Source organism: Vigna unguiculata, chromosome 11 (assembly GCF_004118075.2).
Source record: "Vigna unguiculata cultivar IT97K-499-35 chromosome 11, ASM411807v1, whole genome shotgun sequence".
Lineage (NCBI taxonomy): Eukaryota > Viridiplantae > Streptophyta > Magnoliopsida > Fabales > Fabaceae > Vigna > Vigna unguiculata.
This window is the reverse complement of record NC_040289.1, coordinates 3,576,728-3,648,816: the sequence shown is the minus strand read 5'-3', so window position 1 is coordinate 3,648,816 and position 72,089 is coordinate 3,576,728. Positions and strand designations below refer to the sequence as shown.

Sequence of the window (72,089 nt, the reverse complement as noted above, 5' to 3'; positions counted from 1 at the left end):
ATATGGATGACTTACACTAGGTTCGTTTTAAGGAGAGAAAGTTTGCGAGGAAAGAAATCAGACTTCATGGACTGTTCGTTTAAGAGTATGTGTGCAGAAGGAAGAGCGAGCATTTGAGGAATCCATCACATTTGTTAATCGCGGGTTATATGCGAAGATATAGGGAGATTGGGTTGGGGTATTACATATTTACCCCTGGCAACCATGAGAAGCTGCAACCATGGCACGGGAAAAGCAGATCCTGTGTGAAGGATTCGATCCCATTGTGTTGCTGGATCGGATACGGTGATAGCTGGATCAGATACACTCGATAGTGGATCGAATCCGTGCTCAGCTGGATTGGATACGTGGTGAAGGGATCAAATATGCATGGTGAGGGTGGATCGAATACGCACTGGCTGGTGAGGGTGGATCATTTGTTGTGTTTAAAAAAAATTAAGAAATTCATTTACAACACTAATTTAACTAAGGGCTAAATGGTAATTTGATTATTATTTCTACTAAAACATATTTTTTAATCTATCCCATCAATCAAATATTTCCCAAGCTTTCACAAAAATTACTTCTAAATTTACTCACCATCACTTCTAAATCCCTTAAAAAAAAACACAAATTTCACTCTTAAATCAACTCAAACCCTTTCGCTCACTCTCTCTCAATCACTCTCCTTCAAGTTAACAGAGCATTAGTGTCTCACAACCATTAATATTGGTGTGTTTCTACTTCATTAGTTTCTTTAAATTTTATCGTTACTGAACAACCACACCTATATTTTAATTAATTAATAGCATAACAATTAGGGTTAGGGATAACAATGGAACGCAACGGGATGAGTTTGCTATTCCATACTCATTCCCATAGAAAAAAATTATCAACATACCCATACTTAAAACTCAATAGGTATCAAACTTTTATTCCATCATCATCCCCACCAAGTAATAGGTATATTGTAGTATTCATACCCATACTCGTTTTTTTACTATTTCAATATTAATTATTTTATTTTATAAAATAATAAAAATTACGGTAAATGAAATATAATATTGTTAAATAGTCAATAGTAAGAGGAGGGTTGTTTCTTCGATATCCAATATTTAGAAATAAATTATAATTGCATAAATTTCAAATTAGAATAGCAAATAAAATTTTATAAAACTAAAATATTTATTAAATTTGTAAACATTAATGAAACCTAATTGATAAATTTTAAAAAATATAAAAGGAAAACCAATATTCAAATTAAAATATATTTTAAATGTCTGTTTACTTTAATTTTTTAAATTCTAATGAATATTTTTTATATACTAATAAAAGTTATAATACATCACTTCGTCACTTGATCAAAATCACACCAAGAACAAATATTAAACTAATAAAATTTTAACATAGATCTTATATATTTTTTAACTTTTAACTTCAATATAAGTTGGATGGTGATAAAAAAAATCATGGCAATTACATTAAATGTTTATATTATAGTATATAAATTTATTTTCACAATTATAGTGACAAAATTACAATATGATTGATAATGGATTAGAAAATAAAAAATAATTATATAAAATATATCAAAATTTTATTCTATATGATAAAAATAAACAATAAATAAAAATATTAAAAAATTATCAAATGTGTACCTTATTAGAAACAATTTGAGAGACTATTGAATGAAATCGCATAAAGGAAAACAAATGTATAATTAAGGGTATGATAAGATGAAAAATACATTAGAGATCTAAGAAAACTATTAAAATATCAACATAGTCAATGGTTGAGAAATATAGAAAATTGTTTAAGTGAAACAAAAAGTTCTTCAAATGAAATAACAATTAATAACAATAAAGTAAAAAAAACAGATAAACATTAATAATTAAAACGGGACGGATTCGGACAATATCCACGAGACAGAATTATTTGTCATCTCTAGTAAAAATAAACATTAATTTCAAAATAATGTGAATAAATATTTTATTCATAAAAATTTGATAGAGATTTAACATTATTATCATATTTGTACATATATGTTAACATGCAAACTGACGAATATATATGTAGTGACAGATCTTAACTAATATTTTAGGGAAAGCCAAAATAATACAATCAAAATTTATATATTTAATTATTGTCACTAAGGCAAAAGTAATGAATATATAACTTAGTATAACCATAAAAATATAAAAAAATCATAATTATTGTCATTTGTTCCTTCGTATTCTTGAACTCATCAATAATTGTATCAGAACTAAAATCTTCAACTATTTATTTTTCAATGTAAATAAACATATTGTGAGCAAAAAATTTACCCTCCATCTTTTATTCAACAATCTTGTTTTGATAATCTTCATTACAAAAAATAATTTTTCTATTATAGTAATGACTCCCATGTAATTCTTTGAATTTTAAGAAAGAACTTCTATAATTGAACAATTGGGTCATTAGTATCATGGTTCAGAATATATGTGAAAATGTTGAATTTGCCATGTTTTCATCTTCATGGATAGTTTCCCTTTTTATCACCTTTAAAATATGAATTTGTTCTTTTATTCTTCATCAATATAACTTTTTTTAAGTTTAAGACTCAAAAATAATTTGTCATAATTTAATAAAAAATTGAGACATAAATATTAAAATAAAAATTTATGATAATCAAACTACAATCAAAAATCCGTTATGAAAAAAACACATAGTACAATGTTTTTTTCTTCTATATTCATAAAAATGAATATACAAAAAGCTCGTGAGATAAAAAATAATGTTAACTATTAAATTAATATTTCACTATCAAGTGAGACAAAACAAATATTTCTTTTTCAAGAATAAAAGAGAACATATAAGAGACGAGAGTAGAAACAACGGTTTTTTTTCTCCTTAGAAATAAAAAAAAGTTAAAAATGAAAGATGAGAACAATATATAAGAAATTCAGAAAATAAATAAAAAATACCTTAATAATGTTTTCATTCTTTATTATATTTGATTTTAGATTTTATTATTAATTAATATTAAATATTATGATTTATAAATCAAATAAAAATAAATTTAATTTAATTTTCTTTGATTTTTCATATACTATACATAATTTAAAAAATTTAAAATACTATACATAATTTCAAAAATTTCAAAAATAAATAAATAAAAAATTTTAGGGAACCATAGCCCCTCTGTATTATGCTCCATCCTGTATATATTGTTTGTCTTGGTATTGAAAACAATATAATATTTTATCTTTTTTATCATGTTTTGAAAAATAAATTTTAAACACATATTATATATATATATATATATATATATATATATATATATATATATATATATATATATATATATATATATATATATAAATATAAAGCACATCAAAGTATCAACACCCTTTTAAAAGTTATTCTTAACATTTTTCCTAAATAAATAAATAAATTGGAAACCTTTCTTTTTTCTTTTTCATATGAAATAGAGATGAGATGATACAAGAATAAGAATAAGGACATGAAATGTATGACAAAAAATAAAAATGAAAATGAAATGCACCAAATAGAAATTTCATATGAGGAAATGACAAGAGTATGTTACCCGATATAAGGGAAATTTGAGGTTGAAAATCTTTCTTGTTAGGAAAAATGTGAAAACCTAGAAAATGGTCTAAGAATAGTGGATGTTTTTAAAAGATAACACTAGGATATTTTAATAATAAAAGATTGAGACTATAAATAAGTGTTGTGTTAATGATAGTTCATTTTATAAAAAGTCACAATCTCTTTAGACTTTTTTTCTACACTTCTCCTTTACCTTCTTTCTAGGGTTTTAACCCTAATCTAAGGTATATTTTGAACTAAACAATGATTTTTCCACTAAACAGAAGCTAAAATGACCCAGATTAGAAGATTGAGTGTCCTAATGCAGTTATGATGTAACATAAATCGCGACAGGATGACAAACCAAAAAGAAAGTTGGTTTGAAAATAGATATTTGAAGCCATCATTATAGTTTATTCTGAAAAGCTATGGAAAACTATAAAGATAAAACAAAGTTTGTGAAAACCAAACTTCCTAATTAGAAAACTCTTAAATAATGACAAATTTTAGTAACCAAAAATATGTTAGAGACCAATTTCCTAATTAGAAACCAATTTAAAGACCAATTATTTTGGTAGTCAAAACCTAGCTAATGTTAGTGACCAATTTAGAAACTAATTATTTTGGTAGTCAAAACCTTGGTAGCTAATGTTAGTGACCAATTTAGAAACTAATTCATAATATAAACTATATTAATTATCAATTAGAGACCAATTATAATTTTTTGCAACTATTTAGTTGTCAATAATTTTTAGTTTTTAAATTGGTACCTAAATTTGTCACTATATAGTGACTATTTATTTTTTTCTCACTAAAATTGGTCATTATTCAAAGATTTTCTTGTAGTGTATTACAAATTTATAAATTAGATACTTCATTGATAAGTGTCGATAAAGTATCCTCAAGTATCGGACACGGATATGTGTTGGACACGGATACGTGACCCAGGTTGAAATATTGATGCATCATAGGCTAGAGAGAAGAAAGACAAAAAGAAGAGAGAGGAAGAAAAAATGTGTACCATTATTATTGAACTAAAAATAAAGGAGATTTCTATAATTTTAATTATTTTATTAATTTATTTCACAAATTCTATTTATTTATTTATTTATATTTTTGTAAGTGTTATTTCACAAGATTTACATGAAAAAAATCGTCATAACAGTATATCATCATATCCTTATACAATCATATTGTCATATATTGTATCCATATTGTTATATCGTCTTATCGTTATATCGTGTTATTGTTATATATCATATATGACCATATTGTCATATCGTTATATCATATATCGTCTTACCGGTATATCATATATCATATTATCGTTATATCGTCATATTATTATATTATCATATCGTAATATCTTTATATCACTATATTGTTTTATCGCCATATCGTTATATCATCATATTGTTATATCGTCATATCACCATATGTCGTTATATCGTCATATCATCATATGTCGTTATATCGTCATATTGTTATATCATCATATCATCATGTTGTTATATCATCATATTGTTATATCATTATATCATCATGTTGTTATATCGTCATATCGTCACGTAATCATATTATCATATTGTTATATCGTTTTATCATTATATTGTTATATATCATATATATTATCGTATCGTCATATTTATAAAATTATAAAATAATAAAATTACATGTTGTGACAATTGATTAAAGTGACATGACAAATAATAAACATGTCAACCACTTAATAATTACATCACTAAGTTTATCAAAGGTAACAGTAGGGATTCAATTAAAAAAAATTAAATTTCTTGAGTACTCAATATACTATAAAACTTTAGTCATGATTCAATTGAAAGTTCCCAAATTTATAAGGACTTAAAACATTAAACCACTTATAAATTATAAATTTTTTAAATAAAACATAACACTTTAATTACTTAGTAAAGATATTATACATATTTACTTTTATATATAAATATTTTATAGTAATGCAGTATAAAAAGGATGAAGAAAATAAGAAAGTTAATTAATTAAAAATGGTATTATTATTAAAAGAACAAAGATAAGATTAATTTATAAAATAATTCTTACAATAATAATTAATAACAATTAAAATAAATAAATATTCAAAATTAAAATTTAGTATAAACAATAGTTGAGATTACCTAGACGAAAGAGAAGAAAGATAAGAGCTAGAGAGAAGAAAGACAAAACTTGTACCATTATTATTGAACTAAAAAATAAAGGAGATTTCTATCATTTTAATTATTTTATTATTTTATTTCACAAGTTGTATTTATTTATTTATATTTGTAAGTGTTAGTTGACAAGATTTTTACATGATAAAATGGTGATATTTAAGTATTTGACCTTAGGTTTGTGAAGATGTATAATGGAAAGCATAAAGAAAGTTGTTTAAACTAAAAGAAAAGAAGAAAGAAATATGATGAAAAGAGTGATTTGATTTTATTTGGATCCATCATTTGTGGATTACATGAAATAATATTCATATAAGAAAACAATGGTGGATGATAGATAAGACGAAAGAGGTAATTAACATGGATATTGGCACGTGCAATCTTCGATGGGACTGCAATGTCCACTCGCTAAGTTTCCACGCTTTTTGGTACAATCACTTTGACACTGACTCTCGTGACAACTCCCAGTATACAACGTCTCATCACACCTTCTTGCTTCTACCATTTTCATTCCTCCTTCATTTTCTACATCACAAACACAATTCAAAATGCTCAACTTCATAATAATTTAACTCTTTCACAACAAATAATTCATTTCAAACCAAAACATAACATACCAATATCAATGGAAACAACAAGCAGTAGGAGCAAAACTGAAGTGATGAACTTCATGTTAAATTATCTTTCAGTAATGTTAAGCTGCTTACTCTTTAGTTCAACTCTCCAAAATAATTCTTTGTGATGAGTTGGTATGATGTATGTTGTGATATATATACACTATATTATCACACACATTTAATAAAAATAATCAATACCTTTTCTCTTGTAAATCCTACATTTATTAATATATTTATTAAGAATTTATTAATATATTTATTAAAAGTAAGACCAATTTAAAATATATAAGTGAGAGTAAATCATCTTATAAGTTAATTTTTGCAAGATTGAGTTAGACTTAAATTCAATTTTTTATGTGCATTATAAATTTTATTGGATTTATTATTCATTATCAGGCCATATACAAATAGGAATAATCATCATGTTGAAAGTTCCACATCGACTAGAGATAAGGCTAATTCATAATATATAAGTGGGTGCAAACCTCACCTTATAAGTTAATTTTGTGGGGGGTGGAGTTAAGCTTAAAATTCATTTCTTAATACATAATCTTAAAAACTAATTTTGAAAAAAGGAATTAGCCTCACTCATTTCTTTTGTATTTGGGTTGGGTTGGGCTGTTTTTTTAGCCAACATATTGGATTGACAAATGCAAACCTAATATTTTTGTGATTTTAGTTTGTATTTTGGGTTGAACATTATTTTGGATTGTATTGGAGTTTATTTAGATTTTAATCACAACTATAATTTAGTTTTCTTTAGTTTTCATGGGATTGAAGAAGAAAAAAATGTATTTTTTTAATTAAGTAAGTTCGTGAGCCAACCCGTTTAACTCACCAACCCGTGATGAGCTGAACCGAATGCAATTTTTTTTTGGCTCATTAATAAGTGAGCCGAGTTGTGTTGGCTCACTAAGTGGTCAACCCATGGTGGGCTAAGCTGGGCCGAGCCGGATAATCCATTTTGACAACTCTATAAATATATGATTTTTATTATGTAAATCCAAATTAAAATCATTTACAATAAAATTATTAACGTAAAATATTATATATTATTATCATCATAAAAGTACTAATGTTTTATAAATTAAATATTTCATTAATAAGTATCGATAAAATATATTATATGTCACACACATGCATGATCAAAATTGAACGTATCATTGAAACAACCAAAATAAAAAACCATAAACTATTTTTCTTATAGAGTAAATCTGAAACACATTTTAGTCCCCACAATTAAAAAAGATTATAAGTTAAAAAAATATTTAATGAAAGTAAAAATAGTAATAAATATTTTCAAAACAAATTTAGGAAAGAGTTCATTTATTATTTTATTGGTTGTTTCCTTTTAATGGAATTACAGAAACAAAAAAGAAAAACCATAAGCTAATTCCTACTGAAGTTAAATCTGAAACACATTTTAGTCCCCACAATTAAAAAAAATTAAAATTGTATAAAAATATTAAATGAACGTAAAAATGAATATTTTCAAAACAAATTTAGGAAAGAGTTCATTTATTATTTTATTGGTTGTTTTCTTTTAATGGAATTACAAAAATTAAAAAACCATAAACTAAAGAATTAAATCTGAAACACATTTTAATCCCACAATTAAAAAATATTAAAAGTGTAAAAAAAATATTAAATGAAAGTAAAAATTGTAATGAATATTTTGAAAACAAATATAGAAAAGAGTTCATTTATTATTCTTTTCGTTGAAGTTAGCGATAATGTTAACTTTTTTTTGTTTGTTTTTATTTTAAAAGTTTAATTAGTCGGATGGTATTCGCTTTTAAAAAAGTATTAATTGCATTCCAACTTTTGAAAAAGTGTCCCAATTAAGTTCCTTTTAGAAAAAGGAAAATATTAACGCGTTAACGGCGTGTGCTACGTGTCAATCTCTGATTTTTTTAATTTTTTTTTAAGATGTGACACATGGCACTGTCAATGTCACGCATGTTAGTGTCACTATCAAGTGTTATTGTCTTGATTTTAATTTAGTCTCCACATATGTCCTTTTCATTCATTTAGTCCTAATTTTCTTTTTAAAATAGAGAAATATTGTCTTCCAAAATTTATTATTTATATAAATGTTATATTGATATTTGTTATTTAAAATGACTTCAAATTAAGTATTGATATTTATATTAAAATTTAGTAGTTCAAGTCATGAATATCAAAACATGGGTTAACAATTAAGAAAAATATAATATGTTATAACATCATTTTTAATGAAAAATGTGAGTATTATTGAAAATGTTATACTCATCCAAACAAAAGTGGGTACCATTCGACTAATTAAACCTATTTTAAATTTATTCAAAGAGAACATTGTAAACTAGAGATGTTAAAATGAGTTTAAATTATTGAACTAATGGTTTATCACATATTTGAGTTAGGTTAGATTGAAAAAAAAGTATTTTTTTTTAAGTGTGGGTTAAACCAAATCATATTCACTTAACCTCTAAGTTAAACGAGTTTGAATTAGCTAGGCAATCGATTGACCCGTAATCCATCAATAACAATTCTTTTTTAGTTTTTATACTATTTTTATAAGTTTTTTTTATTATAATTATTTATCACTCTTAATTACGTAGATTGACAATTTTTAAGTTTAATTTTTTTTTGTCAAATTATGTAGGTTGATGTGTTAATCTTTAAATACTATCTTCATAGTATAAGTTCGATAAAATAAATAAACATTTTGATTGTACTATTTAAAAATAAATAAATTTGATTTATTATGATTATATTACAATATATATATATATAATAAATTAGAAAAACAAACATTCTAATATCCATTTAACTACCAACTCGTGATTGGTTAAAGTAATTACAAAATTTTCAATTTAGCAAAAAAATTGAATAGGGTTGACCGATTTATTTTTGTTACATGTGTCATCAATTGTCCTGTAGCGGAGAGTTCGGTCACAATCGAATCATGGTACTTGGACGGTTACATTCTTAAGTAAAAATAATTGCATCTCGACTAGTGATTATAGTTTTTGGTCAAGTGACAAGTGTTCGATATAACAATTACTAAAATTAAAGATGTAAATAGTTTTTTAATTCATCAATTATTTCAAAACTCAAACAACCACTCCTAGATTTAAATAACTGATATAGTTTATTATTAATTAATATTTTAAATATTTTCTTACATATAATAATAAATTATTATTATTTTATATCCGATGTACCATTTAATATGTTTTTATCATATCACAACCAGTTAAACATTTACAAGAAGATATTCTTAAATATTTTAAGTATTATCATAATAAACATTAACTTCCGAATAATTTTGATGCAGATTTTAGTTCTTAAAAGTGATAGAGGTTTCATATGGTCATCAGTTTGGTACGTACAAAGAAATTATCGTAATTTCTTGTAAAACAATACATTTGTAAATGGATAAGTTCAAACTTTTGTATATAATATGGTTGTCATGATCGTATGGAGAAGTTCAAATTTTTGTATATATTATTTTATTTTTCTTAAAACTCATTTATAACATTAGTAATATATCATATCTTTTTAGGATAAAATTTCATTAAAAAATCATGTAACTACTAGAAATTCTCAATATTATATGAGATTGCAAAAATAAAAATTTTGTTATTTTTTTCTAAAATTTTTAATTAGCATGTAATTCTTTCGTGGATAATTATTTCCTATAAAATTTGTTGTGAAAAGTGTTTTATACAAAATATTTTACAAAAAAATTGGTAGCGATTTCTTGTAAAAAAAATTTCACAACAAAATTTGTATGTATTTTCTTTTCAAAACAAAATTTGCAGAAAATATGAATTTTTTTAGTAGTGTGTACCATGTCCCGAATTAGAAAGAATCATGATGAACTAAAACATTATCATTTTGTGTATGCAAATATGGAATATTAGGTTTGTATTGGCCTGAGAATTTCTCGCTATCACTTTGTGTATGTAAATGAAATAAAGCACTTTGTTACTATCGTAGTTTACACAATGAAATGAAAGGACATTAACACGATTAATCTACGAGTTATACTACATAAAAGTATTAAGAATTTAATTTAAAATTAATATTCAAATATAAATATATTTACTTATTGAAATATTTAAATAAAATATCAACATAAGAAATACACTTTTCCTTATTTTGTACATGATCGTTTAAAATCTAAATAACTGCGTGCGTATAAAATAGGTAAAAAAATATGAATGTTGTCTTTGAAGCTGCTCACTGCGATAAAAGTTTTACGACTCTCCTTTCTCAACACTATTTTTATTCGTGAGAACGACATGTCTTTAGAGTTACATTTCCCGTAGACAAAGTTTATTTTTAGATAGCTTGACATATAACTGCATTTCCTTCGAAATCCAAAAAATGTAATTCCTCATGGTAACACATTATGTCTAAACCATTACTTCTCTAACAACTCCTCCACCTTCTTCTTCAAATCCACTCTCTTGGGAAGAGTCATCCAATAAGGAAATATTGACATTGGTTCTACTCCAAACGCCAAGTCTATAGTGAACTCCGCCTATCCCTCTTGGTGGTAGTGTTGGCACTTGCTTCAGAACACATATAAAAACTCTTCCACAACATGGATCTCTCACGTCTACCCTTCACTGGCCTCCGCCAAACCACTCAAATACATAACACTCTACCCCACTTCTCAACTTGTCATTCGTCTAATGTAAAACCATTGATCCAAACCCCTTTGAAACAAGGAACACCTCTTCTTTGATTCCATAATTTATAAGAATGTGATTGGAAAACAACCAATCCACCTCCTAGATCATACACAAACCTCTTATAGGAACACAAATCAAACCGACTTTGAATTTGTGACCCATGACTACCATAAGACATGCTAAACATCAAGGTAGTCTTCTCTTGACCCAAAGTTGCGGTGAAAACCACCAGTTCAAGTTCCAAATTTGTCATAAGCAACCCTGACTCATCCACACAAGTATTTCACACACCAAAAGGTGTGTTTCTTCAAACCAACCAAAAACCCTTAGCACAACAAACATTTATGTAACACACTTTTTTGAATGAGACTACTTGTGCTAACAACTTCAACATCTTTCATTATGAACACCCTTCCCACTACTTGAGGGTTTCCATCTCCTTCCTTCCTTGATTGCACTTTGGAAGCACTAGCTTACCCTTCTTCATAAGAACATATCTTAGTAATGTGCCTCTCCTTCTAGCACCTGAAACATTTCACCTCGGCCTGAGGACAATGCTTCCTTTAGTGTGAACCTCCATAGTTGAAATATAACCAACTTGCTCTTGACATTGTTGTTGTTGTTATTAAGAGGATCCAACCACCTTCTTCTAATGTTAGGCTTTGCATAAGGCTCCTGTGATACCTTACCCTTACTAGTAGACGATTATCTCCCTTGAGAAAACACTACCCTACCTGACTAATCCTAAAAGCTCTACTTCATCTCAGCCTTATATACCAAAAGATCAATCTCCTTTATATGCACTTTGGGGTCACTGCCTTTTTCAACTCTATCATCCAACCTTCCACAAGCCTTTTGCACCTTCAATCTTCAAACACAACTTGAAGATAGACCTCATCATGTACTTAAACCTTGTTGCTTACGCATGTTCTAACATCTCCTTTACACGAACCTTATGATTTACACTTTCCAACCGTGCTAATTTGGAAAAATACTTCTCCAAGAACCTCTTATTGAAGCTTACTCGATCCAAGGCCTCACCTCTGGATCCAACATCTTCCCCATCCCATGAGATTAGAACTCAACTTTACCCACCAATTGATAATTAACAACCAACAACAACAATTTTTCGAGGCAGGATATTGCCTCAAACACCTTTTCCAACCCATGTGAAGAAATCAGGTTGACCTTTCTACATCCCTCTGCCGCCACTGAACACTCCATGCAAACCATGAAGGTGAAAAACTTGTATATAACTAATATTAAAATTAGAAATAGAAAATAAACTCAATTGAAACTCTATCTTGAACAACATTAGTTTTGATACACATACATTCTAACAATTGTCCTTTGTTTTCTATTCTCTCTTTTACCGAAACTTTTTGAAATAAGAAGGGAAGTCATCTTTGATTTAGTCATGAGTGTGCACCCTAGTCACTCCATCAAGACTCTTCCTTTTTTCAATACATTTAGTTTCATACCCATTTGTATAATTTAAACTTAAACACTAGTACACACAAGGCACAACAAACCCACAACCTTCTGGTCATCCAATGGATGAACTACTCTAATACAATAAATGTAGCAACCTTAAAAGGAAAGTTACTTTATTAATAAAGTTCCTACAATTTTGGAGTATTAGGCAAACCTGAGAAAAAAGATGTAAGACCTATTTAAACAAATTCATAAAATGTAATTGCAGTCCATAGTATCAAAGTTTTGCAAAAGAAGATAATTTGTACATAACTTGGACCAAAACATAAAGACAACACTACAATATGCAAAATGTCCAAATATCTTAGACATCATATTAAAGACTCCCACTAGAATTATCCATCCTAGGATCTATGATCGCTCTAACCTGTAGGCTTCTCTGCTCACACCAACATGGTGATCACTACAAAAAGAGAAACACAAGCAAACAATGAAACAAACAAAGAAGATTGAGCTAATTATAACTTTTTAGCACATTCTAAATTTACAAAATAAAGTTATCCTTATTACTTACAACACAAAACCATGCTTCTCGAGAACAAACAAATCACATACATGATATATTATTCTAGATACAATATTTAAATTTATGCATGGACTTCGACACAAGAGGCCTTGCACATGTCACAAAAGTGGATTATAGCAAAGGCCCTAGCTCCACTTGCGCTAACCAAACCAATCAAATTCCTATGAATACATTAATATACTTATGGCATCACCAGATGAGGAGTCCCATCCCTAATCCCTCCATAAAAACTTCCTTCAACTCTCACCACCTAGACTACGAAACTGTGTGAGTTTGTAAATCTAGTAAAGTATAGGATGACTTCTGCCTAGCAAGTACCTATAGTCAATGCATAAAACTAAACTAACAACTATTTGTTTTTCTCCTTAGGAGCACAAACCTCATAGAAACACACAATTCAAAATTTACATCTTTCCATTCTATTTCTCCACTTTCTTACTCATAACAACATCACAGTTCTAGAGAACACATCTCTTAGCACCAATTATTCCAACCCATACATTCCTTTACATAATCATCGAAACTACATTCATCTTAATTCTCAATAATCATTACCAAAAGGGTAAACACCTTCACAAGAAAAATAGCCAAAGAATAACATATCACAAATACCTTTTTCATCACATTCTCATATAATCTTAAATCATCACACCATATCATACATGTATATTAAGAAAAAAAAAGATATTTATTTTACCTAAAACCAAACTTATCTCATAACATAAATCACCTATTATTTATTTCAAATTGAAAGTTAATATTTCACCATTTATCTTCTAATGTATTAACATAAAATTCAAGTATAACATTTCCACTAAATATAATAAAACGATGAAAAATATTTATCTAACCACAAGCCTCTAATTGAATATCCCAACACTTGATATGAAGAATCATGTGTCTAGGACCAACTGTCCAAATTTCAGCTCGATTCAATGGTTAACAAAGCGAGAATCCCAATCTTCCCCAGATGACTTGGACAAAAAAATAACAGGGTGGCGTTTGAAGCAAGAAAATTGGCTCCGACACTAAAATCCCTAGAACACTTTGACTTGAGAGTGCTCGACGGTTCAAGAAGTGGCACCCAACGCCCTCAACCTTTATAGATATTTGACTTATGTTTTTCAAATGTCACTAGTGGTCATGTGGTACCGCCTGATGTTGTATCAATGAACAACAAAGATTTAACTTATCAACACCTAATTTTGTCTGGATGAATAAAAATTGTTTTCCAAAAAAGTCAAATGATAAGTGTTAAATAAAAAAGGATAAAACTAAATTAGCTTTAAAAATAATAAAAAATGACTAAAAAATATTTTCTTTAATTTATGTTTAAAAAAATTAAAGAAAAGGGATTTTCATTTTTAGATAAAAAATAAAAAGTAAAATTAAAAATAAATAATAAAAATAATAGTACTAATAATAATAATAATAAAAATGACAATTAAAATAAAGTTAAAAAGCAAAATAGAAAAATAATAAAAAGGTATAATTGTTTTAAAAATAATAATAAATAATTTAGTTTTGAATGTTTCTACTTTTATTTTCTTTCTCATGTTTCCTTTTTATAGTAATTTGGTAGTCCAATTAAAGGGGGCTTCTCCCTGTACTCCCAAAACATTCTCTAGTACTTCCAAAACTCTTTTAAATTTTGTCTTTGCCAACCAGTAAAATTAAAAGAAGAAACAGTAAAATAATCCACCCACCTCCTGCACCCTAAATTTGAGTTGTGGATGTTGACATCCGCTTTACAAATTTGAATTGGCAGATGTTGACATCCGTTTCATTTTTTTTTTGCCATTGCGGATGTCAACATCCACAAGTCAACATCCGCTTCGCAAATTTGAATTGCGGATGTCAACATCCGCTTCGCAAATTTGAATTGTGGATATCAACATTTGTTTCGTTATTTTTTTTTTGTTTTTTTTCCATAGCGAATGTCGACATCCGTTTCAGAGACTCAAATTGCGGATGCCGACATCCGTTTCCTTTTTTTTTCAAGAATGTTTGCTTGCGAATAGTTTGACCATGTAAATCAATCCTTGTCGAGCACAAGAGAAGTTTCTTTATAGTGGAGACATAGTAGTCTCTGGTGGTGGTTTGTGTGAGACAATTTTGTGGGAGATAAAAATGTAATTATCAGGGTACAGGAGAAAGGTTGGGGGTGCTGGGAGAAACCCCCCAATTAATTTGTGTTTTTACCCTTTGTTTTTAGTGTGTGCACCTCTTGTTAACCAATTGGGCTGAATGGCCCATTGTTTTCGTTTCTCCACCACTATTTTGTTTTATACCATCCAAAATAAAATTGTGGTAAAAACGAAGCGGGAACAGTTGATTGAGTCTTTGATAACCGCAATATTGAAGGGGGGAACTGCCATTCGGAATGGTCATTCTTCTTCAAGCACAAAAACAAAGAGGATGGTTTTGATCACACACAGATTCATCTTTACACGATCTTCAACTCTGCTATCATATTTTATTCTTACTGTTGTTGGATGTTAATGTTAATGGTATGAAAATCATGTGAAAGGAATCACTCTTTGCACGTTTAAGAGGAAAAATGGGAAACTCCAGGCTGAACTTGGAAGAAGGAGGCGAGGTGGTTGCCAGCGCCGCCGTAGATGCTGGTTAACGTCGCTGTTGGTAATGGCGCGAAGATGGTGACCGAAGTCGTCGCCGGCGATCTGGCAATGGGCAGAATAGCGTTGGCGTCTGTTCTGGTGGCTGCGCACAAGGAGGCATCGTGAGGTTGAAGATGAAGTTGGGGAAGAAGACTTTGAGGTGTTGTGTGTTTCGGCCATTTGTTTTCCATGCCTATGCAGATTTGCTACATAATACATAATTGGGCCATTGGTTTTGCTTTTTTTTCTTCATGCACTTCCCAGCAATAACCTCACACTACCTCACATCTAGTTTTAATTTACTTCCTGTACCTACGATTTCACTAAGCACACACCCCACACTCATCTAATTATTTTTTATTTTGGGTTAGGTTGTGTTTTACTTTCTGCACCGCGTTTTAAATATGCATCCATCGAGTCATGTGTTAATTTTGTTTTTTTCTTTTATTACATATACATACTCACTTATTCACTTATGCACTCTCATGTTTTCATTTCCAATTTTGCCATTTTTTCTAAGTTGACATTTCACACATTTTATTTTTGATTTCATTTTTATTCCATCAATTTTATATATCTCACTTTTTAAATAAAAATATTTAAATAGAAATAAAAATTAAAATAGTTTTCAAAAATGATAAAAATTAAAAATTATTTTCTTTATTTTCTCTTTTAGTGACTGTTTGCGTCACATGACACTTATTTTGAAAATATTAAAAAATATAATAAATAAAAATGTATAAAGACTTTTAGTCTCTATCTGATCGCTCGCATTGCATGACACCCATTTTCAAAAGATAAAATCTATGATGCATCGATACTTCAACTTGGGTCACGTATTTGTGTCCGATACTTCAAGATATTTTATCGATACTTATCAATGAAGTACATAATCTATAAATTTGTAGTATACTACAAGAAAATCTTTGAATAATGACCAATTTTAGTGAAAAAAGAAATAGTCAAAGTATAGTGACAAATTTTGGTACCACTTTAAAAACTAAAAATTATTGACAACTAAATAGTTGCAAAAAATTCTAATTGGTCTCTAATTGATAATTAAAATAGTTTATATTATGAATTAGTTTCTAAATTGTTCACTAATATTAGCTACTAAAGTTTTGACTACCAAAATAATTAATTTCTAAATTTGTTACTAACATTAGCAACCGATGTTTTGGCTACCAAAATAATTGGTTTTTAAATTGGTTTCTAATTAGGAAATTAGTCTCTAAATTGGTCTCTAACATATTTTTTGTTACTAAAATTTGTCATTATTTAAGAGTTTTCTTGCAGAGTTGTACTTGTATGATGACAATAATTTATATTTTTTTATATTGACAACTTTAGTACATATAATTTTAATTTGGATTCACACAATAAAAATCATATATTTATTATGTTTTTAAGAATTATTGCACACTTTTCAATATTCATATATTATGTATATATCACGTATCGTGTCCTATTATTTTTAAAATAAATGTATCGACATATCAAACATGTATCGTATGTGATACATATATCATATTTGTACATCATAGTGTAAGGCCCGTTTATTCTGCCCCTTTTGTTTTAAGGATTGCCCCAATCTTGTGGGCCTAGAGGCTGGCCCAAAGGGGAAGGATTAGACCTAATCTGCCCTAACCCTAACCTTGTGCTCTTTTTCGTAAAACAGAAACCCTTGTGCCTCCTTGAGCTGCTGTTGTCACCTCTGCCAGGGTTTGGAATCACCATAGCCAAGCGAGCTCAATCTCGTTCTTCCACTCCGCGTAAGTCCCTTCCAACTCGAGCTTTGTCCATTTCATCTCTTCTATGTGAGTTCCACTAGAGCTTGTCCTAGGAGATTCGTTCTAACCTTGTCCCATTAGTTTTAAGCTCTCAAAGTTACTCCTTGAACTACTGCTTTCCACCGTTCGAGTATCGGAGCTCTAGCTAAACATTTCCCAGGTACGGGAAGCAAGATTACTCATTTGTGTATGATAAAGTGTGTGGTTTATTTCATCTGTTGCGTGCATAAAATAATATTGAATGTATATTGAATCGTGTTTGAATGATTGGTGTGGGAGTGCACTGTTTCTGGATTGCAGATGTTGAACAGTGGGAGGAACCTGTTATTTTCGCCCAAGCGAGCTCATCTCGCCTAAGCGAGAATAACAGGTCCTCGCCCAGGAGTTTTTTCACGAATACTCGCTCGGGCGAGTGAATTGTGTTTTGAGCGAAAGACCATCTCGCTCAAGCGAGATGGCCTCGCCTAAGCGAGCCTTCGCGAAATTCCCAGGCCCCTTGACGCAGTCTCGCCTAAGCGAGAGCCTGCAGCTTGAGCGAGGGCATTCCCCTCGCTTGAGCAAAGGCCTCTGGCTTGAGCAAAGCGAGACCCGCTGCAGGTTGCGTCGTTTTTCTCTGTTTGGTAACTATGAACTGTTTGAGGTATGGATCTACCCTAATTAAAGTATGAGGCTTGTGAAACACATGGAAATTTGTGGTTATTAAACTGTATGCATGATTTTGGTATGAGATGGACATGAGACTTAAACGAGATGGTTGGTACAAAAGGGACATGGTTATGGTGTGATGATACAAATTAGTATTCGTGCTCTAGAAAGGGTGAGATGGTATTGATTCCACCGTTGTATATGAATGAGTATGATTTATAAAGGTTGACCTGAGTCGACTCGTGTCTTAGTGTCTTAGTGTATTGTCTGGGAAGTCATAACATGCTTGGTTGATATGAGTATATGAGATTGTGAAAATATATCTGATTGCATGGATGAAATCTTTTGTGCTCTAGCTTACCCTACTTTTATTGTTGTGTGTTCTGCTGTGTGGTACTCTCTTTAGCGATGATCATCAACTTGTTGATGTGAGCAGATGCGAGGAACACCCGTGGGCAACAGGGAGGTGATGGTTCCACTGCATAGTCTCCATGGGCTGGACTTTAATTTCTTAATGGGTTTTCTTTAGGGCTATGGCCCATGTATTGTTTTATGCTTTAATACTCTACCTTCCTCTGTTAGACTTTCCATCTGGTTCTGTTGGCATCTTGGTGTGCCTACTTTTGTAGGGATTGTGTTAAGGACCCTAGGACTGCGTTGTTGTACTATGTGTGTGTGGCGTTTCTTTTAATTACGATTATTAATTAAATGGGACGTTACACATAGTCTCTGGCCCTTATCTTTCTTATCTTTCGTTTAGGTAATCTCTTCTTTTAATAATAATACCATTTTTAATTAATAAACTTTCTTTATTTTCTTCATCCTTTTTAATATTTTATTTTAATTTTAACTTTCTTATTTCTTTTTCTATCTTTATTTTAGGAAAATGACAAATCCATAATTAATATAATTATAATACATTATAACTAAAAAATATTGCATTATAAAATTTTAGATGTTAAAGTATGTATTATTGTAAAATTATGGTTAAAATTTCTATAAAATACTTACAAATAAAAATAAAGATGGATAATATCTTTACTAAGAAATTAAAGTGTTATGTTTTATTTTAAAAGTTTATAATTTATAAGTGGTTTAATTAAGTTTGAAGTACTTGATAAATTTGAGGATTTTTAATTGAGTTCGACTAAATTTTTATATTGTATTGAGTACTTAATAATTTTTTTTTTCAATTGAATCCCAATGGTTAACTTTGCTAACTTAGTTAAGTGATTGTAATGTTGCATCGACTAGAGATAATGCAAATCTCACCTTACAAGCTGATTTTGTATGGTTGAGTTAGACTTCAAACTCACTTCTATCATGGTATCAAAGCCAAGTTAGAGTCTATCCTAGCGAACTTTCTTAAACACTTTGTTCTACCCGTTATCAGACCTATCCTATATGACGATATGGTGATATAACAATAAGATAATAACACGATATATAGATATATAGACATATAGATAAGATTATAAAATCATAAATTATAAAATTATAATTTATAAAATTTTAACAATATAATAACTATGTCAACCACTTAATAGTAACATCGTGAAGTTAACAAAAAAAAAAAGTAAAATTAGGAAAGAAGAGGATTCAATTAAAAAATTTAAATTTATTGACTGGTCAATATACCATAAATAATTATTAGTATTTATAATTTTAACCATTAGAGTACTATAAAATCAAAAAATATGCATTTATATTAATTTAATAATAATTATTAAAATTTATTAACTAATATAATTAGGAATTTAATAAAAGTTAATACAATTCATTAATTACAATTCATTAATTATAATTCATTAATTACAATGTAATTAACACGTGACATTGAAAGGTAAATATAAGGACAAATCAAAACCAAAACTCAAGTTGCAAGACATGTATTTAAGACTAAATTCAAATCAATTATCTTTCACATGCTGCACAAATATAACCACCATTGGACTAACTTTTCTATGTAGGTTCACCATTTTTCAACATTTTAGTAATATAATAATTCTGGTTTTGAACGAAGATAAAAAATCATATATTTAAAAAAAAATTCATATTATATGAGATTTTTCTTACAAATTTGTTAAAAAAATTTAAATGAACTTTTTTTTGCTATTGTTTCTAAAAATCTTAATTGACAAGTAATTTCTTCATGGATAATTATTTCCTACAAAATTATAAAATTCATAAGTATTTCCTACCTATTACTTTTATAGATATAACGAATCGATTCGTTAGATTCGTTTTTTATATATTATGTTATAATAATAACAAATATATAATTATTTTTTATTTTTTATTTTTTGTAATTATATTATTATGTAAATAATAATAATAATAATTTTGTTATTTTATTATATTATACTATTTTATTAGATATTTATTTTATATTTCTTGATATTATGTGAATTAAATTTTTTCCCCTGCGAACAAAGGAGAAATATAGTAATCATAAATTTTCATTAATATTTTATTATAGTTCAGCAAGTTTCTTTGCAAATCTTTGCTATTTTGTGAAGAAAGTTAGCAAAGAAAATTTTGCCTCGATTTTTTGGTTTTAATTACCATTTTGTTTATCATTTTTCGTGTTTTCTCTTCATTTTTGGCTTTGCATCCGTCTTCACAAATTTGTCCCTTAACTAAACACAACATTAGTGAGCCAATCCAACATGGCTCACTATTTAACGAACCAAATGGGTTGGCTACTTGGTGAGCCAACCCAACCCGACTTACTTATTAACGAACCAAAAAAATTTGAACCCGGTCCGGCTCACCACGGATTGATGGATTAAATGAATACATTTTTTTCTCCTTCAGTCCCAAAAAAACTAAATTATAGTTGTGATTAAAATCTAAATAAACTTCAAAACAATCCAAAATAATGTTCAACCCCAAATACAAACCAAAATCACAAAAATATTAGGTTTGCATTTGTCAAAATCCAATACGTTGGCTAAAAAAAGCCAAACTCAACCCAAATACAGAAGAAATGAGTGAGACTAATTCTTTTTTATAAAATTAGTTTGTAAGATTATATGTTAAGAAATGAATTTTAAGCCTAACGCTACCCCCACAAAATCGACTTATAAGGTGAGGTTTGCACCCACTTATATATATTATGAATTGGTCTTATCTCTAGTCGATGTAGAACTTTCAACATGATGATTATTCCTATTTGTATATGGCCTGATAATGAATAATAAATCCAACAAAACTTATAATGCACATAAAAAATTGAATTTAAGTCTAACTCAATCTTGCAAAAATTAACTTATAAGATGATTTACTCTCACTTATATATTTTAAATTGGTCTTACTCTTAATAAATATATTAATAAATGTAGGATTTACAAGAGAAAAGGTATTGATTATTTTTATTAAACGTGTGTGATAATATTAGTGTATATATATCACAACATACATCATACCAAATCATCACAAAGAATTATTTTCGAGAGTTGAACTAAAGAGTAACCAACTTAACATTACTGAAAGATCATTTAACATGAAGTTCATCACTTCAGTTTTACTTCTACTGCTTGTTGTTTCCATTGAGATTGGTATGTTATGTTTTGGTTTGAAATGAATTATTTGTTGTGAAAGAGTTAAATTATTATGAAGTTGAGCATTTTGAATTGTGTTTGTGATGTAGAAAATGAAGGAGGAATGAAAATGGTAGAAGCAAGAAGGTGTGATGAGACATTGTATACTGGGAGTTGTCACGAGAGTCAGTGTCAAAGTGATTGTACCAAAAAGCGTGGAAAATTAGCGAGTGGACACTGCAGTCCCATCGAAGATTGCACGTGCCAATATCCTTGTTAATTAGCTCTTTCGTCTTATCTTTATCATCCACCATTGTTTTCTTATATGAATATTATTTCATGTAATCCACAAATGATGGATCCAAATAAAATCAAATCACTCTTTTCATATTTCTTTCTTCTTTTCTTTTTGTTTAAACAACTTTCTTTATGCTTTCCATTATACATCTTCAAAAACCTAAGGTCAAATACTTAAATATCACCATTTTTTTCATCTAAAATCTTGTGAAATAACACTTACAAAAATATAAATAAATAAATAGAATTTGTCAAATAAATTAATAAAATAATTAAAATGATACAAATCTCCTTTATTTTTAGTTCAACAATAATGGTACAAATTTTTTCTTCATCTCTCTATTCTTTGTCTTTTCTTCTCTTTCGTCTAGGTAATCTCAACTATTATTTATACTAAGTTTTAATTTTGAATATTTATTTACTTTAATTATTATTAATTGTTGTTGTAAGAATTATTTTATAAATTAATCTTATTTCTCTTCTTTTAATAATAATACCATTTTTAATTAATTAACTTTCTTATTTTCTTCATCCTTTTTAATATTTTATTTTAAGTTTAGCTTTTTTACTATTTTTGGAAAATAACAAATTCCTAACTAATATAATTATAATACATTATAACTAAATATTCTGCATAACTATAAAATATTTATATATAAAAGTAAATATGTGTAGTATCTTTACTAAGTAATTAAAGTGTTATGTTTTATTTTAAAAATTTATAATTTATAAGTGATTTAATGTTTTAAGTACTTATAAATTTGGGAACTTCCAATTGAATCTCGACTAAAGTTTTATAGTATATTGAGTATTCAAGAAATTTATTATTTTTAATTGGATCCCTACGGTTGACTTTGATAAACTTAGTGATGTAATTATTAGATGGTTAACGTGTTTATTTTTTGTCATGTCACCTTAATCGATTATTACCACATGTAACTTTATTATTTTATAATTTTATACATATGACGATATGACAAAATATATATATATATATATATATATATATATATATATATATATAATATATAACAATATAACTATAAAACGATATAACAATATAAAGATATGATTATATGACGATATGACAATATAACAATATGATTATATGATTATATAATGATATGGTGATATAAAAATATGACGGTATAACGACATATGATGATATGACGATATAACGACATATAGTGATATGACAATATAACAATATGATGATATAACGATATGACGATAAAACAATATAGCGATATAAAGATATGACGATATACCGATATGACGTTGTGATAATATAATAATATAATGATAAGATGATATATGATATATCGGTAAGACGATATATGATATAACGATATGACAATATGATCATATACGATATAACAATATATGACAATATGATTATATAACGATATGATAATATAATGTTATAACGATATGATAATATGACGATATGATAATATAACAATATAATGATATTATGATATAACAATACGATGATTTAACGATAAAATTTAAAAATTATAAAATTATAATTTATAAAATTATAATTTATAAAATTTTAAAAATAATAAAATAATAAAATTATACGTGGCAACAACTAAAAGGATAACTTCTCAATATAATAACCATGCATGTCAGCCACTTAATAGTAGTGACATTAGGAAGTTAACAGGAAAAAAAAAGGTGAAGTTAAGAGAGAAAGGATTCAATTGAAAAATTTAAATTTATTATATACTCGATATATCATAAAAATTTATTAAAGAGTTGAAAGTTCCGAGATTTATCCAAAATTTAAGACATATTTATAAGTTAAACCACTGAATTATTATAAAATTAAAAACATGCAGTTATAGTAATTTAATAATAATTAATAAAAATCATTAATTATAAAACAATATAATTAAGAATTTAATAATAGTTAATACAATTCATTAATTACAAGACAGTGTAATTAATACGTGACATTGAATATAAGGAGAAATCAAAACCAAAACTTAAGTTACAAAACATGTATTTAAGACTAAATTAAAATCAAAGTTAAATTATACTTTTGATCCTCATTTTCGTAGCAAAATATCAATTTGATCTGTCGATTTTTTTTTATCTCAATTTGATTCTATTTTGGGAAATTTGATGCAATCAAATCCTCCATTAGTGATGTAGTAACGGCGTCAAATGGGGTGTCACGTGTCAGTTCCTAGATTTTTTTTTTAAATTCTTTTTATTATTTATTAATTTTTTAAAATTTTTAAAAAAATTAAAAATTTGTCACGTGTTGATATCATGCCACATGGCAATAATAGTGTCATGTGTCACTATTTGTCATGTGTCATTTTTCTATTCTCAATTTGGTCACAATATTTTAATTTTTGTCTAAATTTAGTCCAAATTTTTGAAAAATTGTGCAATTTTGTCTCTCTCTAAATTGAAACCAAATTTAATTTCTATATAAATGTGCACAAATATTTCAATCAAAATTGATATTTCAAGTAAATATTTTTAACAAGATTAAGTTTATTTTAATTTATATTTTACATTAAACTTTATTTAAATTTTTTTAAAGTTGTTAATAGAAAATATTGCTAATAACAAAAAAAAAATCATAAATTATATTGATATTTTATTACATCATATTTTAATATTGTTTTTTATTTGAATTTATATTTTAAATTATTACATATTTTTAAAATGTGTAAAATTCAATAATTTCTATACAAATTTTTAGTTGGTGTAAAAATAAAAATTATATAAATTTAAGAAAAATTAACTAGCTTATGTAACAATAAAAACAAATAAATTTAAAATTTAAAAACTATTTTAAGTAAAATTGAATGTGAAACAAATTTAAATAAACTTAGTTTTGTTGAAAATATATAATAAAAATATCAATTTGAATAAAAAAATCAAATTTAATAAAAACATTTGTATAACATTTATAGAAAAGTTAATTTTTGTTTCAATTTGGAGGGGATGAAATTGCACAATTTTTACAAAATTTGGGATTAAATTAAGACAAAAATTAAAATACAGGAACCAAATTGAGAATGAGAAAATGACACCTGACATAATAGTAACACGTGACACGATGTTAACTTGACACGTGGCAAATTTTTAATTTTTTTATTTAAAATAAATAAATAATTCAGAAAAAAATAAAAAAATTTAGAAACTGACCCATAAAATTCCATTTAACACCATTACTACACTACTAACGGGAATGACTTGATTGCATCAAATCTCTCAAAATAAAAACTTAATTGAAATAGAAAAAAATAGAGAAACCAAATTAATATTTTGCTAGAAAATGGTGACCAAAAGTATAATTTAACCTAAAATGAATTATCTTTCGCATGGTACATAGATATAACCACCATTGTACTAACTTTTCTTTGTAGGTTCACCATTTCAACATCTTAGTGTTTATAATAATATAATAATTCTGGTTTTGAATGAAGATGATCATGTGTTATCGTTAAACACATTGTGATCACCTGGAGAATTTTTCTTCTCCTGCAAATTTCATCGTATGTGACCTAATTAAATTGGAGAATACAAATATGAGTCTAAACACGTGTAAAAATTTTGACGCATGAAAGATTGTAGTTTAAGCTCAGATGTTTCAGTCACACTTAATAATACATTTTTCTATCAGATTAAATATATTTTTTGCTTTTAAAGTATTTTAAAAAATTGTAGTTCCTTTTTATTAAACTAAATTCAATAGTGGATTTTCAGATAATATATTTGGAATGTTAACATTATTCTAGGTGTACAAAAATAATGACGGTCTCAAATATACAAAATATATCAAAAATTAAAATAAATATTTTCATTTATATACTGATTATTTCAAAATTAAAATTATTTTTTATTTATCAAAATTAATTTTATTTATATCAAAATTAAAATTAATTAATGACTAATTTAATAATTTATTATAATTCTTTATTCATAATAATCGTTTTAATAATTAATAATTTTTTATTTTATAAATCGATTATTATATTAACTAACATTTTTTACTCATTAAAGTTAATTATTATTTAAAAAATTTATTACATTGTATTGTTATAATAATGATCGTTTCAATAATTAATAATTTTTTATTTTATAAATCGATTATTATATTAACTAACATTTTTTACTCATTAAAGTTAATTATTATTTAAAAGTTTTATTACATTGTATTGTTATATTAGCATCGAGTTTCAATGATGTTTTTTAAGCTGAGAACAATAAATTTGATCCCATGGATATTACAGTTCTTTTTGTTTTATCTCTCTTTTCAATAATATTATCCTTTTTACGAACATATAAATAGTGAATATTTGAGTGCCAACTTAATTCAAAAAGGAAATAATCTTCTATATAAAAAAAAAAAGGTTTTTTAAAGTCTTTAAAATTTTACTTTTTATTTTCCCAATTTTTTACCGCTTCAAAGTTTAAAAAATACTTTTAATTTTTAAGCACTGAATTTGAAGGGATGAAATTATATATATTTTTTAAAACAGTTCGAGGTTATAAACAGTAAATCTAGGGGATTAAATATGTATTTGAGAGAATAAACTAAATTTTGAAAATTCAAAAGGTAAAACCGAAATTCACATTAAATTTTAAGACCTAAAAATAATAAACCTATCAGTACATCATATACATAACTTTAAAAATAACGAATTGCAAGAGAAAAAACTATTTAAAATAAACTATATTTATCAAAAAAAATAATCTCTACATGAAAAAAAAAATATTTGAAAAGAAAAAGGAAAATATCATTATATCAAAACAAAAAAAAAAGATAAAAAACATCATAATTAAATATTATTGTTTCCAATATTTTACTAAAAGTAATTTCACTCTTAATAAAATATCTTCCACAATAAACAAATTAAGGGACCAAGACCCCATCTGTGTAATAAAAAACATATGTTTTGTTCTTTTTCGTAGGAAACATCGACAACTTTATATCGTAAATGTTAAAGTATAAATGGAACATTGTATCATTCCATGAGACACGTTTGCGATTATTCTTTTCTTCATTTGACGAGGACATTGAAACGAAGAAGAAAAGAATCAACAAGTTGTGATTATATATATATGTGTGTGGCTTTGGTAGTTTGCATGCATATGAAAGAAGAATTTAATTGATTTGTTTGATTTAGGGTTTGTTGGAAAAATGTTGGAACTACCATTGAACATGGCACTTAGGTTTCCCAATTTGGATTTGAAGTCTTTGCCCTTTGCCCACAACCTCAACCCTGAACTTCTTGGTGGTGTAGTTGCTCTTGTTGCTCTTGGCTTCACTGCTGCTTACATTAACTATCGCACCAAACATCCCAAAGGTACCACTCTTGTGTGTTTTTTTTTTTTTTTTTTACTTAGTTGTTCAAGATTTTACGTGGACGATCAATTCTTATCTTAAATAGTTGGTTTTATGAGAATAATCGTACATAAATTCATTATTTTAATATGATATCAGAGTCAATTTTAATTAAAATTGATAAACTTAATTCAGGCATTTACTTCCTGCACTCAATCATTTTCTTCCTACACCCTGATACTTCCAAAACTCATTTTCCTGGACCAGTAAACAATTTTGGAATGGTTTTTCGTGAAATCAATCATCCTCTCTTTTTATGAAAAACATTTTTCAGAAGCTTTTGATGGGGTAAGAGGAGAAATTTGATGGAGTGCAGGAAGCAATTATCCTTATTTTATCATTCATTTGTCAAGCTATTATCGACCCCTCACAAATATTTACCCTCGCGCACCCATTTTGTGAAAATGGGTTAGGTTTAAACTCTTACTCTTAAAGCGACATGAGATAGAACTGTAAATAAGATTAGACTTTTTATATCGATTATCACTAGAAGTGACATAGAAGTTGACATGATGATAATTTCGTAATAAAGTAGAATACTTTATATGTCGATTCTATCTATAACCGGCATAAAAAGTTGAAGTGGTGACAATTTTATAACAATGTAAAAGATTTTCTATGTGGATTATACCTAAAAGCTACTAGAAAAGTTGGCGCAATTATATCTCTAACTTTCATATATCACTAAAAAATGTTTTACATAATTTTCATAAAATTTAATTACGAAATGATTTATAATTTATTCTAAAAGCAAAACATAGTTTTTTAGACACGAACAAAATATATTTAATCTCATATATTAAAAATACATGTTCTTTGTATTGGTGTACTCAATTTTAACCTATAATGGGATTCAAATAACAAAAAAGAGTGCAAAGTGTGTGACATTTAAAGAAAACTAATCAAAATTAGTTAATTAATATGAAATGAAAGGTGCAAGTCATTAGATTGTTCTTTGCATACAAATTTACTATCAAAAGTGGAGTTTTTTTTTTTTCAGGATGTTTGGACCCCAAAAATTTCAAAGAATTTAAACTGATAAAGAAGACACAGCTGAGCCACAACACTGCAAGATTCAGATTTGCCCTTCCTACTCCTTCTTCAATATTAGGTCTTCCCGTTGGAAAAAACATACTTGTTAGGTTTGGAAAATATTTACATTATATTTCTAATATTATATTTAATTTTTAACATATTTTAAATAAAACATACTATAATTTTGAAAAATAACAAAAAAAAATGTATAAACTTTTTATATTAAGCAGAGGAAGAGATAGCCAAGGAGAAGAAGTTATGAGATCATATACTCCAATCACCTTGGATTCAGATGTTGGATACTTCGAGTTGGTTGTGAAGGTAAAACTTTTGTAGAAAATTATTGCAAAAAGATAAATGAATTCACTTTTTCCATATATATATTTATGATTTAAATACATTTTGTTTCTCCATTTTATTGGTGTATTTGTCACATAATTTCTTAAAAAAAAATATTTTTTTAGATAAAATCACATATCAAGTTAAAAGAGTCAATGCTACCACAACATGAAATACAATGTAATTTTTTTTAAAGACTAAAAATTAAAAATTCCAAGATATTTAAAGATAAATACATATTTAAGTTTGTGTTTATTATTATTTTGTTGTAATAATCATATGATATACATTCTATTTTTTTCCAAGCAGATGTACCCAAATGGAAAAATGTCCCACCATTTTAGACAACTGAAGGAAGGTGATTATTTGGCTGTGAGGGGTCCAAAGGTATTGATTTTATTTAATTAGACAAAATAATATTTAATTAAAAAATAGAGTTAAATATGTTTTTGGTCCTTCAAATTACAGTGAAATTTAAAATTATTCCATCTTCAAAAATTTTAACCAATTTAGTCCTTCATATTTAAAAATACGTGAATTTAGTCTTTTTTTAATCAAATTTTGTTAAGTTTATCTGACGTTTCAAGCGTATCTCATGATAGTATTTGAATTGTTTACACTGCTTGATACATTTTTACTTTAATGTTATCTCAAATATTATCATAAAATACGCTTAAAATATCAAATAAACTTAACAAAATTTGATACGAAGGACTAAATCTACGTATTTTTAAAGATGAGAGACTAAATTGATATAAAGTTTTGAAGAAAAACTAATTCCAAAATTCAGTGAAACTTGAAGGACAAAAACATATTTAACCCTACAAAATATTAGAACATAGAGGGGTAGATGTTTAATAAAGATATTAGTAATAATTTATATTGTTTAAAGATTTTATAATAGAGGGAGAGATAAAATATTTCCTATAGAGAATATGTTGTTAGGAACCTCAAGATTTTCAAAGCTATAAAAAGTGTTATATTGTAAATATTCTTAGTACAAAAGACTTACAAAATATTATTTAAGATATTAAAGGGAGATCTATTAGTAGAATAAAAATTGAATGAGATTTTAATTATATGTAACATGAAGGACCTACTAACAAATATATATTTAATATTAATTGTATGGTTTATAACTGTAGGGACGCTTCAGTTACAAACCTGGCCAAGTTAGGGCATTTGGAATGATTGCAGGAGGCTCAGGCATAACTCCTATGTTTCAGGTGTAAACTTTTTTAATAGATTCTATTATTACAAAATATTTGTTTATATATTATAAATTTATTATAAGAAACTGTTAAATTATTGGTAAAATTTCAGTAATAAAAAAATGTTGTTAAAATAGAATTTATTGATATATTTTATTAGCATATTTGAAAAAAAATAATTACTGATAAAAATATTTATTAATGAAATTTGTTAATAAATAAATTAAACCTTGATCTTCCTACTTACTAGTTTGGTTGGTTGAATGGATCCAAAAAATTTTATTAAATTAAATATTCATCATTAAGTATTTTTTTTTTACATTACTATACACATTAAATTTAGGTTTTATTCATTATTGTTTGGAAGTAATAAATAGAAAATGAGGTTATGTTTCTTTGTCCTCATTTTCTTGTTGCAGATCATAAGAGCCATTCTAGAAAACCCTAAAGACAAAACCAAGGTGCATCTCATTTATGCCAATGTAACAGTGGATGACATTCTATTGAAGGTAATCTTATTACTAAAATTCTTATTACTAAAATTCTTATTACAATTTGAGTTTACTATGTTATTTATAACTTTTGTTCCTATCAAATATTATTATTTAAGTTATTATTTTCATTTCAAGTTTATTTAAAGGTAAATATTTCATCAGATATATTTCTTCCTTTACATGACTTAAATTCACTATTGTAATAATTTTGACTCGTTGTACAATCGAGATCATTTATATTAATTCAACTTATTTCTTTAAATCAATTTCTTAGCATATTTTAAAAATGATAAAATATATGCTTTTAGTTCCTAAAAATGGAAATAAAATTAAAATTTGTCTATGTTTTAAATTTTGAAATAATTTGATCCTTAAACTTTAAAAGTTAATAGATATAGTCCTTCTAATTCAAGTACGTAAAATATTTTTGACTTGTTAAACGAAATTTGGGGAAGACATTTGAGGTTTTAAACCATTTGATACATTTCAACTCAAATGTCATCCTAAAATACCATTTAATAATAAAATAAAATAATGTTGTTGGTTTAAAAAATTTATATTTATCCATTTTTTAAGTTTGGAGACTAAAATGTACCAAAATCTGGGACAAGAATGAATTTCAATTTCACCTATAAGTTTACAAGGTAAAACATATTTAACCATTTTAAAAATTATCTCATTTATTTATTTTTATTTAGCATTTTATTTAAATTAAAAATGTTTCATACATATTTATTTTTATTTGGTGTTTTTTAAAATGATGTGTTTGGTGGTGCAGGAAGAACTAGATAATTTTGCAGACAAATTTCCTCAAAGATTTGAAGTATATCATGTTCTTAATAAGGTCTGTTCTTGTATAATATTCAAACTTTTCATACCAATATATTTTTAAATATCTCAATCATTTTTAAAAAAAAGTTGGATCAATTTTATTTCAAAAAATCTTTTCACCAATAAGAAATAAAAGTTTTTATTATCATTTTCTCACAATAAAGTTGAATAATGAAATGGTCATCAATGTCTCTGGATTTAAATGTTTGAATTTTCATTATTAATTACTTGCAGCCTCCTCAACAATGGAATAGTGGCATTGGGTTTGTATCGATGGAGATGATTAAGTCACATTGCCCTGAACCAGCGAAAGATATTCAGGTTACTGTGTATTAACAGCATCTTAATTAAGAATAGACTTAAAAATAATAAATTTTTTTACCATCTTTAGAAGAAGAAAAGAAAAATAAATCATAAATTAAAAGTAATTTGTTAATCAAAAAATACATAAATTAATTTGTACAAATATCTTATTTTAGAATCTCTAGATCAGGTTTTTTTTTTTTTAACTTACATAAGCTAGTTACGTATATGAAGATATTTTTTCAAAAACTTTCTTCTAAAAGTGCTTATAAATATGTTTATCCAAACAAATTTTAAATGCTTTAATTTTGCACTATCCAGAATTCGAGTTCTTCATTTTCAAAATAGACAATCAAGCTTCCTATTAAAAAAAGCCTGCAATTTTGTTGTTATCATCTTTGATTTTTCATACATTTATTTCTTTTAGTTTAATTAATGAAATTTTTATACCAAGAAAAATACCCAAGTACATTAATAAAAGAAATAATATTAGAGCTTGTAGTTTTTTTGATAATTTGTTCTTAAAAAACCTTTCAAGAAATTGAAAAGAAATTATATTTAAATTATTTTATATGAGATCATACTCAAACAAATTAAGTATTTGTTTGTTTAGTAAAGTTGTAGGTTTAATTTTATTTTATTTTTATATATATATAACTACAAAATTATGAAACGTTTTCTAAATTATGAAAAAAACTACAAATTCTAAGTCTATGTTTCAATCCTTTGAAAAGTTGTTTATGAACAACTTTGACCGAATTCCAAACTCTATCTCGAATGCAGTATTTAACCCCCATAACATAAATTGGACAAAATTGTAGTTAAATCTGAAGAAAAATAATCCACTCTTACATTGCACACAATAGACATGGCCAGATAATTTATTACTTTATATTTAAAATAAAAATGGTTAAATTTTTGCAGATACTAAGGTGTGGTCCACCAGCAATGAACAAAGCCATGGCTACTCACCTTGATGCACTCGGCTACACATCAAACATGCAGTTCGAATTCTAAGCTTCAATCTAATTCCTTTCATTCTATGCTTCTTCTCACCTACTTGTCATATGTGTGTGCTTAGCAAATTTAATCACATTATTCATTTCAAGAATGTAAAGTTATGAGAATGACACTTATGAGCTTACCTTGTGTTTGGATGAAACATTTCAACAATGCTTAGAAATTAAAATTGTTTGTATTTGAATTGCTTGTAATTAAATTCCATTCATTTTTTAAATAACTTCTTTGGATAAGGACATTAAAATACCGGACATTTCAATTTCTTGTTTGGAAAAAATAAATTGAATTTATTGTGAGATAAAATTTAATTTTAACAATATTTATTTTACGCTTAATTATGTTTTGAGTTCATGATAAATTTGGAAACATGCTCGACAATCCAGATGGGTCGAGCAGACCCAACTACGCAACCAGATTGGTTAGACCCGACGACCCATCCGAGCTGGACCGACTGGGAAGCCCAGACAGGCTGGGTGGCCCGATGATCTAGAGGCCTGATAGCCCATACTGCACGATTGTGCCATCAAGTTCGTCAATATGGCACGGTCCAACCCATCTAGGTCATTGGCCCAATGCTCTAGACGGGTCCGACAACCCGAATGGGCCCGACGATCAAGACGGGTTCGACGACCTGGACGAGCCCGAAATCCAGACGGGGCCGAATACTCGGACAGGTTTGACAACTCGGACGGGCCCGTACACCCAGACGGGCCCGAAGACCTGGACAGGTCCGACGACTAGGATGGGCACGAGGACCCGGACAAGCCCGACAACTCGGATGGGCCCAACGACTTGGACACGTTCGACGCCCTAGACGGGCCCGACAACTCGTACGAGCCCATTCAAACCGTCAGGTCCGTCCGGGCCGTCGGGACCGTTCCGATAGTCTAGCCTGTACGAGTCGTCGGGCCCGTCTAGGTCGTCGGGCCCGTCCGGGTCGTCGGGCCCATCCGGGTCGTCGGGCTCGTTCGGGTCGTCGGGCCTGTCCGGGTCGTCGGGCATGTCCAGGTCGTCGGGCCCGTCCGGGTCATCGGGCATGTTCAGCTCGTCGGGCCCGTCCGGGTCGTCGAGTACGTCCGAGTTGTCGTGCCCATCCGGTCGTCAGGCCCGTCTGGGTCGTCGAGCATGTCCGGGTCTTCGGGCCCGTCCGGGTCGTCGAGCCCGTCCGGGTCATCGGGCATGTTCTGGTCATCGGGCCCGTTTGGGTCGTCGGGTACGTCCAAACCGTCATGCCCGTCCAGATCGTCTAGAATGTGAGGTTGAGTGAGAAGAATTTCAAATTTCACCTATTTTGAGGGTATTTGAATTTCTACTAATTTAGCTAATTGAAATCCTTCAAAAAAATGCTTGCATTTGAAATGCTTTTTAATTTCTCTATCCAAACAAAGTATTTCATTACAAAGAAATCTAAATTCTTCAAAAAAATAAATTGCTTCATTAAAATACACTATCCAAACACACTCTTAGTGTTTCTTTCTACTTGCCAAACAGCCAAATGTGCATAATAAAAATGCTCCTCCTAATTCTGACTATCAGAAATATATATATATATATATATATATATATATATATATATATATATATATATATATATATATATATATATATATATATATAAGCTCTGCATCAACATCTTTTCATTTCAAGTATTATAATCCTTCTACACAATGATTATAGTAAGTATACTCTACAAAGAAACTATCAAATTCATTGAAGCACCGTAAAACGTTTTGTGTAATTTCTTTCCCTTCTTGGCTTGAATTCAAAAGGCCGGGGACTCTTAAGCATGACTATGGTTAGCCTGTACCCACAAGGCATAAATTTCCCGATCTTTTACTCTGCATAAATGCCAATATAACACTTTACAAATAACTTATATCAATGAAATCAATCAATGAACAAAATCAATGATATCATTACAACATTTTACACTAGAAACCAATGGGGTGCAAGAACACAGAAATCGATTTTTAACTCTTGTGAAGCTACAAAGCAGAAAGCTAGACTTCAAGGCCAGTTATTAATTTCTTAGTTCAAGCATCAATTTCAAATCAAAATAATATACTCTATATTTCAAGTAGGAAGACTTGATTATTTTAGCATATTATCTAAAGAGGATTTTTGTAATCTTGAAGCACCGAGACTGTGACAAGGATGACAGAAAAGTGAATTTCTTTTCTTCATATGTGAAGGAATTCAGTGAATGTCTCTAGTATGATTTAAAATGATTACTGAAAAATAAATAAAAAAAAAAAAACAGTAAGGACAACTGGTCAAGAAATACTGAGCAAGCATAAAATAATGTAGGCTTAATACCATATAAAATTTTAACTCAAGAGGCAACATATTTGATTCGAGTATCATGAAGTCAAAACTACAGGTCAAGTATAGAAAGTTGACTTACAAATGCATGTCAACTCGATCAATTTCAGGGAACAAGTTAATATAGAAGCGAAATCCATCGGGGCTTACATCTCTGCATAGTAAACCTGGAAAAAATTCCATGAGATTCAGAATCAGAGTAGTATTTTACCATGTATAACAGTCGGTAGTATATGTTCCATAATGACTGAACAGATGTATAGTTGGTAAAGTCTGTTGCGTCTGACAATCTGTTATGTTTTATCCTCTTAGTTAGATATTGATCACAGACTGTTAAATGTTACACAGCTATATATAGCTGATCTCTTATCATTTTTATCTTCACATATACAATTTAACTCGTTTGGATATTCCTTTTTCTTTTCTTTGAACCTTAACATGGCATAAGAATAAGCTTCATATTGTAGATCCCATATCAACTAAAAATATGATCAAACTATGGTATATAAATGAGATGCAAACTTAATCTTATTAGTCGATGAAATGAGATTGAGTTAGGCTTAAAATCTATTTAAAATGGTATTAGAGTCTATTTTAATAAGATTTGTTAGGCCTATCATATTCCCTAGAAGTGAATTAGAGATCTCACATCGCCTAAAGATATAACCAAATTATTGCAGCAACAAGATCAACTTCTACTTTCTTGGCTACAATCTCAATTTCTCATTATATACTCTCATGTAGGCTACAAATCTCCATGGCAACTTTGGGACAAGATTCACAACTACTTCCACTCACACACTAAGCTTGTGCTCGAAAGTTTAGATGTGAACTTCACAATACTTCCTTGTATGTTAGTTCAATTTCTGATTACCTTCTTTGTATTCAAAACCTTGTTTATGAAGTTACTGCTATTGTAGTGATGATGTCTGCAGTAAAGAACATCTTGACATTATACTTGAAGTTTGGCTAAAGGAATGAGTCCACTAAAACTAGGATTATTTATTTAAAAACAATACCATAATTACAGGGATTTGTTAGCTCTCTATATTTTCTAAAATAAATGGTAGGCTCATGTATTTATAAGTCCAATGACCTCATTGAACTACAGAAAAAATATATTATTCTTTTAAATTTAAGAGTAGGTATGCGCATTTAAGCTTCAAGGGGTTTGCAGACTCTATCAAAAACAAACAGTGAATAGTTACCACAGATAAAGTCACCCTTAAAGTTGTGTAAAGATTGTTTGGTGGGGAAACAACATAGAGATCCTTTTTCAAAGAGGAGCGATTGGAGAGCTACTCATTCTTCAATTATTACAGGCAGATACTTGTGGAACCATTAAGCATGTGTCTAACAGAAAAAGAGGTACTTGCTTACTTTTAGAAAACACATGTTTATTTTTTGATAGAAAAGTTAACAAGTGTATGTCTCAACGTCTTGAGCATCATTTGTCTACAGTTAAAAGGATACTTGTATCTCAAGGGTGTAATTTCTTAGGGACTATATTTAGAGCCGTTTTTGCCCAATGATATGATGTAAAAAAGGTCAATATAGTTCTGGGTTTTCTTTGTGATTACGTGGCTGAATTGTCACATGGGAACAAGAGAAGGTCAACCATTCATGTTCTCATGATAACAATGCATATAGTGGGAATTAAAAGCAACACAACACTAGTGGGAGTTAATTGCTAATGGACAATTGAGACCACTAACTAAGATTTAATGTGGAATGTAGTGGGCCTTATTATGGTTGTCAAAAGTGACACATAATTTAGCCTATAAAACGGTGTACTTGTAATGCAATGGGCGATGTATGAATTCTAAAAGAAGATTAATTTTTCTATTTGTCCAATCTTCAGAATTCTAGATTATAAGAACCCCAAATTTGATCTTATTAGGGTCACATGTGGCTATCAACACTGTAAAATAAGATGAAATAGGGTTTTGGGATTAATCTCCCTTGTGTAAACCCTACACAAAGGACAGTTTATTTATATTGATAATGGGCTAAAAACCCAGAAATACATAATGGGCTGAGCCCAACTATGAAACACAATATTATATCATCTAACACTCCCCCTCAAGCTGGTGCATACAAATCGTATGTACCAAGCTTGTTACAAAGATAATCAATTCTAGGTCCTCGAAGAGACTTAGTGAAAATATCTGCTAATTGATCACTTGAGTTGACAAACTCGGTCTTGATGTCCCCGGATAGGATTTTTTCTCGAATGAAGTGACAGTCAATTTCAATGTGTTTGGTCCTCTCATGAAAGACAGGATTAGAGCTAATATGAAGAGCAGCCTGATTGTCACATATGAGTGTCATTTGAGTGACATCTCCAAATTGCAATTCTTGAAGCAATTGCTTAAGCCAAACAAGTTCACATGTGGCTAAAGCCATAGCTCTATATTCTGCTTCTGCACTAGATCTTGCCACAACACTTTGTTTCTTGCTCTTCCAAGAGATCAAATTACCACCAATTGAGACACAATATCCGGAAGTAGATCTTCTGTCGGAAGGAGATCCTGCCCAGTCAGCATCTGAATAACATACAACTTTTGTATCAGAGTTGGAATCATATAGTAAACCTTTTCCAGGAGAGCTTTTGATATACTTTAATATGCGAATAACTGCATTCCAATGTTCTTCACATGGGGAATTAAGGAATTGACTCACCACGCTAACAGCAAAGGAAATATCAGGACGAGTAACAGTAAGATAATTCAACTTTCCAACTAACCGTCTGTACTGTTCAGGATCTGAGAAAGGCTCCCCCTGTTTAGGTAGAAGTTTAATATTAGGATCCATGGGTGTTTCTACTGCTTTAGAATTCATTAATCCAGTTTCCTCCAGAATATCCAATGCATATTTCCTCTGAGATATGACAATACCACTATTGGATTGTGTTACTTCAATACCCAAGAAATACCTGAGTTTTCCAAGATCTTTGGTCTGAAAATGACGACAAAGATGTTGCTTTAAGAGGGAGATGCCAAGGTTGTCGCTTCCTGTGAGAACAATGTCATCAACATACACTATTAAGTAGATACATCCAGCACTGGAGTGACGATAAAAAACTGAATGATCCACTTCACTGCGAGACATGCCAAATTGTTGAACAACACTACTGAATTTTCCAAACCAGGCCCGAGGAGACTGCTTTAGGCCATATAAAGATTTGTGAAGACGACAAACCAATCCAGAAGACTCCCCCTGAGCAACAAAACCCGGAGGTTGCTCCATATAAATTTCTTCATTCAAATCGCCATTGAGGAATGCATTTTTGACATCAAGTTGGTGAAGAGGCCATTGGCGAAGAGCAGCCATGGCAATGAATAAGCGAACAGATGCCATCTTGGCCACTGGAGAAAAAGTATCACCATAATCCAAACCAAAGATCTGTGTGTAACCTTTGGCAACAAGGCGAGCTTTGAGACGGTCAACAGTGCCATCAGGGCCAACTTTGATAGCATAGACCCACCTGCAACCAACAACAGATTTCCCGGATGGTAATTGAACAAGATCCCATGTTCCACTATGCCTGAGAGCACTCAATTCATCAAGCATGGCCTGACGCCAACCAGGGTGGGCTAATGCATCACCTAAAGACTTTGGAATTGACAAAGAGGAAATAGACGAAAGGCATGTATAGAAAGATGGAGAGATTCTATGATAACTCAAAGCAGCATAATGAGGGGAATGATTACGGGTAGAACGCATACCTTTACGAAGTGCAATGGGAAGATCAGACTCAGTTGTTGGAACCGGAGGAGACAAATAACTCGGCACTTGATGTGAGTCATGTGTTGGTGGTTGGCAACGATGTCTTCTGCTATAAACCTGAAGAGGTGGTCTATCCGCAATAGGTACACTCGGAGGTGGCTGAGGAGAATCCGAGGTGGCACTGGAAGTGGGCACACTAGGAGGATCACACACAACAGGGATATCTATAGTAGTAGATGGTGGCTCACAACGAGAAGAGGGGTGTGTGAAGTAAAAAGAAGACTCGTCAAAGGTGACATCAGCGGAGATAAAATGACGGTTGAGGGAAGGAGAGAAACACTTATACCCTTTTTGTGAGCGGGGGAATCCTAAGAAGACACATTTGTGGGCTCTCGGAGACAACTTATCCAAGCCAGGACTAAAATCATGAACAAAACATGTGGACCCAAAGACTTTAAGAGGTAAAGGGTGAAGAGGGTCGTGAGGAAATAAAATAGAATGAGGAACTTGGTTATGCAAGACTGAAGAAGGCATGCGATTAATAAGATAACAAGCAGTAAGAACCGCATCACCCCAAAAATGTGAAGGAACTGCACCATGAATTAAAAGAGTGCGAGTTGTTTCAATAAGGTGCCTATTCTTGCGCTCAGCCACTCCATTTTGTTGGGGTGTATAAGCGCATGATGTTTGATGAAGAATGCCCTGAGAAGCCATAAAATGTTTGAAGGATTGAGAGAGATATTCACGACCATTATCACTCCGCAAATTTCGAATAGAAACCCCAAACTGTGTTTTAATTTCATGAAAGAATGATTGAAAAATAGAGAACAACTCAGAACGATTTTTCATTAAATATAACCAAGTACATCTTGAATAATCATCAATAAAAGTAACAAAATACTGAAAACCTAAAGTAGACTTAACACGACTAGGTCCCCAAATGTCCGAATGAACTAATGCAAAAGGGGACAAAGCTCGTTGTGAGACACTACAAGGAAACGAACTACGACTATGCTTTCCTAATTGACAAGACTCACACGACAAACTAGATAACTTGGACAAGCTGGGGACAAGTTGTTGCAGTTTGGCAAGGCTGGGATGACCAAATTGTGCATGAAGAAGGGATGGTGATTCCATAGCTGCGCCAACATGTGAAGGAGGACGAAGATGATACAGACCATGAGACTCACATCCGGTGCCAATCATGTGTCTCGAACTCCGGTCCTGTAAACAAACAGAATCTTTGGTAAAGGAAATAATACAATCAAGAGAACGAGTTAGGCGACTGACAGATAATAAATTGAATGGAGACCCAGGAACATAAAGAACATGATCAATGGATATGGATGGAAAAATATTAACAGTACCAACACCATGAGATGAGACTCTAGACCCATCAGCCATTGTAACTGAGGGTAAATGATCCAGACAAGACAAAGAAGAAAACAAAGATTTGTTACCAGTAATATGGTCTGTGGCGCCTGAGTCAAGAACCCAAGGACCAAGAGAATCAGAGTGAGTCAGGCCAACGAATGATGTACCTGTGCGTGCAACAGAGGCAGATGTAGTGGAACTAGAACTCTGACGTTCCTCATACCATTTGAGAAAGTCGTTGAAAATGGCAGGGTGCCCTGCGGTATCAGATGAAGTAGGATCCACAGTGGCTGATCGGGGAGGAGGATCAGAGTGAACTACTGCAGCAGACCGAGGAGGACGTCCATGTAGAGCATAACATTTGTCAATCTTGTGGCCTAATTTGCCACAATGGTCACACTTGGGTCGTCCCTTTCCCGGCTTGCGAGAACGATTGCGATCATCCCGCTGAGAGACCAAGACTGAGGAATCATCAGCACAAGTAGATGTATCAATGATTTGTTTTCTTGGCACACGTAAAAGGGCAGAACTAGTAGCAGTGAAGTTGGGCACAACAGGAGACCCCAAAATCTGGTCGCGAACATGGGAATATTCATCAGAAAGACCATGTAATGCCAACAACATAAAGAACTTTGATCGTTGCTCAAGTTCTTCAGCTGGAGTGGAGGCCGGAGGCAATAACTCATTAAACTCATGCAGAAGGGCATGAATTTTGCCCAAATATTCAGCCATGGGTCCAGGACTCTGCGGAGCAACAACTTTGAAAAGATCCTGACAAACACCATAAAGACGCTGAGTGTCATTGGTGTATAACAACTTGGCCTGTGCCCAAACGTCTGAACATGTTTCATATGAACGAAACATTTGTTTCAGCGAAGAGTTAATGGTGGACTTAATGACGATGCATAATTGGGCATCAATTTTCGTCCAGCGGAAAACTTCATCTGCAGCAACTGTAGTTACACTCTGGGTGAGATGATCTTCATATCCTTGACTCTTGAGCCAAAGTTTGATATCGGATGCCCATGTCGCGTAATTTGTGCCATCCAACTTGTCAATGGATAAATGCACATTGACGTAGTTGGTATAAACAGAGGGTTCAGACAGCGGAGTGCTTGAAGATGACACACCCGAATTGGCAGCGGAAGAAGCCATAGAGGGAGAAACCCTAAAAATTCAAGGTGCTCCGATTGAAACAACAACCACAGATTCAGAAAGAGCTCAAGAAGGCGATTCAGGCGAAGTTGATCGGCGCAGAAAACGACCGGCGACGCGCCATCACGCGCGGCGGAGAGGTGGCGGCTGCCGGAGCTTGCGGCGGCGCGTGGAGGCGCGTGAGAACTCCGATGGCGGCGATCTCTGCGGCGTTGGAGTCGCCTGGCCGAGACGAACAAAACCGTCTGGTCGTCGGTCGAAACTGCAGCTCCGGCGGCGGCGGCGGCGGCGGCGGAGGCGACGGTGACGACGGTGACGACGGCAGAAGCGGCGGCAATGAGCGGCGGCGGGACGGTGGCTGTAGTAAACTAACCTAAGCTCTAGATACCATGTAAAATAAGATGAAATAGGGTTTTGGGATTAATCTCCCTTGTGTAAACCCTACACAAAGGACAGTTTATTTATATTGATAATGGGCTAAAAACCCAGAAATACATAATGGGCTGAGCCCAACTATGAAACACAATATTATATCATCTAACAAACACCATAACTTATCACTTACCTTCTCATCCCCCTCCCTCCCTCGGAATGTTTCGAGGGCCAAATCTTGTGTCCTGATGGGTCAAGACACAAACTGCTGTAGCCCATTCCAGCACTGATGTTGATTATCTTAATTTAGCTCTCACAACAACTGAAATCTCCTGAATTCAGTCTTCTTGGAAGTTCCACACACCTATTCTAGGATTTATAGTGATAATTTGAGCATGGTGGCTATTGCTCACCATCCTGTACTTCATGCTTGCACTAAGCATATGGAACTGGATCTCTTTATGTTCATAAACGAGTAATAAGTATAGAACTTCAAGTTGTGCATGTTCATGCATCTGATCAGTAAGCAGATGCACTAACCAAAGATGTTTCTCCTGCTCAGTTTGTTGATATTCGCTCCAAGCTCATAGTGGCTGAATCTTTTGATCTTTGTGGGGAGCATTAGAGTAGTATTTTACTATGTAAAACAGTTAGTAACAATCTTTATGTTTTCTGTTCTCAGTTAGTTAGATATTAGTTACAATATGTTAAATATTACACAGTTATATATAGCTTATCTCTTATCTTTTTGTATCTTGTCTAAGAATTTTTCTCAAATTCAAATATTCTTCTTTATTTTCTGAGCCTTAACAATCACAAGCCGGTTATGTAGCTAAAAGCCTAAAATATTGAAGAGTGATCCAGCAGCATACCTTTGCTCTCAGCAGATAAGAGATGTTCCTTTGCCATTGCTGGGGCAACCCCTAGTGTCCTTGCAGCATCACTAGCACTTATCCCAGCTCGAAGAGCATCAGGTTTCATAACAAGCATCTTTACTTTATTGAAAACCTAAACCAAATAGCAGTTAGTCATTTTAGTCTAATTTTACCTCCTACCATTTCCACATTAGTAAAAGTTGAAGTGAAGATGAAAAAACGTTCATGAAGACTGACAACCTAAAAACATAAACTAAGGAAAACCTCCATCATATTTAATATAAGAGTGACCGTGAAGAAGATTGAAATCATCTAAATATAATCTCATGTCCACGTAGCAACCTATTAAAGGTAAGATAGAAGAATAATAATATAAAATATAATTTGGCATACGTAATACATTACAGATAAAAACTCAAGTAAAAACTAAGGGGAGATCCAAACATCAACTTTAGAGCTCAAATAACATGATGAGATGTTTTGTTAAATAACTGTAGTTGAATTACTTTTCACGTAAGCAATTGGAAAGGGAGAAAGTGGTTTACTGCTTTGCACAAACTAATCAAAAGGCCATATCACTGGATTACTGGTTGAATCCCTGGTCCAGTAATCCAACCAGAAGTGATGCAAACTGCAACCAACCAAATGTATGCAAGAGTAACTAGCTAGTTCATCCATCTTCCCATGTCATTTTTTTTAAAACATTTGTTAAAATGAGAACAATATTCCAAACATAAAGCTAAAAAATCCTTAAGGCAAGTGAAATTAAAGATGTGTCAAAGCATTTTGATACAAATATGGTTTCGTTAATAAGGATAAATTGCTATGTAAATATAAATAAGAGAAGAATATCAGTTGGTAAGTTACGCAGATATTGCTAGTTAGGAATTTATAACTGCAAGCAGTCGGGTAATGTCATAACATAAATAAAGCATGGTTCTTCTTGTACATTTTCGACAGATTGAAATGATAATAAAAATGTGCAGTGCACACTTTATCTGATTTTTGTTTCTCTTTTCCCTCTCTATCCTCTCTATACTGTTATTCTTCTTTATCTTTTCCAGTTAAAAATCTATAACAGTGATAACAAGAGCCCATTATCCATGGCCACTATATCTTCTACAATAATAGCATGGCAGCTTGTATCATTTTCAAACCTAGTAGGGTAGCTATAGAGCCTGATTTCCAACCTTGGCATAGCCTCACCAACATATCCCTTCTAAACATTCAGTCATCAGGTGATCCTTGTCTTCACTTCTACTCTGCAGACCTTACAATGCCACCAACTGTGACATTTCCATACTCCCTAAATGTGAACCCGGAAGAGAAAATTTTCCTTAGGTGAAAGTAGCAACAAGTAATGAGTAACGGAAGATCATTAAATGTACAGATCAGAAATTAACCGTACATTCCAAATTAGTTTCCCAGACAAGATGAAGAGGCAAAGTAACAAAGACTACCAGGATTTGAGTTAAAAAGATCGGCTACTCTTTCTATGGTTTCTGCCATCTCCTCAAAATCTGTCAATTTAGGATTGTAGTGTGTGGCCACTAGGCAGCCAATTAGAAATAGACTGAACTCGAAAAGCTAACTCAAGAAATGATTTCCCAAGGCCGTAGTTTGGCCATATTCTTAGTCTATGTGCAACATTTAACACACCCTGCACTACCAGCATTGGTCATCAACCCAACTTCGAGACCAAACAGGCTTTAATAACATATTAGAATTAACAAAACTTAATTTAAATCAAAAGCTAAGTCAAGGGAAGAGGATTACCCTATCCTTAAAAGTTAAAAGGAATATTTTTAGTCTGTTTCACAGTTGATTCAGATGTTGTTAAGACTTTACCCAACACTTTTAATATTTCATTGATAACTAAAATATTCATTGACCTCTACGAAGCATGCTGTTTAGGAAGGCTCATCAGTTGCGTTCCATTTCATGATCGTCATCAGCTTCTGCTTACCCTTTTTAAACTTACATTTACTGATCATGTGTGGGGACTAGCTCCTATGTTATCATCTGGTGGAATCTAAGACAATGTAACTTTAGCTGATGCATGCACACTAAAGTCGAGGGCTGTTATCTTTCATTAGTTTAAATCTATCACAGAGTAGCTACCAAACAAAAGCAAATCTATCCAGTCTGATGGCGCGATGGGTGTTTGCCCGGTACACAATATCAAAATGAGACTGTTAGAACATAACAAACAACAAAGCCTTATACCACTGTTGAACATAAACATTACATATTGTAGAAGTCTAGCCCTTTTTGCTCAAGCATCACACTTCTTTTATTAGGAGCATGCCTTCCTGACTACCACTTGTCTTGTATCATTAACAGACTTACATAACCTCTCTTAATAACAAAGACCTTCAGACCAGAGTGTCTGATTATAAATTCCTTAGCTACAAGTATTCCAACCATGAAGAATATAGTGTTTCTCAATATGATAGATTTTATATCTCTGTATATCCTTTCCATGTTTCATTTAAGTCAGAAAACTCCCCACTCTCTATCCAATCCCATTCTCCTCATTTCAGCATGACCATTTCTTCTTTCATTTCCCATTACTCATACTTCATCTTTTTCTGCTTTAATTGACTACTACTTCTCCAATCTCCATACACAAACAAAATTCTGTTTCATCAGAATATTTAACCTATTAGCAGCCAATCAAACATCAGATTTGAATAACACCCTTTTAATAAAGGACATGATTACTAGATGAAGTTTATTTGCAGTAACCTCCTGGTTTTGAATCTCCTAATAAATATCCAGTTTTCAAGCCAGGCTGCTGTGATTCATGTAACTATGCTCTTTATGTCAGTCCTAAATGGCGTAGGAGAAGAAAACCCAACCTCTTTGTGGGACCCACCCTGGCCAATAACACTGTCAGTGAACAGGGAAGAATCTAAGTAAAAGTTTAAGGATATCACGGTTCATTACAAAAACACGGGTAGAATAAATACAAGCCATTCTACAACAATACACAAACTTCATATTACAATTTCACAAATTGTATAAGGATGACTTTTGCAGGTAAATAACAATAAAAAACCAAAAACAACCACCACGGAAGGAAAGATAAATCGAACTTACCTCCTCATCACTATGAGACTTAGTTTGTATCACCATGACTCCACTATCAAACTTCCGTAGAACCACCGGGCTGAAACAATAGAATAACATAATCAAAGCACGGAAATACAACAACCAAAAAGGGTATTGCATTGAATTATTAAACAGTGTAGAATCCTAACAAGTTGGTTAAAATCTGGATTTTACCACAAAGCAGGAAGAGGGGTGCAAAATGTAAACTTGTTAATTGAAAGTAAGATTTTACAAAATTCATAATCATGCACAATATTCTTAAATCATAACCATATTGCCACTTTAGTTCAGCATGGTGACCGAGCTAACATAATAAAAGGTGGGTTGGGTTCAAACAATAACAGGAAAATTCCAATACCAAAACCTGACAACTCCAAACAAAAAATAATCTAGAAAAAGCAAAACAGAAAAAAAATGGTGACTGGTGCAGGGAGCCATGGAGGGTGGCAGCTGACTCAAAAAGACAGAGAATACAGTGGTTCGGGTTCATTATGAACCAGAAGCGGCAGCTTCATCCTTCAATTACAGTTAGCAGAAGACAAAGAAGAAGCTTCACATATCACTAACTTTTAAAGCAGGTACAATGCTAACTTTATAACAGGAATGAAAATGAAACTTGGCCAGCTTCAAATAATCTTAAAATCATAATTTTACCACTTGAATTGAATCACGATTTTACAACAATTTCACTCCAACTACAATTTAATCCCAAATTTAAAAGCCATGGAACAGAGTAACAGAAGTAATTTAAATAGAAGATAATGCCATACATACACATCAAACTTCTCCCACAGAGAACATGCTTGCAACAAATCATCAGGAGAGATCAATTCTGTTTATTATACAATCAAAACAAGGGGAGCATTAGTTCAAAAAATGCATTACTTGATAGAAATTTTCTAAGAGAACACAGAAGGAAGTATTGGAACCTGTGCCACGAGCACGATTGAATAGACAATATATATCAATAAGATTGATAATTCCCCCAGCTTTCTCAAGTGGAATTTTAACAAAATCTGCCAACTAAGCATTAGCAAGGAGATTAGATTGCTTTAAACAAATACAAAACAAAATAAAAGAAAATTAAAAAAGGCCATTTTATATTGGTACTTTTATTCAAGTGAGAAAAACTAAAAGAAAATTATATGGGCACAACCTGAAGGTGTTACAAAATATCAAAACCAACAACCCACATCCCCAGGAATGAGACAGAATGATCTTTTTCTACGTTATTGCACAAGAAAGAGAGTCAAAAGACCACTATTGTGCAATCCAAAGAAACAGATACTGTTTGACAATCTTGTGCATGCATCAAATTTTAACCACAGCTTTGTGTACATGAAGCATATTTTCTGTTTCTAAATTAACCGAGGATATTCTAATCTTGGTTTACTTTCAAAATGGTAAATTTTTTCAACGACCTAAGTAACAAGAATGCCCCCAATAAAAATAGCAGCAATAAAATGCTCCACAGTAACAATAGGCTCTGCAGTAACAATCCTGAATTGTGAACTGTTTAGATCAAGCCAATCTTTAAATGAGAGGAAATAGAAGACCAATAATAATAATAATATTCTACGTTATTGTATCAATTATTAGGTCAGGATCTACACATACATGAGCCTTGTTATTTTAGGAAATATGGACAGCAAATTCTAAAGAGACAAATTCTTGTGATTATGGGATTGTTTCTAAATACATAAAACTAGTATTACTACCGAGATATGGTTGTGATAAAGAATAAAATTACATCAAGGATAAAATATAAAATTCTTAAAATACACAATGAGCAACACAGTTTTGACAAATGATAATAATTATCTCTCTTAACATGTCTTACAAATTGCATTATCTTTCTATTACTATGAAAATAACACATGGTTGAGGAGGAGTAATTAGAGAACCTGACGAGAAAGTTGTTGATGATACAAAGCACCTGCAGACTCTTTGGTAACTGGGGATATAATACCAACACTCAATAACCAATCTTGCATTTCTTCCTTTGAACCCATCTCTTCATCGTTAGTTGCATTGGCTTGAGAACTTGAGCCGGACAAAAGTTTTAACCTCATTTTCTCTGCTAGCATCACCATCTCTTTAGCCTTACTCTGCAAAATCCAACATCAACCCAAAATTTGAACACCTTTATCTTAATACAAACTACACAAAATCGGATCAAGAATTTCAGTCCAAGTACTTTTTGATGAAACTACATTGTTACAATCAAGTAGGAGAAACTGTGAGTTGATGACTGTTTGTACAAGTACATAGGTAAAGTTCAGCGCACACACGTTCACCTACAAAACTAGCAGAAGAAATATTACATTTATTGGATCATCAATCATTTTCCGTAGTGGTCCCTCCTCAATCTAATAGAGCGATGCTTCCCTTTTTATTAACCAAGTCTAAAAGGAGAAGGAAACAAATTTTTAGTAAATTATGATGCCCTTGCAAATTCCAAACCAAATCCTATTAAGCCATAATTACAGGTTACAGATCCCTCAAACTAACTACATTTTCTGGAAAGCACAATCCAACCTATCTATGCTAACCTCTTTCAACCGAAAAGCTCAAAGCAGATAATCTATTTGAAACAGTTTTCATGATGCACACCAAATATAAAAGTTATGTCTTAGAATAATTTCTTATCTCCATAGTCATAATCCTACCTCTCATGATGAGTTAAAAGTCATCACTATCACTTTTGACAAAACCCAAATACCATTGCTAAGAATACACAAGCAATTAACTATCCAATTTCTGATAATATTTTCACATAATCAGAGTAGACACAAATAAACAAATTGACATCGCATATAATTATCTCCAGATAAGTTATAAAGCCGTTCACAACACTTTAAGAAGAAGGAGTTCCTCTGGATACCATTGTGAAAACTCAAAACAACCCTCGGTTGCTCCAACTAGAAAAAAATTATCAACCAAATAATATTTTCAGACAATAGGAGTATGCACAAAAGAAACCAGATACATTATCTGAACACGAAATAATTGACATCATACATAATCATCTCTATCTCGTATACAAACATTCAAAAATGTAACTGACTCCTCTAAAGTGAACAACTCGTTGTATAGGGTAAAGTAAGTAATATCAACCATTGACTCTCTAAAGTGAACAACTTGCTATAAAGGGTAAAGTAAGTAAATCAACTGTTGATGAGAAAATCAATAGTCAATGATACCGAGACATGTATAACAAATCATATATCTCAGTCTTAATGTTATGTATACATGCATAACAAATCAAAAAGGTGTTTGAATATTAAGGTTTCACATCACCAACCAACCACTAATGTTAAACCTTGGTAATCAGTTGATCATGGGCTCGAAAGCCTCTTTGCATATGCAAGGAGAGGCTGTATACAATGACTCTTCTCATACCTTCTCATAGCCTAGCCTTCAAGCACGAGGGTGTAACCCGGTATTTTCTCTTTAACAAATTTACCCTAACACGAGGAGCCAAATCTCTCAAAAAACACTCTCTAAAATCAAAGGGGGCAACATGCTGCACTCAAATTGTACCAAATAAAAAGAGAAGACCATTTTGCAAACACATTACATACCATGAGAGCATTCAAATCCTGAAAAGCCTCCTGCAAGCTTCTATCAGTACTCTCCCACATTTCCTGCTCCTTTCTCAGTATTCCCGACACTCCCACCATCCTCACTGTCCCGTCACTCGAATAAATTCCTCCTGATGACGATGTCGTCGCCGTTTCCGCCGCCGCCGCCGCATTACTCGACCCACTACCTGCTTCCTCCCACGCTCTGGCGCGCCAATTTTCCCAAAGCTTGGCCAGAAACGAGTCGCAGTCCCCCTTCCCCCTCGCCACCACCGTCACCACCACCGATCGTGATCCCACCGCCGTGACCCGCCCCTCCGGCGACAGCGACACCTGGAACCGGACCCGCGGCGATGAGAACACCGAGCGGAGGGACTTCTTGACGGAATAAATGTGGGAGATGGCGGCGAGGGGGACTGCGCCGGCTGCTCCACCGCCTGAGGCGGCGGAATCCGGTAGCCAGAGGAGGCGGTGGGTGGTGAGGATTAGGAGACCAGATTTGAGGTGGGGGAAGGAAGTGCTGGGTTCATCTTCGCAGAGAAGATCAACAGCGGAGAGGAAGAAGCACTCGATTTCGTTCGGTTCAAGCACCGGCCGGCCGCTTCCGGTGATATTCACCGGCGGCAAGCAGTTTCCGGCCATCGGCGAGTGGCGAGGCTCGACGTGGCTGTGAAGGTGGCAGCTCTAGTTCCAGTGGAGAACAGATTGCAGTTGGAATCACACACAGACTACAAATTGTAAAGTTTTTTTCTTCTAAGTTACTCTTCTGCATAGAAACTTGTTCTTACAATATTTGCAAAAAGAAAGACGAAGAAAAAGTAAAAGGTCAAAATTAAAAAAAGAAATCAATAAAAAACAACTACATTATTTAATTAAAAAAACATTATCATAATTATAATAATAATATTATTATATTTCTCTTTAATTTGATTATTAATTATTAGGTTAAATGTTAATTCTTGAATATTGATAAAAAAAATTATAAAAATTAGATTATTTCTTCCATTTGGGAAGAAAAAAAAATAAATTCTGCCATTAATTTTTTAATTAATATTGTTAAAAAAAATTATTTTTATTTTTATATTATGCTGTCGGGTGGGTGTGGATTATAGAATATACTTATTTTATTGTTTTATATATTATTTATTATGGTGAAATACTTATTAACTTTGTTAATGATTAATATTAAGAAATAAATCTGGTTATCTTTTTCTAATTGATATTACTAACTAAAAAACTACGATGATTCATATAATATAGATTGAGATGTGTCAAAGAAAGAAAGAAAAAAGAAAGAGAGGAAAAAGAAGAAAAAAAATGTGGATCACGATCTTCTTACTTTTAATTACTTTGTTTTTTTTTCATAATACTAAAACCAGGACACAAACATAGGATTAAAGTGTACATGTATTGGAATTTTCTTAGGAAAGTGTGAGTAAACTTTTGTTGAGATTATACAACATTGCCTATGAACAAAAGAATTTAGTGCATACTATATTATGTCATCTATTTAATTTTAGTGTGTCTATGAACATAAGAATAAAGCATATTGATTTACAAACTTGAGTTATCTGCTTCACACTATGTAAATTTGGTAAATAATCACATAATCATATTACTTGTTATCATTAAAACATTGAATTTTTTTTGTAAGATTCATGTTTGTAGGCTTGTGACTAATTATGAGTGTTACGAAGATGTCTTAGCCATCTTGTTTTATTATTATTATTATTATAACAAGTAATATTTGTTTTGTAAAAATTTTAATTTCTTTATTACGAGTTATCTCAGTCTTCTTTTGAAAGATGAAAAATTATAAGATATTACCACAATTTATTCTATCTTTAAGATTAAGGAACTGTGCGAGGTAATTTGAGAGAGTGAATTTTGTAGGTTGATCACGTTTCTTTTGAGCGATTTAGAGTGATGTGAGAGAATGGATTTAGGGAATGGATGGTTTAATCCATCCTCGCAAAAGTGGGTTGATTTACGAATTATTTGAGTGACATTACCAAAATATCCTTGTGTTATCACGTTTCCCGTGTTTCTGTCATGGATGGGGAAGAACATGAGGTGCTTGGGTATGTTGGGGAGGAAGAGGATGGAGGTGGTGGACTGTGGTGGCAAACTAGGGTGAAGGAGGTGGTGGCGTGTGGTGGGGATGAAGTCCAGTGCATGGCACATGTGTGTGTATGGCATCGGTTACGTAACCGGTGCCTTTGCATAGAAGAGTTTGACACCAGTTACGACACTGGTGTCGTGTGTGTTGTTTTTTTTTTAACTTTTTCTTTAACTTTTTTTTAACTTTTGTTTAAAATTTAATTGTATCATTTTTTTAAATTAATTCTATAAAAAAATTTATATTTATAAAAATTTAATTTTTATTATTTTAAGATTTTATATAATTTTAATACTTTTTTATAATTCAAATAAATTATTTTAATTTATTTTAAGAACATCAATTAAAAAAACCAATCTCTTTTTACACAAGGCTATTATGGTAACTTAATATTTATATCTATTTTAACAATTAATTTTATCTATCACATCAATCAAATCTTTCACTAACTTTCATAAAACTTATCTCCAAATCTACTCATTTCACCTTCTAAATTCACTCAAAAAAACACAAAAATTCATTCACCCAAATCTACAGAAATCCATTTTCACACTCTCCCCATATCTCCTCCCACAAAGGAACACACCCTAACGCAGTGTTCGTATGAGTGAATTGCATTGTTGAAGCAGATTTGAGAGAGCGGATGTTGGGAATCCAACGCGTTCATTTTGGATAATTTGAAGGGATATCCGAGAGAGTATTTGGGGGATGGATGGATTAATCCATCCCCTCAAAACTGCAAAGATAGTGCATATGGTTTGGCTAGATGACGAAACTACCCTTGCTCTCGTTTCCAAAGCACCTGCCTTGCATATGCTGGATTCCTCCTTCCTTTGTCGAGATTCCTGATCAATATTCCCTGGTCAACTGAGCAAGATTCCGTTGCATTGTTTATTTTTGAAGATCAATTTAAAATGCAAGCAGCAGTGTGATTGAGAATGGTGGTCTGGCTCACAGTGGTGTTTTGAGAGGTGAGTTATGGTGTGTGTGTGTGTGTGTGTGTGTGTGTGTGTGTGATTGTTTAGTCCGATAAAGGGAGAAGAAGATGAGGTGGTTCAGTGTGGTGGGCGAGGAAGAGGATGAAGGGGTGGCAATGGTTGCACGAGGTGGTTGCTAGGTGGTGGTTGTGCTTGGATGTGGTGGGGTGGTGATATGCACCGGTTAGCTAACTAGTGTTGCTACAGGGTCGTTGGGTTTTTCTTTTTTTACCTTCTGTTTTGGTTTTTTGTAGGTGGAGAAGTTGCTTGCATTCGCTAGAGTTGTCGGAGGAGCTGTGTGTCTAGACTGGTGGTGAAGGTGGTCGCCGGAGCTGATGGTTTCTTCGCTGGAGTGAGTTATTCGGTGTAAGCAGTGCTCCTTTTATGCTACTGCTAGACACATCCAACTCTCATGGCTCTGCTGTTGTTCTTCATGCTGTCACTCTCAATTTCTACATATGGGTCTGGAGGTAAGTTTATGCATTTGTGCTTGTTTTTTAATTGCCACTCAGTTGTTTTTGATTAATTTATTTGTTCATGCCCCAAAATATATTAATGCCTACTTCTTCTTGGCCTTTGGTTTTTGTTTTCCCCTCATTACATCAGTTTCACCTAACATCTAACATAATCAGTTCTTTGTGCCATTGGTTAATTCTTTATTATTTATGATTTAATTATTTTCTTGTTTTCTATTGCACTTACAATTACTGTTTTGAAATTCGAAGAGGAGAGGGGTAAGTGTCTCTTTCATTTTTTTTAATTTTGAATTAATTTTAATTATTTTTATGATTAAAATTAATTAATTTCGAAATTATTTTAACAACATCAATTCAAAAAATTCATCTCTTTTTACACAAAGGGTATTATGGTAACTTAATAAATATATTTATTTTAACAATTAATTTTATTTATCACATCAATCAAATCTTTCACTAACTTTCATAAAACTTATCTCCAAATCCACTCACTTTACTCTCTAACACAATGTTCGTATGAAGCAATTGCACTGTTGGATCAAATTTGAGAGCGCAGATTTTGGTCATCAACCTCGTTCGCTTTCGATGATTTGAAGGGATATACGAGTGCATATTTGGGGGATGAATGGATTAATCCATCCCCTCAAAACTACGAAGATAGTGCATATGATTTGGCTAGATGACGAAACTAACCTTTGCTCTCGTTTCCAAAGCACTTGCCTTTCATCTGCCAGATTCCTTCCTCTGCCGAGATTCCTCCTTCCTTTGCCGAGATTCTTGACCAATATTCCCTGGTCAACTGAGCAAGATTTCGTTACATTGTTTATTTTTGAATATCAGTTTTAAAATGCAAGCAGTAGTGTGATTGAGAATGGTGGTCCAACTAGCAGTGGTGTTTTGAGAAGTGAGTTATGGTGTGTGTGATTATTTCGTCCGATGGAGGGGGAAGAAGATGAGGTGGTTCGTTTTGGTGGACGAGGAAGAGGATGAAGGGGTGGTAGTGGTTGCATGAGGTGGTGGCTAGGTGGTGGCTTTGCTTGGACGTGGTGGGGTGGTGATATGCACCGATTAGCTAACCGGTGCTGCAGTGTGTTGAGTGATGGCACCGGTTACGTAATCGGTGCCTTGTTTATAAAGGGAGTGACACTGGTTACGACACCGGTGTCGTTAGGTATTTTTTTTACCTTCTGTTTTGATTTTTTTTGCAGGTGGAAGAGTTGCTTGTCATCGCCGGAGTTGCGGAGGAGCTGTGTGTCTGTACTGGTGGTGAAGGTGGTCGCCGGAGCTGATGGTTTCTTCATCGGAGTGAGTTATTTGTTACGTTGTTTGGTTTCTTTGTAGGTGGAGGCGCTGCGGAGTTTGTGTGATCTAATGCGAAGTGGGGTTGTGTGGATTTGCATTGCAGGTGGGAGATAGCGCAAATTCTGCTTCATGGGACTCTCCACGCCACCATCAACCTCGTAAATGAGCACAATGTTGGTGGTGGCGGCAATTTTTTCAGCAAGGTATTGGTTTTAGGCCTCTTTGGATCTTGCTGAATCTGGTGCTTTAAGTGTTGATGTTGAGTTACAGTGTGTTGGATTTGGTATGTGTTTCTATTTGTGTTGAAAATTCATAAATTGAAGATGACACTGCTTCCTTTGAAGGATCCAAGATTTGTTTGAATTTGATCATTTGTGATAGTATGATAGTTCCATGAACTGATACATTAATAACGAAAGGAACATTACCTTATAGTGTATTGTGTGATTGTTTGATGTATCACAATAATAAGGAAAATGAAGTTGATGCAATTCTGAGATTTTCTATGAACCTTGGTGCAAATGGTTTAGGTTAATTAAACTTGTTAAACATAAAACTAAGAAAAAATTAACATTTTATTGTAGTACTTTTCTGACATTAATAAAAATTCAAATTTTTTCTTTTTCATTTTTCAATTAATTTCAATTATTTTTATGATTAAAATTAATTAATTTAGGAATTATTTTAAGAACATCAATTAAAAAAAAAATTCTCTTTTTACACAAGGGTATTATGGTAACTTAATAAATATATCTATTTTAACAATTAATTTTATCTATCACATCAGTCAAATCTCTCTAACTTTCATAAAATTTAGGCTTAATTACTGTTTTAGTCCTCGAATTTGTTCTGAAGTCTCAAAAAGGTCCTCTAAAGATTTGGAGTCTCAATTTAGTCCTTTAGTTTTCAAATGTGACTCAATTTGGTCCTTTCCGTTTAAATTGAACAAACGCCGTTCACACAGTACTCACGTGGCATAATTGAACTGATACGTGTCAAAGTTTTTAAAAGGGGGTGCAATTGACGTGGCATGAGTTTTAATGAAACCCTAAATTGAGTAGGAAACCCTAAATTGAGAAGGTTTTCTTCCTCCTTCTCCTTTTTTTCGTTGCTGGTGTGAAATCTTGCAGGTGGCGAGTTTGTTGTGGTTTGAAGCATGTCACAAGTGAACTCTTGTTGTTCTTGCACGTGTTCGGGTAATGGAAATGGTGGTTTGTCCTCTGCTGGTGGTGGATGGAAAGGGTTGGATGTAACTCCAATTTGTCGATGTGGAGATGTTGCTGTGATTAGAACTGCTAGAACAACTAGGAATGCTGGGAAGAAATTTTGGGGATGCCCAAATTTCAAGGTTAGTTGGTTAAGTGTTGTTGCAGATTTTTTTTTAAAAATTATTGATTGTAATTATTGTTGATTGCTTTTTGTCTTTGCTTTATGAACAGAGAGGAAATCAAGAATCTGTTGGGTGTAATTATTTCAAGTGGTGTGGAGAAGATGCTATTGACAAAAGAGATGGTGTTATCTTCAGCCAGAATAGGGAGATTTGTAGTTTAGAAAAGAGTATTAAGTTGTATGAGAAATGGGTGAAATGTTTAATAGGAGTTGTTGGTGTTGTTGTTGTCCTTAATATAATCTTAGTTTCAGTGTTGTTGAAAAGTCCCTAAATTGCTGTGAAGGTTGGTATGTTGTGCAATTATGTAGCTTGTTTTAGTGTGATATATAAAGTTTCAAATCACAGTGTGTTCTGTATTGGTGAATTTGTTATTTGTGAAATTCTGTTAATATTAAAAGGCTTATACAATTGAAAGAAAGGGGCCACATGAAATGCAAGATATGTGTGTTAATATGCGTGCAACACTAAAACAATGAAATGGGCCACATGAAGTGCAAAATATATTCTAAAAGGGGCCACAAGAAGTCCAAAATATATTCCTTTGTCTAAATAAATTCAACTGGTTTTGAACAAAGCCTGCAATGTTAACCCACATATGGTCCACTTCAAGTGGTACATCCAAAAATAATTCCAAAATAACATCAAGTGTTACATCCAAAACTAAATCCAAAGTGGATACAGACCACAAAATACATTAAATACAGCAAATACTACATCCAAAATACATCAAGTACTTCACGGTTTCCAAACTTGCCCCCTCCTATATGGAAGTTTCTGCCTCATGTTGGGTCTGCCACGTGATGGGGGACGTTGTGGTGCATTTACTGTTGCAGTGGGATGTGTTGGAAGTGGTGGTATGGCTGTTGCAGGTGCTGGAATGGTTGTTGCAGGTGCTGGAATTGTTGTTGCAGGTGCTGGAATGGTTGTTGCAGATGCTGGAATTGGTTGATTTGAAGTTGAAGCTTGAGTCAAATTGACACTTGGTGGCAGATTATCACCTACATTAGAACTTGACAGTTGGGTTGTATTAGGTGATGGTTCTGGAGATGGTGGAGCATGTGGGCATGTGCTTCTATTGTGTCCTACTTGTTTACAGATGGCACACTTCTTCCTTTCCCCTGCTCTTCTAACCTGGGTTTCATCTTTATTGAGCTCAGAAGCTAGAAGTCTCCTTTTCTTTTTTGGTCTTCCAGGTAAGCTACGCTTTACAGGAGGCAAGACATCGGGGAATGGAGTAATCTCCCACACATTTTGGCGTTCACAGGATATATTATTGAGTTATAAATTTCTTCATATGATGACTTGGTAAACCAGTGTGCTATATATTGTTCTGCATTCAGATTCAATAAGCTCATTGCAGTTAGCGAGTGGCAACACAGAATGCCAGTAATACTCCATTTTCTGCAACTGCATTCCATGTTGTCCACATTAACAACAAACTTGTCACCCAAAGTAGAAACATGTCTGACCTCAAAAATCTTGTCCGCTGACCAACTACATGCATAAAAAAAGTGACGTACATCATGAAGCAGTCCAATCATAAAATTCACAATAAAGTAGACAGTGATCAGTACCTTGGAACCCAATATTTTGTTAACTGCATCTCCTTGTCCAGTCTATCTCGAATTTTAGGGCATATTGAACTTTGAAAAGAACTTACTTTCAATCTATTACTTGCCCATCTATTCATCATGTACAACCTTATTTCTTCAAGCATGGTAACTATTGGCTTACTCCTAGCATCCACTAGCACGCTATTGAAGGCCTCTGACATGTTGTTCACTAGTGTGTCACATTTCACAGTGGTATTGAACCTTGATCTTGACCAATACCTTTATCAGTTTGCACCAATTATCAGAATTTTGAAATCATAAATGAAAATATGTGCACGATCAGAAACAAATCATAAAATGAAAAAGTGGTAGTGGAAAGTTGAAACTGCTACAGGTTTGGTGTTTAAATCAGGAATAGATACTATAGCAACTAGTTTTTACTGCAGTAATACATTAATTCCAAATTTGCCATGCTATGTACTTTTCCTAATAACCTTTAACCTCATATCAGAGTGTTGTGAGTTAGTTTCTAATCACACCTATTATTACTTTGCACCAATTATCAGAATTTTGAAATCATAAATGAAAATATGTGCACAATCAGAAACAAATCATAAAATGAAAAAGTGGTAGTGCAAAGTTGAAACTGCTACAGGTTTGGTGTTTAAATCAGGAATAGATACTATGTACTTTTCCTAATAACCTTTATCAGTGTGCACCAAATGAAAATGTGCAGAAAGTTAACAAACATCCAAATACTTGCCTTGGAGGAATAACTATTAAATGTTTGAATGCATCCTCATTAACTTCTTTGATCTCCAACATAACCTTTTCCCATGCTTGTGGATGTGTGCAGTAAGCAGCCCTCCACATTAAACATTTCAGAATCTTCCCTGGAAATTTCTTCCTGAAGTTCTCGTACAAGTGGCGCATACAGAACATTTGGTCAACTCCAGGAATGAGCTCATTTAGAGCTGGCAGCAGACCCTAACAAAATAACAACAATTAAATGAAATCAGAACTGCAATGAAATAATTAAAACCAATTAAATGACTGAAAAATAAATTATTACCTTTTGCTGGTCTGATACAAAGGTGCATGAGGCACAACATTTAACTCCACCAAGATCATCAATTAAAAGGTCTAAGAACCAAGACCATGTGTCCTTATTTTCAACCTCCACAACTGCGTATGCTATAGGCAACATTTGATCATTGGCATCTCTTGCCACAGCTGTCAACAACTCACCACCATACTTACCCTTTAAAAAACATCCATCCAATCCTATTATAGACCTACATGATACAAAGCTGTCCTTACATGCTTTAAAACAAATGTATAATCTCTGAAATATTTTTGAACCATCATGATCTTCAACCTTTATTTTAATTGTTGAACCCGGATTTGATCTACGCAACTCATGAGCATAATCATATATACGCTTGTATTGCTCTATAAAGGAACCATCAATCTTGTTAGAGGACCTTTTTGAGACTTCAAAACAAATTCGAGGACTAAAACAGTAATTAAGCCTAAAATTTATCTCCAAATTCACTCACTTCACCCTCTAAATCCACTAAAAAAACACAAAAAATCCAACTACCCAAATCTACACAAATTCACTTCACACTCTCTCCCATATCCACTCCCCCATAAGAACAAAGCCTAAATCCACTAAAAAAAACACAAAAATTCATCAATCCAAATCTACACAAATCCATCATCTCACTTTTCCCATATCCACTCCTCCATAAAAACAAAGCCTAAAGGTTATGCTTTTTTATGCATTGAATGATAAAATTGCTTGTTTGTAATCTTGTTGAAGGAATTAAATCGGTAGTTCCTAATTAATTCCTAATAAAAGATGTAATTAAAAATGATGATAAATGATATCCAATAAAAAAAGTCATTACAATTATTATTTCTTAATTATTGCAAATGTAATTAAAAGTAATTTATATGATATATTATTATTAGGTAATAATTTAAACTTATAGTATTAATGCATAATTCAATTTTTATATACTATTATTTTGAAATCAAGTACTTAATTATAGTGACTAATGGAAATGTAATAATTTTTATAATTATGTTTTATCTTTGCTTTATGTATTATACTTTTACAAATTAATTTTTACCTTTTATAATTTTATTTTTAACTTTTTTATTCTTGATCATGGAATATATCATCATCACACACAATTTTTATAATCTGATTAATGATCTTTTATTACAAAGACAACAATCTAAACAAAACAAAAGTATAGGAATAAAATTTCCACAAAACGAAATTACATGAATTAAGGCCAAAAAATATAAATTATATAAATAAAAAACCAAAATTTTCAAAAATATAGAATTCGAAATTGAAATTAACTATGAAGTTCTTTTTTTCATAAATAATAATTTAAAACGGAAACCTCTTATTCAACACGTTTCTCCATTTCCGTAACATGAAATAAAAGAATAAAAGAAGAAGATCAGAAAAAAAAATGTCAATTGTTTTTTAATCATGATAATTCTAATTGTTTGATTGAATAAAATTCAGATAGAAAATATAATAGAATTTATTACTATTTTTATTCTATTGTTATTTTCTTCCATTTCTATCCAATTAAATAATTTTATTTTATATATTATTATTGGACCTATTTTATTTTAGGTTTAATTAATCGGAAGGTACCCAGTTTGGTACCAGAGTGTCAAATTGGTACCCGCTTTTAAAAAAGTGTCAATTGCATCCCAACTTTTGAAAATTGCTTCAATTAGGTCCCTTTCAGACAGAGTTGACTAACGCCGTTAGTCAACGTGCCACGTGTCAATCTGTAGTTTTTTTGATTTTTTTTTAAAAAAATTTTAATTTTTTTTTTAATTTTTTAATTTTTTTTTAAATTTTTTAAAAAAAATTAAAAATGCCACGTGTCAAGTCCCTGTGTGTGACACGTGGCATTGTCAGTGCCACGTGGCATTGTAATGCCACGTGTCAGTGTCACTATCAGATGCCATTGTGATGATTTCGATTTAGTCCCCATTTATGCTTTTTCGTTTCAATTTAGTACCTACTTATGTGTATTTGATTCAATTTTGACCTAATAATTTTTAATAATTAAAATATTTTTTAATAAAATTAAAAGTAATTAAGTATAAAAGTTTAAAAAAAATTAAGTATTTGATATTTATATTAAAATTTAGTGGTAAAAGTCATTTTGGTACTTATAAATAGCATAACATTCATACAAATAATAAATTTGGTCTGAAATTGAGAGAAACATTATAAATATTAGTACTTAATTTTGTAAAAATATTTATACTTAATTATTTTTAATCTTATAAAAAATGGATTACAAAAATATTTTAATTATTAGAAAAAAAAATGGGACAAAATTGAATCAGATACACATACTTAGGTACTAAATTGAAACAAAAAGACATATGTGGGGACCAAATCGAAATCAAAACAATGACATCTAATAGTGACACTGACACGTGGCATTACAATGCCACGTGGCACTGACAATGCCACGTGTCACACACAGGGACTTGACACGTGGCATTTTTAATTTTTTTAAAAAAAAATTTTAAAAAAAATTAAAAAATTTAAAAAAAAATTAAATTTTTTTTTAAAAAAAAATCAAAAAAACCACAGATTGACACGTGGCACGTTGACTAACGGCGTTAGTCAACTCTGTCTGAAAGGGACCTAATTGAAGCAATTTTCAAAAGTTGGGATGCAATTGACACTTTTTTAAAAGCGGGTACCAATTTGACACTCTAGTACCAAACTGGGTACCTTATGATTAATTAAACCTTTATTTTATTTTTATATATTTTAGTTCTTTCTTTACACCCAACCCTACCCTTAAAATAATTATTAAACCCTTGGTTTCTTAAAACAACATTTGATCCTTCATAATCAATAAAATTTTCTTGAATAACACTAGATTCAGTCAAAAGCCATACACAAATAATAATAATAATAATAAATAATAATAGTAATAATAATAAAATTAAGAAAATATAAAATATATGATAGTAATAAAATAAAAAACCTTACATTGCAGAATCCGAATCAAACACGACGATGAATGCAGATGCAACTTTCGCACCGTTCCATTTCTAAAATCCGTTAATATTTTCTCTCATTTTTCTCACACTTTCTCTCTGAACTTTCTTCAATGGCAGTTGCAGCTTTCAAATCCTCTTCTCGAAGAGGAACCCAATCCTCTGCTCCTTCTAACGCCTCTTCTTCCTCTGGTAGATCCTCCACTAGAGCTCCCAACCCCACTCGCAGGTCGAGGAGCGTGAGCGCGTTCGCAAGGGGTAGTTCGGACATTTCCACTGAGTTCCTCAACAAGAGGGATAATCCTCTTTTCGATGAAACGCAGTCAGCGAAAACTGTTATAGAAACTTCCACGGCGCGTGGAGCGGCGCGAAGTGCCGAACCGGCGCGGAGGGAATCGGGTCGGGCTCTATCCAGAGCGGAATCGGGTCGACGGACGCGGTCCGTTTCGCAGTGCCCGGTTTCGAGGCGGCATCTGAACTATTCTACTTCTGAGGTGTTTGATGAGTTGAACTGGTCTTCTAATTACAATTAAAACTGTTAATTGATTTATGGCTTAAATGCAATTTTAATCTCTTAGTGTAAGATAAAGATATTGGATTCTTCATTTTAAAAAATCTGCAATTGTAGTATAATTATTAATTTTTTCATATGATTTATTTATTTTATTTTTTTTGAATTGAATACTTACTAGTAGTCCTAATACATTCATTCAAGGTCCTAAAGAATGATTTAATTATAATGTAGAAATAAATGTAGGCAAAGCTGAAGACTGAACTAGAATTGTGAATTTTTTAAAATAGATTACTAAACCTCTATTTTTTTTTTTGTTCATGGACATGAGGCTGTTAAGTAAAATCTAAGCGAGGAGCGTGTTTATTTTAAAATAGAGAACTGAAAATAAAAATTGAATAGACGGACTAAAATTGTATTATAAGACTTGATTGTTTGAAAAACAATGTAGACAATGTAAATTGAGGAATGAAAGTTTTGTTTGTTTGTGTCTTTAATATCATTATATGTTTTTGAAACCCCAAATTTGTGCTGAGAAATTTGGCGGCTCGGAACTCCATATGTCAGATAACAGGTGTAGTGTAAGAGGTAAAATTAGTTTCTTAAGTAAGTGCTATTGTAGCTTTTCAATGTAATATTAATTTTTTTTGTATTTATATCTCTAGCAATATTGATGATGCAGACCAAAAACTACAATTAATTAACATGATAAGGTTAACTTTGGAATGGAGGCATTGAAGGAAAGGTTTACGAGAAATTGAACTTATTTGCATATTTGTCGTTTGTTTGTGCAGAGCGAGGTTGAATGTAAAGAAGGGAATGATTTGAAGTTAGTGGGGAGTAATAGAAAAGGCGATTTGGTGGGAAGAAGTGAGAATGGTGTGACTGATCAAGTGAAGGATTTGCACACGTGGTCTAGTCGGCATTCTGTTGAGGTCTCAGATTGTTTTGCTGCCACTTTGGTTAGTTCCTTCCATTGCTGGTGTGTGTTGTAGCGTATTGGAAATATCAAGTCCAGGAAAGATTTACTTATTTTTCCATGGTCATTTTGTTTTTTGCAGTCTGGTTTGCAAACTCAAACCTGTGATGACGAAGCTTCAACAGCAAGTTCTGGATTTGGTTCTGATGAGAAAACCATAAAGGCAGTTTTTGAACAGATGAAGGTGAGGTATAACATAGTTTGCAATGTATGTTTGGATTGATTGAAAGGACCAGGATAGAATAGTCTTAACTATTATTGATAAACTGTCAAGTTGATCCTTCAAAGTTACTAGCTTGCACAGTAGTTCCCTTGATCTTCTGTCTCTAGGGGCTACTTGCTTAATAAAATAATTTGAGAACTGTTATGGTGTTGTTCTAGTTCTTTGAAAAACTGGTTTGGAAATAAAAAATTTCAGGACATGTGGTGATATGTGTAACTTCGGTCTAATAATTTAAAGGTTTACTTTTCCAGATATGGTGAAATTAGAAGGAACCAAGCAGAATCGGTTGCAGTTTTTCACCGTTTGTTGCCTCTGTTTTTGTTCCCTTCCAACATAGAACCAACTTTTTTGTTTATTATAATCCATTCTATCACAGTATATATGAACAATATTATAGTAGTTTTATTCCATTTCAGTCCTCCTACCATAAAAATTCCATACAAATTCATTCATAGGTTTGTGTCATTTGTGCTTAAAAACTTAATGCCACAGTTCACTGTGTAGATTTTGTTTCCCACAAATAGGAAATTTCAAGCCATGAGAAATTATTCTTCCTAGGGAATAACTTTAATGCTTCTATGATATAAAGACTGCATAAAATGAATAATTGTTCTTGATGACAATTAGTAACTTTTGGCATATTTTGGTCTTGATTTCTGTAGTCAGTACATGGAGATCTTTCAGAAGCCAGTGATATATATGAAACAGTTCGTTCTGAAGTGAGGCGAGCTATTTCTGAGATTCAGATTGAACTTGAAAGTGTATGTTTCATAAACTCCTATCTTTCTCATTGTTGGCTTTAAGTCAACTGCCACTGATTGATTTGATGTAGCTAATCGTGATTAATACAATATGCCACTATTCATGAGTATGGTTTGTGTGTCTCATACTAATAATTAAAATTGTATATTATTAACATTTATAAAGCTGTGAAAGAAAAAGGTTGGATTCGACAGCTACTAGTCTTAAGTAATTGTTAGCCAAGAAGCAGGGCATGTCATTTTATTCTCTGCGAATAAATCATAAAGTGCCCCTGACGAAGAAATTGCGGACAACCTCTTCTAGTTTCACTATATTTTCAAAGTTGAAAGTTGAACTGGTCCAGGACACATGACATTGTACATGACTTTTCTCAATTGATGCATTTCTTGTGACTTTCATTTATATTTCTAGGGAAGTGCTTACTGACATCATTTCTTTCTTTATATAGTTTGTGCTCAAAATTTCTGGTTGCTCATCACAACACAACTCACAAAGTCTGAGTGTTATTTATTGTTGATATAATTGTAAAATGAAGTATTATGCTATTTTCTAACATGTTTCTAACTCTGGGTTTTAGGCTATCCAAAAGAGAAATGTTACTGCCATCTCTGTTAGTAATGTGGCTGATATTCCTCCTGACTTGGTAAACCCTGGTGCAGTAGAGTTGGTTTTGGAGATTAGAAAAGAGTATGCCAAAAAGCATGAAGAGGTGATGTTCCATTCGATACTTGTAAATGGAGCCTGGTTAACTTTTCTTTCTTTGTTGGTGCTCATCTCATAGTTGAGCTTGAGGGTCGGTATCATTGTTACCCAAGAACATGCTTTGTTTCTGAAGCTCTTTTATGTTTTTATATGGGAAATCTTAAACAAGTCACCAATTCATTTCCTCTCTCAAGATCAAATTACTACAAAAAGAAATCTTGCCCTTTATTTTAGAGTTTATATTGTGTATTAGGATTATAGTCTCGTCTATTTTTAGTTTCACTCTAAGCGGACCTTATCATACTTACAGTCCCAGCAGCGAGCTAGAAATCTTCGAGCAGAACTGGCCATTGAAGAGCACCGTGAGCAGGAACTGGATAGAATCTTGAGAGAAGTTCTTCCATCTCCCAAGACCCCTATTGTACAAAAATCTCGTACAGCAAGAAAAGTATGTTTTATTTTGGCATTTGTTTATTCTAATGCAACTTTTCAAACTTGTCATGTGTGATTCTTAAATTCTTTTGCCCATTAAGCATGTGTTTTGTACGGTGCATGGAACTTATTTTATCATTATGTATGTAGAAAGGAAAGATTTGCCTAAATCACAAACCTTATTTGAAATATTTTAACTCATTAATCTCATGCTGTGGGATGAAGATGATGATATTATAGCTGTTGCTATAGATATTTATGCAGGTGTGCATTTTTTTTGTGTATTTATTTCTGCTCCATTTCCATTTTAATGAACCAAAAACTTGGTCACAGTCGTCTAGCTTTGAAAGAAGGAAGATGTCAAAACGTCTTGCAGAAGATGCCAAAGCTTATTTTGATGAGTGTGTCTCGCTATCAACTTTTGATAGTTCTGACTTTTCTTCCCAAGAGGATCCCTCACACAATTTGGTTGGTCCACCTACTCCTTCTGGCAGCCATGTATTTTTAACCGAGGCAAGTCCTAATGCTTCAGTTTCTACTTTCATTACATTCCTCAATAATTAACAGGTCTGGAGATTACTTTCTCGAATAATTTTTTTCTAAATCCCTAATAAAGTTCATAAATAATATCTTGTTAATATTATCCATTATAATACTTGAAACCTTCGGTTATCTTGGTGTCTTGAAGGCATTAATATGGAAATATTAACTAATTAAAGGTGGGATACTATCATGCTTATTGACACCTGAAAATGGGGTCTAAAGTATATGCATTCTCAGTAGAGGCAAGTAATACACTGATCAACTATGTTGCTTGTTTGAGGCTTTATATTTTTTACTGTTTTCTTTCTGATGTTGATATTAGACCTATAATAACTTCAAGGCTACTTAATTGTGTGCCAGTAAAATTTCTCTCACAACCTGGTAGGAGAGTGAAGAGGTGGGAATGAAAAACCTGACTTCTATGATGGTTCAGAATAATTTGGCTAAAGGATATTTGAAAGTTTTAGTTATCACTCAAGAGTGAGAAACTGTAAGGCCGGCATAAGAAATTGATTGATAACAGTGGAAGATGCCTTTTGACTTGTATACATCTCTTGTCAAATGGCTTATTAGGATAGATCTTCTACACAATTAAAAGTTAATAATTGACGCCTATTGCTGGAACGCATTAGAAAGTTGAGGTGTTGCCTATTGAAGGAAACTAGTATATGCCCTACAGAGGATAGTAGATTAACAAGGGTAGCCATGTTGCTAGTGGTAAGGGGAACCGGTAAAGGAAGAAAAAAACTACAGTTCAAATCACTAAGAAAATTGAGGTCAATGGTTTCACTATACATTATACATTTTGGCATTTTTTGTTCAATAGGGAAAATGGTTCATTGTTGTTTTATAAGATTTTTCTTATGCAAGGGACAGAGAAGAAAAATTGGGAATAACAAATGACAATGTTAAGATGTGTTTCTGACCACACAAAAGAGATCATGATAGGAAATGATTGTAGATGAAAACCTATTAGTGTGACACTAATTAGAGAATAGATTGAATGATTTTCATTTCTGTGAGAAGGGCAAGAAAGTTGTGCGAAGTTGCTAAAATGGATTTCATGGTTAACAATATCTTAAAATATTTGGTCTTTAACTAAGCTGCATATAAGCCATGCAACCCATCTCTCACCCAGTGGGATAGTACCCTTGTATACTCACTGTTTAAATATTTGGGTTGTGAAAGTTTGGAAGTTTTTACTTCCAGCGATAAAAGATTTACTGGTATTCATTCCAGTTTTTTTTATTTTCTGTTGCATTAAGAAGGCTGGAACCAAAAACTTGACTTCTATGATTGTTCAAGATAATAGGAACCAAAAGGCAGGACGAAAATTGATTGTTAGGAGTGGAAAAGACGCCTTTTTATTAGCTTACTATAACTCTTGTCAAATGTGCTTGTTAGGAAATATCTTTCTACAAAAGATGCTAAGAGGAATGTTTTAGTGATCTTATTTCAACTTTCAATCATAGTCACGTGCCTATGATGATTCGAATGGAATTCCTTAGTTTTCCGTTCCATTGAATGTAAAAAGTTTTATGACAAGAAAAGCTTCGAAAAATGTGTCGGGTGAAGTAAACCTGTTTTTGAATTCATTGAAGTTGTTACAAATTCTGTCTTGGTCTTGTACACTCCAAAAGGAAATCATGAATAGTGTGTTTTTCTGAAACAAATCTGTTGCATCATTTTCACAGGAATCGGGCACTCGAGGACAATCGATGAATATCCATTATGGCATTTCACAATCTCCTGCCTACAATGATTCTATGGGAGCTTTTCATGGTCAAGTCAGTTCAACCACTGACAGCACAGAAACTGGTTCCAAACCCTGCTTTTCCTTTTCACAGAAACCATCTGAAACCTCTGCAATTCAACAAGACATTCAACAATACATAAAAAGGTTCGAAAAAAATGTGTTGAAGTCTTCAACTGTGAGATCAAATTATTGCGAACCTCTTGAGTATAGTTTTCAATCATCAACTGAGAGCTTGTTGATTGATAGGGTTCTATTAAAAAGTAGAATTGATTCTGGTAATTTGTTACTATGTAGTGGTGGTAATAAATTGTTATCAAAATTTTATGGGACAGGGATTTGACTTGGAGGCATAGTTCAAGCTAACTCTTTTATTTTTCTAATGCCTTGTAATTTTGATCTTATCATTTACACATGTAATATAAAATCTAAATGTACAAGTGTTTTATCTTTTCATGTACAAGTACAAATGTTTAAGCAATACATTCTTTATAAACATTTTTCACCATTGATTAAGATTCATTAAATGCTATTAGTTATATTGAGAACCAAAAATATACATTTGAGGGGGAACGGATTTAGTGTTTTGTTTTTTCCTGAAAAAATCATTTAACTTCTCTTAATTTTCATCTGTTAAGTGATCAACTTTATTTTTTTTAAATGAGTTAAAAATTGAGAAATTATGTGACTTTTCTGGAAAATAAGTTACGGAATCTGTCTCCAAATTTTAGTGAGTTTTAATTAATCCAATGTCTTGAGTGTTTCAAAATAAGATATGGATTGATAAAGTGAGTTATTACTCAATTTTTCTTGTGTTGAACTAGTTAAAAACTAATTTGGATTGTACTGGACCCCTTTTGAGAATAGTTAAGAAATTAAGTTACAATCTTATCCAACTCTTGGAAGCTTGTGAATTGGGGTGAGTTAATTCTTTATAATTTGAAAAATAAAAAGTTATGAAATGGCTATTCATGTGTTGACCTACTTAACAAATAAAAATATCTAAAAAAAAAATCAAACTCTTCATCAGTTTATCAAAACATTCAGATAGAACTTCAATATAAATCAAATACAACTATCAATGTTCTTAAAAAAAAAATCGAAGTTAGAAATATTAATATTGTAGTTCATCAAAACCAATAAAATCTTAATAATAAGTCTGGGCGAGTTATCAAAAAGGGTTAATAAGTGAAAATATATCATCATATTTAAAGAATTAAATTAATCAATTCAATTAATTAAAACTGCTTTTATGTAAGTACATGTGGAATTTATTCACAAGTTATGATTAAATTAAATTTACATTTAATTTTGTTAATGATATTATTTAAGATTTGTATATTAGTTTAGATATTATTTGATTTTTCTATTTATAGTGGATTAAAATGAATAAAGATGGTAACATGGAGAATGTTAAAAATAAAAACAGATAAGCTAATAATTAGTGGACTACAAAAAAAAAAAAAAGTGAATAATGAGTGAACTTAGTTATATGAGGGTTCCAATAAAAATTAGACAAACTCTCTCATTTCATTTCTATCCTACATTCTCTGTTTCTCTTCTCTAATACACCTAAGCCATAAGTTCCCTTTCCTCTGTATGTGATTTTCCTTTGATTTTCATGCTCATAAAAGAAAGTACAAGTTTCCATGAAAATTAATCTTATCTTTGATTTGGGAGAAAGGGTTTCGAAAGAATTGAAATTATCTTTAGTAGTTAATGTTTACAATTTTAAGTTAAGAGGTGATAAAAAGAGTTATAACACCTGATATATGTTCTTAAACATATAAATTAAAATTAAAAATAGTTAGTGTAAAACTTATAACACCTAATTTAGAAAGATTTTCTATTATACTTTTCTTACAAACCATCATATATTCAATCTCATCCACATGTGTTCCACGACCATGCCATTTATGACTTTTCTATGCTAATACATACCAGTCCAATTTTTTATAATTAAAAATCAAAACAAAACTAAGAACTTAATCATAAGTATATATTTTCGGTTAATATATATAGTAACGGATCTTTGACTAATATTTTTGGGTGTCAAAATTTTGGTTGAATTATTAGTCTATTTTTTTGTTAAAAAATGTCAAGTTGGTTTTCTATTTTTTTTTAGTCTCAATTTAGTTTGATTTTTTTAAAATTGATGCAATTTTGTCATTTTTGTCAGATTTCTTAAAGCGGAGCAAGGATTTTTCATCAATACTGATACTAGGGTTATGTCAGTTACATCAACAAAGCAAATCATACTTATTTACAACTCCAATCTTGATTAAAAAAAACCTTGATCTAATTAAAAAAAATTAACAAAAAGAATCAAATTATATCATTTTTTCAAAAATCGAGATCAAATTGGAACTAAAAATAATTGAAGGACTAACTTCATATTTTTGAACGAAAATAGAAACCAAAAGAGTAATTTTTAAATTTTTAGATAAACTAGTAAAAATATTGTATTTACTTTTCTTTATGATAATAAAAAATAATATAATTATAATTATTGTTATCATTATAATTATAAAATAAATACAAATAATTTTTATAATTTTACTATAATTAATTTTCATTTATAATGGTTAAGTTTCAAATAAAAATAGTTAAATAAAAAAATGGTTAAATTAAACAAGTGATCACTTAAAAATAATGTTAACAAACATTTTATTTTTATTTTTAAAATATTGAAAAGATAAATTTGAAAATGTAAAAAAAAAAAGAACTTTTTCTTTATATATATATATATATATATATATATATATATATATATATATATATATATATATATATATATATATTTAAAATATCAAATATATAAAATATATTAAAAATATTAATTTTTAAATGTATATTTAAAATTATATATTAATTAAATTATATAGATATAAAAATTTTGGGGGCCATGGCTCTATGTCCCTTCAATGGTCCGAAAAAAAGAAAAAAAAAAAAAAAAAAAAAATATATATATATATATATATATATATATATATATATATATATATATATATATATATATATATATATTGAATAACTTATGATAAGTATTAATTATTAGTATGTTAGTATTTGATAAAATGACTTATGATGATATTTTTTGGAAAAAATTGTTTCTCCTCCTATTTTTTTATTCTTATTTGCTTATTTATTTCTTAGTATTATGCGTAAGTAAAATTTTAAGAAAAATAGTTGTGTATTAACTATAATAAATTAACACTAACTATAGTAATAAAATCAATATTAAATATTATATTTATTTATAATGACAAAATAGTATTATTAATAATATTATTATTATAATTATAATTATAAATAATATTATTATAACGAAATTAGAATAGTTAAAAAAATTGAACTTCAATAATGTTAAGTCTTTTTAATTTAATGACATTATAAAATTATATTTCTTTTATTCAATGTATGTTAATATATTTATTAAAAGAAAACTATATTATTTAACTATTATTTGGACTAAATTTCCTTAGTACACGTGAAAATGTACAATGAAAGATTATAAAGACTTTATATATATAAAGAGTATAAAGATAATGTAGTAACTTGTGACTAATTATAAGATACAGTTTTATTTGCAGAAGAAGATTTTCAAAATTAATTTATGAATGGAGATGTAAAACTTTTATAAGTCAATTTATTAATTACGAATCTAACATATAAGCCTAGCATTCAAGGAATACTCTTTTTGCATATGAATTTTATACATATAACCAGTGGCTACGATGGAGCAGGCGGGGCACGGCCCCCTAAACTTTTTTAATTTTTTTTTAAATTATATATATTTAAAATTTTTAAATTATAATTATCATTTTAAATTAGACAATAGTACAATAAAAATTAATAAAAATTAAATTAAATATTTTTATTTCCTTTATAAAGTACAACATTTAATGTTAACAAATAATACAATATAAAATTGAATATATTAAAATAAAGTTATTAAGATAATTTTTATTTTTTCTTCATATTATTTTTTGAATTTTTTTTACGTGTTGTATTCATCTATCATCTTTACATGATTTCTTTTGTTATTGAACAAAAAAAATCAAATAGAAACTCATTATTTCTGCTTTCATTTTTTTCATATCTTCTCTCATTAATGAAGAAAAAAAATTATCTTGTCTCTCACTTGGTAGTGCAATAATTATTTAATATTTAGTCATGTTTTTTTTTATCTCATTATCCTTTTGTATATTATTTTTTATGAATATAGAAGAGCAAATAATATATTATGTGATTTTTTTATAGAGGATTTTTAATTGTAACCCAATTATCATACTTTTTTTAGTAATTATATCTCTCAATTTTTGATTATATTATAATAATTTTTTTGTCTTAAACTTGTTTTATAGATAGGTATATTGATCAAAAATAAAGGAATAAATTCATTTTTTAAAATTTATAAAAAAGAAGGGAAGATGAGAACAAGAGAATAAGGTTGCTCATCGCATAAGCATAACAATGATGAAATGAAAGTTTGTGATGACTTTTGAATTGATATGTGCACATTAGTAAAATGGAAAATAAATATTTTATAAATAATATGATTATTTAAATTGAACAAAAAATAGCTGAAAAATTTAGTTATGTTTCAATTATTTGGTAAGTTCAAGAATATAAAAAAATAAATGACAATCATTTAGATACGTGTATTTCCTGTTATAGTTATAACTATATTAAATTATGTATTAATTTTAAGTGAACGAGTAACAAAAATGTTAAATATATTATTTTGGCTCCCAAAAATTTTAGTCAAGATTCACCACTGCATATAATGATTTATCTCTTAGAATATTATGCACGAAGGCAAACAATTTAACATATTATTAATTATTTTATTTTTTAAATCTTAATTTGACTATCTAATTAAAGAGTGTCACCACCTTAATGTTTAAAAAAAATCACCACCATGATATATTGGTACCACAGAACCATTTTTATATTAAGAATTAAACGAAACTGTGTTAAAGTTACTATTGAACTGGGTTGAGTGTTAAATAATAAACAAGAGAGAATTATTATTATTATATTGACTATAAAGGTATTCATTAATCATTGATTCCTTTATAGCATAGAAGAAAAGATTCAATTTAACAAATCGGAAAAGAAATGTAAACATATAAATTGGCAATTAATTTTTTGGAAGTTAATATATAAGTGGATAATATATATATATATATATATATATATA

The 72,089-nt window shown here is 31.0% G+C and overlaps 6 protein-coding genes and 1 long non-coding RNA gene across 7 annotated transcripts; 5 read left to right on the top strand and 2 right to left on the bottom strand.

The window, feature by feature from the left end:
* The first annotated feature begins 17,303 nt into the window (after positions 1–17,303).
* On the top strand, positions 17,304–18,803 carry LOC114168447. Its single transcript, XR_003600673.1, has 3 exons — positions 17,304–17,465; positions 17,565–17,643; positions 18,535–18,803. It is a non-coding gene; the product is annotated as an uncharacterized LOC114168447 (long non-coding RNA).
* An 8,282-nt stretch (positions 18,804–27,085) lies between these two features.
* Positions 27,086–32,734, top strand: LOC114170002 (NADH--cytochrome b5 reductase 1-like). Its single transcript, XM_028055456.1, has 9 exons — positions 27,086–27,303; positions 28,342–28,483; positions 28,607–28,697; positions 29,025–29,102; positions 29,861–29,941; positions 30,346–30,435; positions 31,199–31,264; positions 31,486–31,572; positions 32,479–32,734. Exons 1-9 carry the CDS (start codon positions 27,138–27,140, stop codon positions 32,569–32,571), a joined length of 894 nt encoding a protein of 297 aa, XP_027911257.1. The 5' UTR covers positions 27,086–27,137; the 3' UTR covers positions 32,572–32,734.
* A 1,251-nt stretch (positions 32,735–33,985) lies between these two features.
* On the bottom strand, positions 33,986–49,896 carry LOC114169201 (vacuolar protein sorting-associated protein 36). Its single transcript, XM_028054241.1, has 8 exons — positions 49,100–49,896; positions 47,420–47,623; positions 46,445–46,538; positions 46,290–46,347; positions 45,504–45,573; positions 42,399–42,534; positions 34,979–35,063; positions 33,986–34,412 (listed from the first exon to the last, which is right to left on the bottom strand). The coding sequence occupies exons 1-8, from the start codon at positions 49,739–49,741 to the stop codon at positions 34,355–34,357; spliced, it is 1,347 nt and encodes a 448-aa protein (XP_027910042.1). The 5' UTR covers positions 49,742–49,896; the 3' UTR covers positions 33,986–34,354.
* A 3,333-nt stretch (positions 49,897–53,229) lies between these two features.
* Positions 53,230–54,384, top strand: LOC114168277. Its single transcript, XM_028053031.1, has 2 exons — positions 53,230–53,976; positions 54,077–54,384. The coding sequence occupies exons 1-2, from the start codon at positions 53,680–53,682 to the stop codon at positions 54,137–54,139; spliced, it is 360 nt and encodes a 119-aa protein (XP_027908832.1). The 5' UTR covers positions 53,230–53,679; the 3' UTR covers positions 54,140–54,384.
* A 745-nt stretch (positions 54,385–55,129) lies between these two features.
* On the top strand, positions 55,130–55,634 carry LOC114169452. The gene is made up of 2 exons (XM_028054606.1): positions 55,130–55,321; positions 55,413–55,634. Exons 1-2 carry the CDS (start codon positions 55,130–55,132, stop codon positions 55,632–55,634), a joined length of 414 nt encoding a protein of 137 aa, XP_027910407.1.
* A 464-nt stretch (positions 55,635–56,098) lies between these two features.
* Positions 56,099–58,123, bottom strand: LOC114169451. Its single transcript, XM_028054605.1, has 5 exons — positions 57,989–58,123; positions 57,680–57,903; positions 56,938–57,195; positions 56,675–56,857; positions 56,099–56,561 (listed from the first exon to the last, which is right to left on the bottom strand). The coding sequence occupies exons 1-5, from the start codon at positions 58,121–58,123 to the stop codon at positions 56,099–56,101; spliced, it is 1,263 nt and encodes a 420-aa protein (XP_027910406.1).
* Positions 58,124–60,964: 2,841 nt separating this feature from the next.
* LOC114170719 lies at positions 60,965–67,410 on the top strand. Its single transcript, XM_028056263.1, has 8 exons — positions 60,965–61,472; positions 62,284–62,451; positions 62,551–62,652; positions 63,354–63,452; positions 64,031–64,162; positions 64,466–64,603; positions 64,921–65,100; positions 66,825–67,410. Exons 1-8 carry the CDS (start codon positions 61,092–61,094, stop codon positions 67,224–67,226), a joined length of 1,602 nt encoding a protein of 533 aa, XP_027912064.1. The 5' UTR covers positions 60,965–61,091; the 3' UTR covers positions 67,227–67,410.
* Positions 67,411–72,089: the final 4,679 nt, after the last annotated feature.

Coding starts and splice junctions, on each gene's coding strand:
- LOC114169451 (XM_028054605.1), bottom strand. CDS start 58,123: ATGTTGCCTATAGCATACGCAGTTGTGGAGGTTGAAAATAAGGACACA. Junction 57,196..57,679: donor TTAATAGTTATTCCTCCAAG/GCAAGTATTTGG, acceptor AAACTGATAAAG/GTATTGGTCAAGATCAAGGT. Junction 56,858..56,937: donor ACAAAATATTGGGTTCCAAG/GTACTGATCACT, acceptor TTATGCATGTAG/TTGGTCAGCGGACAAGATTT.
- LOC114168277 (XM_028053031.1), top strand. CDS start 53,680: ATGAGGTGGTGGCTAGGTGGTGGCTTTGCTTGGACGTGGTGGGGTGGT. Junction 53,977..54,076: donor CTGATGGTTTCTTCATCGGA/GTGAGTTATTTG, acceptor TTTGCATTGCAG/GTGGGAGATAGCGCAAATTC.
- LOC114169452 (XM_028054606.1), top strand. CDS start 55,130: ATGTCACAAGTGAACTCTTGTTGTTCTTGCACGTGTTCGGGTAATGGA. Junction 55,322..55,412: donor GGGGATGCCCAAATTTCAAG/GTTAGTTGGTTA, acceptor CTTTATGAACAG/AGAGGAAATCAAGAATCTGT.
- LOC114170002 (XM_028055456.1), top strand. CDS start 27,138: ATGTTGGAACTACCATTGAACATGGCACTTAGGTTTCCCAATTTGGAT. Junction 29,942..30,345: donor GCATAACTCCTATGTTTCAG/GTGTAAACTTTT, acceptor TTCTTGTTGCAG/ATCATAAGAGCCATTCTAGA. Junction 31,265..31,485: donor TATATCATGTTCTTAATAAG/GTCTGTTCTTGT, acceptor AATTACTTGCAG/CCTCCTCAACAATGGAATAG.
- LOC114170719 (XM_028056263.1), top strand. CDS start 61,092: ATGGCAGTTGCAGCTTTCAAATCCTCTTCTCGAAGAGGAACCCAATCC. Junction 61,473..62,283: donor TGAACTATTCTACTTCTGAG/GTGTTTGATGAG, acceptor TTGTTTGTGCAG/AGCGAGGTTGAATGTAAAGA. Junction 62,452..62,550: donor ATTGTTTTGCTGCCACTTTG/GTTAGTTCCTTC, acceptor TGTTTTTTGCAG/TCTGGTTTGCAAACTCAAAC.
- LOC114169201 (XM_028054241.1), bottom strand. CDS start 49,741: ATGGCCGGAAACTGCTTGCCGCCGGTGAATATCACCGGAAGCGGCCGG. Junction 42,535..45,503: donor AGTCTCATAGTGATGAGGAG/GTAAGTTCGATT, acceptor TATTTGGTTTAG/GTTTTCAATAAAGTAAAGAT. Junction 34,413..34,978: donor GATCGAGTTGACATGCATTT/GTAAGTCAACTT, acceptor GCATTTATGCAG/AGTAAAAGATCGGGAAATTT.